Below are 72,089 nucleotides of genomic sequence, written 5' to 3'. Positions count from 1 at the left end.
CTTCCATGGAGCATGGGGTCTATTTCCTCCCCTGGGATCTGGGGAGCCTGTGACTGCTTCGGCAGTGATGTCTGGGCTGATAGAGATACAGTTCTCCGTCTTGGGACATGCCCCTGGGATCTCTGAGCAACAAGTCAAGTCGCCCCTGGAGCCACCAGGCTGGAGGGACCATATAGAACTACAAATGCTGAGGGGCTCACTCTCCCAGCCTGAGCTGATTGGGTCACCTCCACTCAGGAGCCGGACATGGGCCTGAGTGAGCCCTCTGATGACGCTGTCACCCCAGTCGTTGAGCTGCCCCAGCTGACACCGAGCAGAGATGGGTTGGCCCGACCCAAACTGCGGATTCACGAACAAAATAATATTGTTCTATGTCACTGCATTCTGGGGGTGGGGGGTGGCATTTCACAGCACTGGATGATGAAACAAGGGACCTACAACTAGGGGCGACCAGCCATCTGCTTTCCTTGGGACTGAAAGGTTGCCAGGTCCCTGGATCCAACCCAGGCACTGACAACAAGAGCCAGAGTGACTCGAATGGAGGTAGACTGGCCACACTCTGAGAAAAGTCTCTCTAGCATCACCTTCCACAGAAGGCCGCCAAGAAAGACGTGATGAACGACAGAAACCAACTCCAACAGGCTTGGGAGGAAGAGGGAATGTGGGGGCTCTGAAACCCAGACAATGGAGAAGCAGAGCAAGGGTGCCCGGCCTCACTGGGCTTGGGACAAGCTCTCTTGTCTCTCACGGGTGACTTCTCCACCCAGCTGGCAACCACCACTCTCTCAGGATTCACTCGCCCAAAGTAAGAAATTCTGACTGGGTTGGATGGTTCTTTGTAGACTAATGAATGGTGAGTGGGTCCTGCAGGGGACCCAGTACTCTGGCCCTGGGCCAGTGCTGCTCAGGGTCCGAGGGAGGGGACGTGGTGGAGGAGAGGAAGACGGCACCGGATTCTCTGTTCTAGACGGTGGACGCTGCTCTCAGCACCTGAGTCTCCGGGCAGGAGACCAGCGTGGGAACCAGCCGCCAAGATGGCCCCATGAGTCTTGTCTCCCGGTATTCATGTCCCTATAGAGTCCCTTCCACACTGAAAAGGATCGGCCTGTCTAACCAGTGAGATAATGCAGAAGTGGTCGAGTGTCTTCCAAGGCTGGGCTGGAAGAACCGTAGCGGCTTCCTCCCTGCTCGCTCTTGGATCGCTGGCTCTGGGAGAGGCCAGCTGCCATGCGGTGAGGACCCTCAACCAGCCCCGTGGGGCAGGGCTGGGCCAAGGGCCAGGTGAGGTACTTCCTTCTGGGCAGAATTTAAGGGAATGCCTCGTAAGTAAGCAAGTAATCTGGGTATTTTAATAAAATATTTTTTACAAATAAAAATTTATGTTAAAAAATGAAGAAAAGAGGATCAAAATTATAAATGAAAAGTTCTGGAACAGCACTGTGCTGAACCGTATTAGAGCATTGAAGCAAAAGAGAAATTCAGTAAAGTGCTGACGGCAGGTACAGGAGCTGGGAGGGGTCTGTCCCTGGGTCCCAGTGACACTCACTCACTCTAACAGGTGGCCAGAGAAGACAAAGAATGCGGGAGGATCCTATTCTGTCTCCATCAGCACGTAGGTGACAGATGAACAGGACCAGGTGATTGAGACGTCAGGGTTGTCTAAAATGTTACCATTTGAGCAAAATAAGAGTGAAAACTTAGGTTCATTCTGAACTGGGAATTTTAACACCAATTTATAAAAAAAAAAAAAAAAAAAAAAGGGAAGCCAAGAGAGACATTTCCTCAAAAAGCTGTCCACAACACTGTCGGTGAGACTTTATCTATGATAGAAGAAAGTTTCTGGTGTGAAGAGAAGGATTTTGAAAAGTACAGCGTGTTCTTCAGCCTCTAAAATGAAATTCAGATGATAATTGAAAGAGAAACAAGTTCATGATGTGCTACATTAACAAAAGGACAGAAGGAGCCGTATCTACTCCAGTCACAGCACAGCAAATCCCTCGGCAGGTGGACAAGGGCTGGAAGGTGTGGAGTAGAAGGGACAAGAGGAGTCGATAGTTGCTTCTACAAAATTTTCTTTAAAAATGTTGCCTTACCACAAAACACACACATGGACAAACTCATCACACAGCTTCTTAAAACCAGGTCCACCGCGCACGCTTTGGAACTCAGTGAGAAGTGACGTTGGCTGCTCTATTAAACATGACACAGCCCCTGACCTGTCCAAACAGCATTCGTAACTCCCCACCGCTTGACCTCTTGATGCGGACCCCTCTGCCCCACCATCAAAGCCCTCCCAGTAGGTGCGTGTTGTCTGGGGGTGTGTGTGACCCCATTCCAGCAAAACGGCAGCTCTTGGCTCCTCACACTCAGGCCCTGATCTGCTGGCTCTTGTCCCAGCTCCCCCATACAAGGCCCATCTTGACACCTCATGGGCCCTGCTTTCCTGGCCCTAATCTGCGGGCTCTTGTCCCGGCTCCCCCATGCGAGGCCCATCCTGACATCTCGTGAGATTATCCACATCCGCGTGAGGACCCCAACATCTGTTCCGTTGACTCGCGCTTCAGACCCCAGCGGCCCCAAAGACTCAATCTGTGTTCTGTGAACAGAGCCCCGCTGTCGACGCTTACGGCTTACTTACCTGCGCTGGGAGGCTCTGCATTTCATCATGCGCCGGACGTGCTCAAGCTCTCAACCCCCCGGAGCCCCCGGGATGCAGGCGTGCACCCCTCTTGGAGCGATCGGCCGATTCTGCATTGAGCGGTCGGAGTGGGGCTCATCAATGAAGCCACAGCGCCTCCACAGCACACAGTAGGCCCTCAGTGACCGTTTGCGGAGCTGAGATGTCTGGCCCGAGGAGGCCACGCCACGCCTGCGAACAACCCGGATGGCCAGCCGCGCTGTCCCTGCCTCCCCCCAGCTCCTCCGCATCTGCCCGCAGAACAGCTCACGCCCCACTTCTGCGTGAACGTCTCCCCTGCTCTGCCTCTCACCCCTGGCCTCTGCCCTCCACTCCGAGTTTTGGTCCAGACTGCGTCACACGCCTTGTCGCGTAGTCACTCTCTGCACTGACTGTTTGCTCACTCTTTTAGTCAACAATAATCACAGAGCGTGTACCATGTGCCAGGAGTGGAAATGGGGGGATTCGGGGCGTGGATTCGGAACAAAGCGGTCTTAATGCACACGTGAGGGCTCTTTGCGCGGGACCTCGGACTGTGTGTGCTCCGCCCTGGCTCGGCCACTCTCGTTCAAGGCCGCGGAGGTTACAGGGCCACCGGGGTGTCCCCCTCCTGGAAGCTCAGCATCGACCGGGGGATGCTGCCACCCGGTGGCGGCATTGCGAATTGCCTCGCGTGGGAATCTCAACCAGAGAGCGGGAAGACGCCATGGGAGAAGGCTTCGGAAAGAATGAAAATGCAAAATGCAAAATGCCAAACCTGCAGGGTGACGGGCACAGAATACGGGTCAACGCGCATTCATTCCCTGTGTGTTTGGCTCATCGAAGCGAGAGCTTAATATTTGTTGCAAATCTCTCCTCCTTTTGTTAAATCGCTACTTGGTTATCGTGGTTAAAAAGGAAACGCATCCTTTGTAATTGATGCATTTGTCTGTGTGATACAGGAATTTAGAAGTTGTATCTCAGGGAAATTGTTTTTACTAGTTGTAACTTGTTGACTGAGCTGGGACACCTCAGGGAGGTCAACTTTACGTGAGGGAATCATGCTCGGGTCCCTCGGAACCGACGATTTCTGAGGCTTACGTCTCCTTCAGGGTGCCGCCTTCACCCTCCGTCTCTGTCATTCACCCTGAAGTTCTAAAGAGGTTTTTCTCATGTCCTGTAAGCAGGAGGGGGGACAGGGAGCAGGAGACTTTGCAAGGACACCCAGGCACAGAGTTTAAAGGGATCCGCGTCCAGATGCCCCGGCCAAGGCTCCCACATCTGCCTGAGAACAGGTCAGAATGATCAGGGTCCTCCTCTCCCACCTCCCCCTCCACAATGGCCTTTTTTGACAAAAGAGAGGCATGCGGTCTCTCCTCCCCAGCCTTGCTGTGAACTTCGCTCAGAGCTGTGATACCGTGTGGCACCAAACACAGAGACAACCGTGAATACTGTCTTTGAAGAGTCCTGTGACTACTGATCACAGCACCGCAGGCCGGCCGTCTCCGCTGCTGACCTTGGGGATGGAGCCCGGGCGGGGGGTGGGTGTGCAGATGGCTGGGCTCAGTATCTGGCAGGCAGCTCGGCAGAGGAACACGGCCCAGAGTACGGTGGCTGGGTGCACCCGCCACCCTGGTCCATTTGCAAACCAGCCTAAACAAGAAGGCCCGCAAAACTAGCCATGCTTCTTCCAGAAATATCCCTGAACCCCCCAATCCTTGTTCATCAGGCAGGCAATTGGGCAGGCACGAGGCAGAGAGAGGCTGGCGGCGGGAGAGCATGGAGTTGCGTTTCATCAGTTTCCACCTTGGCTTTGTTCCGTTTTCCGCATGGGAATGCCTAACTGAATCCGTCTCAACTTGTAGCAATTTCCAGCTGCCCAGAAGTCATCTTGCCCCAGGCAGGACAGGCCGCAGAGCCACCATACAGCCCGTGCAACCCAAAGCCAGAGCTGAGGACAATTAGAGCGATGGTCAGGCTTGATTCACGACTGAGGTCACCGGATGCTGAGCCAGTGACCTGGTTTCCGCCGTTTTGCTCTGGGCCACGTGTGTGTGGTGGCCATGGGCGTCTCCTGCCTCCGGGTGAGAGGCCGGACGTGTGGGTTCAGTGGCCGCGTTTAGAAAGACCAAGAACTTTGAGGAGAACAGGGTCGGACACCATGAACTCAGAACTAAGTAGGTACATTTCCTCACAGGAGAGGGAGGCACAGGGAGAGCTGAGCACACCCCCTGGGTACGTGGGCTTGTGGGGTCCCCTATTAGGAGAAGAAGCATCTGAAAAATGCAAAGGAAAGGGCCTGCAGAAATGACCGACTCAGCTAGTTAAAGCCCGTTCCTAACTGCCCTCTCTCTCCATCAAGGACTCCCAGCTCATGAATCCGTTGATTCATGGATTGCCAACCAACTAACGCTCTTCCCTATCTCTGTAGCTGTGCGAGAATAACAAGACTGTGCAAAACTGCTTGTTATGTTACAACTGGGGCTCGGCCTTTGGGTAGGAACCCACTGAGCAGGTGCCGGCATCAGTAAGTGCTACTTTCTGCTTTATAGCCTCAGTGTTCCGTCTCTGTTCGAGAATCCTATAACAGTGCTGATAACGTCAAGGTCACCAGTTCTCCAAAGACAAATGACCTGTAAGACCAGTGGTCTGGAAATGTCTCCTCCCTTGCTGCCCCCCACCCGAAGCTCCCCCTCCCCATCATGAGTCATGAGGCACACGTGACACCTCGGACAAAGGACTCACGCGCCCCTTGCATGGACACTGCAGAAGTATATAAACTAATACATCTAACCAAAGTGAGCTCGTGCTTTGGGGCTGTTGAATGCCCCACGCGCTCTGTCAGCATTAAATCCTCCTTCCTCTGACAAGATGTCTGAGCACCCAGTTTCCTCTGTCGGGTGTCGCTTCCTGCAACACTATGTCTAGTGACGTTGCCGCTGGTCACTCGCTGCCTCCTGTATACTCGCTGCCGACACACGGGGGTCCCCAGGTTATCAGATTATGGATTAAAAACACCGCACCCCCACCTCGCTTTCCTCCATGTGCTCAGGTCAGATGGGGGTGTCTCTGGGCAGCTCGTCCTGGCCCCGCCCCCTTTAGCTGCCTGGGGTCCTCGCCTGCACCCTCCTTCGCACCCCTCATTCTCGGTGCTTCTCTGTGAAGAGCTCCGTCCTAACGCTGTGCAGTGGAACAGACAGATGCTAACGGGACGCGCGCGGGGAAGGAGGGGTTTCGTTCGCGCCTTAAACGTTAAGCGGTGCTCGGTCCGCCCGAGGTGCAGCGGCGGCGATTGCGCGCGCGGTGCTTTCGCTCGGTGCTTTTGCTCGGTGCTTTCGCTCGCGTCCTTAACAGAGAACGTTTGCGCTGAGCAGCGCGATCAGCCCCGGCTGTGCGTGGAGACCCTGATGTGAGCGGCGCGTGCGCAGAGGTCATCGAGCGACGACTCAACCTTTCAGATTTGCTCCGTGAGCCTCCGTGCAGTAACTCGCAGGGGGTTGCAACACCGAACAACGGCTTCTCTGAAATCCTTGCTCATCTTTGCATCACTGGCTTCGAGCTTCTCTTGGCTCAGTTTTTTTAGCTATGGTTGATGTTCAGCGTTCTGACAGAGACGGAGGGTGAAGGTGGCACCCTGCAGGAGACGTAAGCCTCGGAAATCATCGGTTCCGAGGGACCCGAGCATGATTCCCTCACGTAAAGTTGACCTCCCTGAGGTGTCCCAGCTCAGTCAACAAGTTACAACTAGTAAAAACAATTTCCATGAGATACAACTTCTGAATTCCTGTATCACACAGACAAATGCATCAATTACAAAGGATGCGTTTCCTTTTTAACCACGATAACCAAGTAGCGATTTAACAAAAGGAGAGATTTGCAACAGATATTAAGCTCTCGCTTCGATGAGCCAAACACACAGGGAATGAATGCGCGTTGACCCGTATTCTGTGCCCGTCACCCTGCGGGTTTGGCATTTTGCATTTTGCATTTTCATTCTTTCCGAAGCCTTCTCCCATGGCGTCTTCCCACTCTCTGGTTGAGATTCCCACGCGAGGCAATTCGCAATGCCGCCACCGGGTGGCAGCATCCCCCGGTCGATGCTGAGCTTCCAGGAGGGGGACACCCCGGTGGCCCTGTAACCTCCGCGGCCTTGAACGAGAGTGGCCGAGCCAGGGCGGAGCACACACAGTCCGAGGTCCCGTGCAAAGAGCCCTACCGTGTGCCTTGAGACCGCCTTGTTCCGAATCCACGCCCCGAATCCCCCCATTTCCACTCCTGGCACATGGTACACGCTCTGTGATTTTTGTTGACTAAAAGAGTGAGCAAACAGTCAGTGCAGAGAGTGACTACGCGACAAGGTGTGTGACGCAGTCTGGACCAAAACTCGGAGTGGAGGGCAGAGGCCAGGGGTGAGAGGCAGAGCAGGGGAGACGTTCACGCAGAAGTGGGGCGTGAGCTGTTCTGCGGGCAGATGCGGAGGAGCTGGGGGGAGGCAGGGACAGCGCGGCTGGCCATCCGGGTTGTTCGCAGGCGTGGCGTGGCCTCCTCGGGCCAGACATCTCAGCTCCGCAAACGGTCACTGAGGGCCTACTGTGTGCTGTGGAGGCGCTGTGGCTTCAGAGATGAGCCCCACTCCGACTGCGCTGGGGTGAGGGAGTCACCCAGAGGACACCAATCACGACCGCTCAATGCAGAATCCGCCGATCGCTCCAAGAGGGGTGCACGCCTGCATCCCGGGGGCTCCGGGGGGTTGAGAGCTTGAGCATGTCCGGTGCATGATGAAATGCAGAGCCTCCCAGGGCAGGTAAGTAAGCCGTAAGCGTCGACAGCGGGGCTCTGTTCACAGAACACAGATTGAGTCTTTGGGGCCGCTGGGGTCTGAAGCGCGAGTCAACGGAACAGATGTTGGGGTCCTTACGCGGATGTGGATAATCTCACGAGATGTCAGGATGGGCCTCACACGGGGGAGCCGTGACAAGAGCCAGCAGATCAGGGCCTGAGTGTGAGGAGCCAAGAGCTGCCGTTTTACTGGAATGGGGTCACACACCCCCCGAGACAACACGCACCCACTGGGAGGGCCGGGACCGTGGGGCAGAGCTGTCCCCGTCAAGCGGTCAAGCAGTGGGGAGTTAGGAATGCTGTTTGGACAGGTCAGGGGCTGTGTCATGTTTAATACAGCAGCCAACGTCACTTCTTACTGTGTTCCAAAGCGTGCGCGGTGGACCTGGTTTTAGGAAGCTGTGTGATGTTTGTCTTTTTTGTTTTTGGGTTTTTTTTTTTTTTTTTGGTGGTTGTTTTGTTTTGTTTTGTAGTAAAGCAGCACAATTAAAAAAAAATTGTAGGAACAACTATCAACTCCTCTTGTCCCTTCTACTCCACACCTTCCAGCCCTTGTCCACCTGCCGAGGGATTTGCTGTGCTGTGACTGTAATAGATACGGCTCCTTCTGTCCTTTTGTAAATGTAGCACATCATGAACTTGTTTCTCTTTCAATTATCATCTGAATTTCATTTTAGAGGCTGAAGAACACGCTGTACTTTTCAAAATCCTTCTCTTCACACCAGAAACTTTCTTCTATCATAGACAAAGTCTCACCGACAGTGTTGTGGACAGCTTTATTAGGAAATCTCTCTCTTGGCTTCCTTTTTTTTTTTTTTTTTTAATTTCCAGTTCAGCCCCCAATTTGGCAGCTGGTTATTGAAATTCCAAGCATCTGGCACGTTTCTTGGCTGACACATTCGGGAAAGAGGGCCTGATTTGGGATAGGACAGACTTCATGGCCAAAAATCGTGGCCGGCCTGGCTCGGCTGCCCAGCGTCAGGAACTCACAGCCGCCAGCTCTGTGCTCTCTTTCGAGGTTCGTCGGTCTCATCTCAGCGGGAGAGAAGCATCTCCCTGACCATGTCCTCTGATGGCCCATCTGCTTCAGCTCCATGATCTCCAAGCACCTTGGGAAGTTGGATCTTCAGGGCAAATATGGGGGTAGGGGGAGGAAAACCTATCATGGAAATAACTTGAGACACAGAAGGAAATTAGAACAGAACGTGGGGAAAATGAGCCTCAAACACCATGCCCCTGACAAGTTCACAATGGCGGGACAGCCTGGAGCATGGAGGCCTGCTCACAGGGACTTTGAGGGTCTGCCATCTCAGCTCACAGAATGCCCAGTCTCCAAGATGCCCAACCCCAATATTCATATCGTTCAATTACTTAATTAACCAATTAATCAATTTTGGCACCATGCATCCATGGGACTGCCCCAGAGGAAAGCATCGTGGTCTTGATCTTCATCCTTCTTCTAATGGAGGATCTGAAAGCCGCCTTGAAAGCTCTGTAGGGTCATAAGCCTTTTTACCTGAAAGATCATAAACACTTCATTTTGCTTTTTGTGCCCGTTACCATCCCTCAGTGGCCCCGTTGTCCGGACCGAGGTGCAGCATGGCAGACTGGCGCTCAGCAGAAGGAAGTCACCGGGTTTCTGAGGCCCGCACGGCTGGGAGGCAGGGACGTTGGTAACATCCCGTGACCAGCGTGCATGAGTGTCACGCCCCAGGGCCAGGATCCAGCGGTGGGGCCGATAGGGAGAGGGTCTCAGTAGGTGCCAGGACCGGAAGCGTTGCTGGGACAAGATCCATAGCTGAGGCAAGTAAATCTCGCAGGGCCGTAGACCCAGGGGTTCAGCTCTGGGTGCTGTGTCAGGGCAGGGCAGCCCAGCGAGGGTGTCCACGCAGCCCGGCTTCCTGCCAGCCCAGCCTCCGCAGGCCACTTCCGGCTCTGCAGGCTGATAATGATAATGAGTAATAACAACTGCGTTCGGGGCACGTGCTCAGCCCTCTGGCAAGCGCTTCTCATGTGTTCACTCCTCGCTCCGCAGAGCAGCGTTTGAGATAGGTTCTGTTATCACCTTCTCCAAATGAGGAAACGGAAGTACAGACAGTGGAGCAACTTGCCCACGTTTTCCCGGAGAGGCGGAGCTAGGATTTGCTCTCAGGCAGCCCGACTCTAGGAACCGATCGGAATTACATGTGAGGATCTGGAGTCAGACAGCCCTGAATCTGAACCTCAGCTCTGCCAGGCATTTGCTGGATAAATTGCTTGACCCCTTTAAGGCTCAGTGTTCTCCTCTGTCAAACGGGGATAATGAGAGCATGTTTAAAGTACTGAATGCCATAGTTGGTACGAATAAACGCTCAGCATAAGTATTATTATTCTGGCAGGTGGTGGCGAGCTTCGGACGGCAGCTTCCGCTCGTGGACAGTCTCGCTCTCATCTTTTCCTCCACTTCTTCCTCTCTTACGCGTTGGATGCCCACCCTTCCCCACTTGGCAGGGTCCCTTGGCCTCTCATGGGATGGTACCTGCTCTCTGTCCACCCTCACGCAATGGGGCAGGTCGGGGAAGAGGGACAGGGGAGCTAGCCAGCTTAGAGGGTGGAGCCCTGGGGCAGGAAGTGTGCCAGGCTGGGAGAACCCTAAGAGTCTTGAGAAAGCAGTCACGTCCAGCTTATCCTGTTCGCTCACCTGGCTCCAGCCCTGACCCATGACGAGACCTTCCCGAGCAGATACTCATAAGCAAGACCAACCCTTGGTCTTTTCCACTGTGCCACCATCAGGCTGCCACCTGGGTTGATCCCAGAGGCTCATGGGTGGAAGTGGAGATCAAGGAACAAAGTGTATGTGGGGGGACTGCGTGGGGTCTAGGCTGGAGGAGATGGAGGAACCCCCCTGCCCTTCCTTCCCCCGCCCCGAAGTCATGTTCACGAAGCAGCTCTGTGGGCGCAGGCTGAGGACCACCCACCGTGTGTGCCCTGCTGGCGAGCGCTGTGCCTGCACGGTGGGCTTCAGCACCCGCCACCTCGCCACCCCACAAACCCGTCACGACTTCCCAGGACTCTGTCGAGTCTTCTGAAAAGACTGGCTCCCTTGTGCTGGCCGTCGCCCCTCCCTTCCTGGGAGGGGGACCCGGCCGCCCCGTTGGGAATCTCCTGGCGCGGGGACAGGAGCCGCAGAGCCGGGACGGAGGCGGCCCGGCCCCCCGCGCAGCGGCCGCCTGGCTGCCGTCCGCGCAGCGGCAGGTGAGCGCCCGCCGGGTTCCCACGTCTGGGCTGCGGCGGGAGGCTCCGGGGCCTTCGCGGAGGGAGCGCAGAGTCCTGAAGGTCAGGAGCCGTTTCTCGGAGGAAGGGTGAGTGATGGGTAATTGGTGAATCCTGGGGGTACGATCTGGAAGCAAGCGGGGAGCAGTAAGAGAGGGCGGCGAGGGAGGGGGAGCCGGATGCCGGCGAGCTTTGCAAAGAGCCTTGCTGTTACCGTTTGCTGTCATCTGGAATCCTCTGGGGACCCAAAAGGGTTCAGGCTGAGGAGGGACACGGTCAGATCTGCGCGTGGTGATGCAGACGGCGGCGGCGGGGCGGGCGCGTGGGCACCGATGCGTCCGAGGACGCCAGCCGCCGACACGGGGCACGCGGGGTGGGAAGGGGCAGCTCTGTGCGAAGTTCCGGCCAGCGGGACCCGCAGGACCCCAAGGAGGCACCTGGGGGACGGTGTGAGGGGGTGCGTCCTTTACCACCGTGGGCGCCAAGTGCGTCACTCACCTTCCCCACCCAATACTGGCAGGAGACTGACCTTCCCCTCCTCCCCCCACGTGACTAAGACTCCCCGAACCTACTGAAGGGTGGGTACCCGCCGTCTCCGTGGTCTCCAGGGGAGAACCCCGGCTGCTCAGGGCCCGCCCACGACGGCGGGGCGACACGTGGTATAAAACACGGCCCAGCGGTCCTCTGCAAACTGCCGCTCAGGACAGATCCTGTCACCCATCAGCACGGTCTCTAAAGTTCATCCTGAACTCACCCCCGACGTCACTGGACCACTGCTCGGGCCTCCCCACTCTCGAGGGAGCGGCCAGGAAATCTTTTCAAAATATAAATCAGATGGTCACTGCTTGGTTCAGCGCCCTTCCCGCCATGACTCCCTGCTGCGCCTGGTGTGGAAGGCGCCCCTCGCCTCCCCTGCGCAGCCCTGGTCACCTGCTCCCGCCCTCCCCTCTGACCCGCCCCCACTGCTCCGCCCAGCTCCAGCTCCCAGCTTCAGGCTCCCAGCTTCACGGGTCACCTTTCTTCAAACATGCCATTCGTTCCGCGGGCTGGGCCATTGCCCCCAGGTCTGCACGGGGCAAACACAGCGTGTAGGCCTCAGATGAGCGTCGCCTCAGAGCAGCCTGCCTTGATCCTGACCCCTGAGCTGAGGTAGCTCCACCATCGCCTTTCACTTCCGTCGATGTTTTCCCTATCTGACCTATTTCCTTTCCTCGTTTACTTCATCTGTCTCTGCCCAACAGGATGTCAGCTCATAGCAGGGCCCTTGCTGGGCTCGACGTCCATAGTTTCACCAGGGTCTGGCACTGGGAGACTAGGTGCTCAAGAAGTATTTGCTCCACGAATTCTAATTGAATGCTGTAGAGCTCGCGGTCCAAACTGCTCCATAGCCCTGGTGTGCAGCCGGGTGATACCCTAGTCCCTAAAGACAGCACACAATGCTAAGTGTCAGCCTGAGAAGATGATCTCGTTGCCCTCGGCGACAGGACTGATTCCTGGCACTGTGCTGTGTGCACCGCAGCCAGTCGCCGCCTGCACATCCTGTGGCATTGGTCCCCTCCCAGCCTGTCGTTGAAGCGCACCTCCCCCCTGCCCCAGCGCCAAAGTCCACTCCGCTTCCTGCCCTGGGGGACATGCCTCTCCTTTTAGGAACCGCCCATTCCTTACTCCAGTTTGGAGCTGGGCTGGCACTGAAGACAGCACCTGGTGGGAGCTGGGGGGGGCGGGCACAGAGTGAGCACTTTGGTCACAAAGACCTTTGAGAACAGGAAGCTGAGAAAAAGGCCCATGAGTCCGAATCACGCATACAGGTTTCCAGGAGGTCCCTGTGTCACCGCAGCCTGTCCATGCATCCAAAGACCCAATCAGGAGGCTCCTCTCCCAGGTCCTCAGAACTGCTGTTTACTACTGACTTGGCAAAGGTGTTCGCACACAAGACCTCATTACACCTGAGAAGCCCGCAGGAGCCCGGTTCCCGGATTACGGAAGAGAAAGCCTGTCGACCAGCCGGGGCACCGTCCCTGGCGCAGCAGGTGGGCGGAGAGGGCTGAAGCCAGAATCCCAGGAACTGGCCTGTGGGAGACATAAGGGGAAGTGGAGGCCAAGGGGAGGAAGAGGGCGCAGAAGCACAGCAGGAAATCAGGGGGACGCTGGAGGCCAGTGGAGCGGATGTTTAAGAGGGAAGCAGTAAACAGGGCTTCGGACAAAGCAGCCCAGGATGCGAAGCTGTCAATGGCTTTAACTACAGAGACTGCTGGTGACCTTTGGTGGAGGCAGAAGCCAGCCTAGTGTTGAGACAGCTGAGACAAGGAGCCTTGGCTTTTTCCCCAAGTAGCATATGATGGAGTGGAGACTGGGCAGAGGCTAGAGAGGACCAGGCTCAGGGAACACGAGCTTCTTTCCTTTTAAGGTGAAACTTGAGCATGCTTGCATGCTGAAGGGAGGTGGCCACGCCAGGAAGAGCACCTAAACGCAGGGAGGACTCAGGAGAGAGGGGAGGGGAGGGGAGGGGAAAGGAGGGGATGGCTTGGGAGCAACAGCAGCCAGAAGGATGCAGGGCAGATTTAGGGCCTTCAGGCTGGGGTCACAGGGTACCGGGCCTGTAGTGGCTGTTGTGGGGAGCAAGTCATGCAAGGCCGCAGAAGGGAGCCGAGAGGCCCTGTGGCCTAATGACCTGGACCAGTATCCTGGAGAGGGATCAGGGGCGTTATAGGCAGCACTTGCCAGTCCAAGTGTCTGAACTGAACAGGGTTGAGGGTTTTGCTTTTCTCCTGCAAACCTTTATGGAGGAAGCAGTCTCGTCCCTCGTTAGTTGGTGTGGCTCCACGAGAGCCGTTTTAATAGAACACGTGGATCATAGAAGGAAACTGTTCCGTGAAAGCTAACTGGCAAAAGGGGTTGTGGCCCTGTATTTACAGGTAAAATAGTCCAATCCCACTGAGGCATATGTATCAACAAATGGAGAAAACCAGGGAAAAGGATTCCATGTTAAGATGACTAGGACCTAATCTGGTGTTGGCTCTGCTGCAAATGATTATATGCTATCAGGTCGGAGTGGTGTTATTTTTAAAATATACTCATTGTTAAAAGGGAGAGGAACCAGGTAGCTGCAGACTCTCAGCTTTAACAGCCTCGGGGCTCAGCCTGGAGGATCTATCTGTCCCTCGCTGCCTGGACCCTGTCAGCTGAGGCCCCACTGGGGACATGGCTCCCCACCTTGCGGGACGGCTGTCAGTCTGGAGCTTGCTTTAGCTGGCCACTCATTCTGTAAAATGTCTCCAGAATCTGCAGCTGTTTCTGGCCGGGATGGAGTCTTGGTAGCAGGGTTTCCAGGTGGGAAATTGCGTCACGAAATGCCTTAGTTGGGTTCATTTGGTTCAGTCCTCCCAGTCCACAGGGAAGAAACACAAGTCCAGCCCAGAGTGGCTGAGTCCTGTGTTACCCTCACCTAATGGCAGTGTCTACACTGGAGACCGGGGGTGGGGTGCTGTCCCAAGAAGACAGGGAAACTAAGGGGGTGGTGGCCCGTTCAGACACTAGCAATTAGTACTTGAAGCCATAAAGTATGACGGGCTCTGTGGTACACCCATCTGGGGGCTGAAAGAAATAAAAATCTTCACTTTCATGTCTCGTCTCCCAGGACTGGCTGGCTCTAGGTGTACTCAGCGTTGTGCAAAGATTTCCCCAAGCCTCTCACAGAGGTCTACGATCCCTGAGGGAGAAACTACTCATGGGACACAAGACAGCGTTTGTCACAGCATTTTTAATCCCACAAGGGATTTAATTATACTAAAGAGCAAAACGAATGTTCCCTGAAAGATTCTGCACCTCTTCCAACCAGCTCACAGTGAAGTTTCTGGGGACAGGTGTCTGCCCCAGAGACAACTGAGGCCGCGGGCTACTGCTGGTGCCTTATTTAAAAAAGGCTGAACTCTGAGGAGTTCCTGACAATCGCTCTGGGGAACGACACAGGCCCCTTAGTCTCCTCACAGACTGCTGAGAAAAGGGCTTTAAAAGGCAGACAGATGCCCCCAGAAGAGGAGTTCCACCAGACCTGGACTCTGAGGCTAGTTCTCAGGGGGACCCTGCAGGCCAGGGGGAGCACGAGGGCGGCGCCGTCCAGGCTCCGCCCTCTGGGTCCCTTCACACTTAAGGCTTAAAGAGTCAGCAATCCTGCTCTTGCTGCTGCGTAAAAAATCAACAGTCTGTCCAGCGCACAAAAATGGGAGAAAATATTTACAAATCATATATCTGTTAAGGGACTGATATCCAACATATACAATTCATCAACAAAAAAAGAATCGATTTAAAAATGAGCAAAGGACCTGAATAGACATTTCTCTAAAGACGATACTCAGCCAACAGGCACATGAAAAAATGCTCAACATCATTAATCATTAGGGAAATGCAAATCGAAACCAGTGGGACACTGCTTCACATCCACCATGACTACCCCGCCCTGCCCCGCTTAGTCAGAAAATGACAGGCGTCGGAGGGGTTGTGGAGAAGCAGGAACCCTCATACGTTGCTGGCGGACTGTAACTGGCATGGCCACCGTGGATAACAGTTTGGCTGTTCCTCAAGAAGTCAAAGAATTATCATATGACCCAGCAATTCTGCTCCTAGGTATATATACCCAAAAGACCTGAAAACAGATATTGGAACAAATACTAGTCAAAAGATGGAAAACCACCCAAATGTCCATAAACAGATGGATCAACAAGTTGTGATGTATCCACAGAATGAATTATCATTCAGCCACAAAAAGCAATGACACGTGCTGGAACTTGGATTAACTTTGAAAAATATTATGCTAAGTGTCAGATATTGTGGGATTCCACGTATATGAACTATCCAGAAGAGGCAAATCCAGAGACAGAAAACAGGTTAGTGGGTGCCAAGGAACGGGAGGAGCGGGGACCGGGAGGCGGGGGGCAGGGGGCGTGACGTGTGTTCTGGGGTGATGCAAGTTTTAACAGGTGATGGTTGCACAACACTGAATGCAGTAAATGCCACCGAACTGGGCTTGAAAATGGTTAATTGTACATGATTTTCAACTAATACAAGGAGGAAGAAAGTCCAATGAAGCTCTTATGTACTGATTACACAGATTACCAAAAAGTTTTAAGTGAAAAAAGTTGTAGATATATTAGGTAGGGAAATATTTTATAAACACGTACATATTTACTTGGACATGCCAAATACACATGAGACTGATAATATTGCTTGTCTCCAGGGATCAAAGTTTGAGTCCTTGGTGGCTGGGGACAGGATAGGAAGCTTTTTTATATATAAACCTTTGCACCTGTAAATGTTAATATTCATATTGAAAAGCAAAATACCAAAACTAGCTAAAACAATTTTGAAAAGAAAGGAGAAGGGAATGTCTCTCACCTAGATATTGACTTATTTTAAAGCTAAAGTAACTAAGACAATATATTGGCACAAAAGTATAATAACAATTTATCAAAACAGAGCCCCCCCCACTAATACACACAAGCATATGTACATATATATGTGTAATATGCTCTCTATATATCACTCATAAATATATAAAAATATATAATCTCCTTTGTATATTCGTATATAGGAAATAAAAACTATCCTTTGTATAACTATGAATATTAGAATAATTTTTGTTAGCCCTATGGAAGAATAAAGTAATAGAAAACTCCTACCTTATACTGAAAATAAACTTCAGGTGTACTTGAGACCTAAATACAAAGCACATTTTAAAATACAGAAGACTATCTTTATATCCTTAAGGCTGGGGAAACTCATTAAAGAAGATATGAAAAACAAAAACTATGAATGTTTAATCAATTCAAATTAAAAGTAAAAACTTCTAAACAATAAGAGACATTATCAACAAAGTAAAAGATAATCAGAAGTGTGGTACCAGGTACTGGTGATGCACAAGACCAAAAAAATGAGAGACTCCAGATTAAAGTGCTCTTGCAAAAGAAGAAAAAGTACAAAAGATATAAAACATACAATTCACAGGCCAGTAACATCAAAAGATGTTTATCCTCACTGGTTGTTAAGGAAATACAAAATAAACCATGGATGGTATTGTTTTAAACCCACTGAATTGGTAAAATTACGGAATCTGTTAGTAAGAACGTGGAACACAGGAACTCCTGTATATTGCTTTTGAGAGTTTAACTGGGACAATCAATGGAAGAGCAATTTTGCATTATCTAGAATAGTTGAAGATCTACGCAGTTTATGATTTTACTTCTTAGTATGTACACCAGAGACTCTTGCACATGAGTGTAGACACATACAAGAATGTTTATAGTGGTGGAAACCTGAGAAAAACCCTAAATGTCCAACAGCAGCAGAATGACTCCATGGTGACATCCACGTGACAGACCTCTGTACTAGTATAGCCATATGAAGCCATTCACTAAAAACAATGTAGTTGAGGGAAAATGAACTGTCAGACGGTATCATTCTGTATAAAATTCAAAAGCATTCTGCAAAACCATAGTTTCTCCTTTTTCTGGTAATATACATTGTTATTAAACACCATATACAATGAGAAACAAATACAGGGCTCACACCTTCACTAATGTTTTAGTACTCAGGCAAGATCTGAAACAAGGCAAAATGGCAAATGTGATCAAAGTGCTCTATACTTTTCTCTAGGCTAGTGTTAGATCATAACCGAGATTAGGAAAAAAGACAAGAAGTAAATTTACCAAATGACAACTACTCTTTGTGGTAGGTTTATACATTTAGTTTTTTCCCTATGCATGCTGTTTAAATTTTCTATAGTAAATGGGTATGGCTTTTATAATGGGAAAAAAATCAACAAAAGTTATATTTTAAAACTCACCTGATAAATGCAGGCTACTATCTACAAAAATCCGTCTTTTTCATAAAACAGACACTCGCCCCTCTCCGGGTTTTGGCTGGGCATGAGGCGACTGCCCAGCAAAAGACACTGCGGCTAGAGGGAGCCATGTAACTAGGTACCTGCTCATGGAAAAGGAACAGAAGTAGGGTTTTTCCCCTTAAACCTGGGCCTCCCCTGACCCTGGTTGAACCCGGAATGTGGTCCTGGAGGACCAGTTTTTAACCCCACATACAAAACCAACACCATCCCTTAGGATGCCAGAGCAAAAAAATCAAGAAATTTGGTGCTCTCCATCACTTCATGAAATTGTGGAGTCCACCTGCCCGGTACCACTGGCCGCCTTTGGTCTGTTCACGGGATCAAACTCTCATATATGAGCCGTTTTATTTTTGAGTCTCTGCTGTCCCAGATTAGCCAGTTCCCTAACCAATAATGGCGAGAAAGACCACTTAAGGGTGGTAGCACTCCATCTCTTCTACTGAAGATACTATTTAAGAACAAAAAACTATCAATATTTTTAAAAGGTAACCTAAAGCACGCATTACAAATTGATGGCCAACTCTCCAACTAATCTATATATTAAATGTAATACTCCCAAGTAAATCACATTAATTTTTCTTGAAATGATAAGTTAATGATCACATTCAATGGAAGAAAGTGACGAAAACAGCCAAAAGCATCAAAAGAACAGGGGAGATTTGCTTGTTTCAAAATATATTTTAAAACTGTAGTAATTTAAAGTGCAAAATGGATAAATGGAACAGAATTCAGAAGCAGATATATGCATACATAAAAAAGCAAAAGCTATAAAGGAAACTGATATTTATAACGTCTATGACCAGACACATACACTTACACAAAACACCATAAACAAAATGAACGAACTATCAATTGGAAGAAAATACTAATATATAATGTATGATTATGTAACAAACTATATTTTTAAATGCTAATAAATCAATATAAAAGAGTACTCAACTGAAAAATGGGTTAAGGACACTAACAATTAATAGGAAATACAATCAATCAATAAAAACAGATGCTTAATCTCACTATGCATCAGGAAACACATATGAAATTGAAAATTCACTTTTTACCCATCAGAATGACCAAAATTTAAGTGCTGACAGGTGGGAAAAAGCAGTTATTATTATTTTTTCCCCCTCATATACTAGTAGGAAGAGATTTTAGTTCAGTCTGTCTGGAGGATAATTTGGCAGGGCCTATTAAAATTAAAAATGCATAGAACTCATGATCCAGAAATTCCATTTCTTGGTATCTACTCTTAAAAAACATGTTTCCGTTTCTGTATTTTGCCATGCCAAAAAGAAAAGTTGTATCACCTTCACCTGGAGATTTTTAAATTAATAATCTTGGAAATGGGTAAAAACTGTTATAATTGTATAGACGTGCCTTTAAAGAAAAAAAAAAGTATTAGTAACTGAATGGGTACTTGCTCTTTTCGTAGACTTGCAAGTCGCCAGTTCATCCAAGGGTTGAACTGAGCAATCACACACCCTTCATTACAGCTACAAGGGATGAGTTAATTGCTCCGACTTATACCCAATGTTTGATGGCCTGAGTCCAATGTCAATTCTGGAAAAGTCAGCCACTTAGTTTCTTGGTACTGAATTAAGTACTCTAATCAAATCACAACTTACAAGCGGCATGTCAACTAATAAAAATGCCTCCTTCTTTCATTCATTATAAAATGAACCAAGCAAAATAAACACCTGAAATAATGACAAATTCAAAACAAGGATGTTCGAAATAATCAACTTTTTAAAAACTTTAAGCTGAAGAATCCTAGGCAAACATATGAGATAAAAGTTCAATGCTGATTCGTACTCATTTTGAAAAGTTAGTGAATAAAGATGAAATTAAGATTTGCTCTATTCCATGGAGATACACAGGCACACATTTTTAGGTTGCTGACATGTGTTGAACTGAGAAAAAGTTGGGGACAGACGCAAGGATAGTTTTGGTTATGGACTTGTACTCTAAACCTCGAGGGAATTATCAGCAATCTTTTATTATTCGGAACTGGCTGCTTCTCCTCTTCCTTAAGTCAGCAGTCAAGACTCAGGAGCATGGTTTCCACGATGTGCTCACACAGCAACAGCTGCACTTAACTGTCCTCTGGTCTGGCCTCAGGCTTTTGACACAGCAACACATGCTCGCACGCACGCACACACACACACACACACACACACACCCACACAACCAAGATGACCACCTTATTCTGTCTCTCCAAATTTCAGAAGAAAAAGAAAATTAACATCCAAGTTACCCTGCATTTCAGCGGGGTCATTTTTAGAATAGTTTCCGGCACCCCACATCTCACTGACTGGGGACCCCCCTCCTCACCGGTGCTTGGCAGATGCCACATCTCAGGGGGCTACTCTGAAGTCAGTTACCTCCATGTACTTTGAGGAACATGCTCCACACATGGCTGTGCAGGAGAATTAGTTTTATAAAAGTCACTTTCAATGAGAAAAGTCAGTGTTTCCTTTCCATCAAGAAGTCTGAAGATTTTTAAATCCGTTTTAACCCACTAGGGTAATTCACACCAAAAACGAGGCAGCCAGAAATTGCTGTTTTTCAACTTTTTAAAATAGAAAAGATCAGTTAAAACATTTCTTGTCCTACCCAAATGATGAAATACAGAACTAATGCTTCAGAGAGTAACTATATATTAATAAAACATCAACAGGTTACAGATAAACATTTTAATTGATTAAATATATTATTTTTAAGATCTTTTTGAAATCGCACTTGAATTTAACTAATCAACAGCTAAAGGCAAAAAAAAAGTTTAAAACCAAAAATGTTTCGACGTGAACATGTGATAGGAACCACTGCTATGTAGAGTGACAGACACTGCTCCCAAGAACAATATTTTTAGAAGAAAATTCATCTTAACATGTACAAGGACAAATCTGTAATCAAAGGCTGAAAGAAATATATATTAGTGCCTGCTTTTTAAAAGTTTATTTTACATTTTAAATACAGTATTTTCCAATAAAAAAAAAAAATCCAGGAAGTGCCTAGTCCCGTGATTTCTATACCATATATATACATGACGCTGACAGACAGCCTGACGCGTGTTCTGGATTAACAGGATGGACACCTGTGAGCTAGGACCACCAAACCAAAATTAAAAAACACAAATAAGCACTGCTTAGGAAAAAATAATCCAGTTTCGGAACAACGAAAGAGAAGAGAGTTAGGTATATACAAAACCAGGTATTAAAAAAAAAAAAAAATGCAGCACACACAAAACAAACAGCCCCTTTCTTATGTAGTGAACTGTATATACTGCAGCTACTCAGTGGAAACCCTCCTACGAGAAGTGATTTATGATTTGAGATTTTAAAAATCTAAGTATTTCAGTAACAACATATAGTAACAACATTACGTGTATATTGCCATCTTTGTCATTTTCTATCTGTGCTACCCTCCCTTCCGAAAACACCAATTTCTAGACTAGTCAATCACTTATACATATTTGAGGCAATTAACCCATATTTGTTTCCAGTAAAGAAAACAAAGATGTACCTCTTTCCATCAATAAAGACATAATAGAGGTTAAAGCTATAAAAAATGTAAGCATGGGCATATACATTTCCAATTCTCTCTAGTAATTCCAAACTGGAGTCGTGTAGGGTTTGTATCTAAGTAGTAACAAATTAAAAATGGACCGTCTCTGGCAGTGATTTCTACATTAGTGCAATGTTATTCCTCGTACACTGAATTAGTAGGTGGAAATTTGAGTTTATAAAATCCTTAACTATATGCTTGTGTAGAAAACAGTTTCAATTTGAGGTGCTCTCTCTAAAAAGCCAAATCGAGACGAAAACGAGTTAATTTTACTTTGCTACTCATACTGTAAAGATCCAGTGAAAAGGACCCAGAGTGTGTGGAGGCTTGCTTGGATGAATGTTTGAGAGGTGTTCTATGCATCTTGACACTTCAATCAGCAATCAGGTCTGATCATTCTATTTTAAGATTATCTCAGAAAAGACCTCTCTGTAATAGAACGCTAAACCCAAAGCAAACATAACAGCTGTATCCAGAGCAAAACACAATCTGGGTCACTCACAACGAGAGCAAGTTGAGGCAATTTTTCTTCCATTATAATCTGTGAGGTCTTAAGTTTTTAAGTTTAAAAAATGGTGATCTTCAATCAAAGTCAGCTATACCTCAATGTAGACTATTAACATAATGATTTCGAATTAGAGGGCACTGTTAACTATAGCCTCTCATAAAACACATGGAGCAGGCGGCAATGGACTAACCATCAGCCAGGTGGGGTCAACGGTGGGATGTTTTATTTCGGAGACTTTAAAGATTTTACACGTAGCTCATGTAACTTCAGCATCCACCAGTGACTCTGCTGGTCAGCTCCCAGGGGCTGGATGAGTCTGAGGAATTCCTTTAACCCCAAAGTATCAATGCTAAAGTCTCAAGGAAATCCTGATTCCCAACAAGAGTTCACAAACCATGAGACCAAAATCAATAGGGTAAACACTGACTGCAATGCTCCACAAGTCAAAACAAATTTCCAAAATAAATGCCATCTTTGCCCAACCCTAGACTCCAGACTCTGTGGTAACATCTTTATCTAGTATAATAGACTCTGTAGTAGACTGATTTGGACCTCCACAAAGAGTAGGAGTTGTCGAACTTGAGGAGGTAGACTCCTCTCCCTGGGTATTGGTGGCTGCCGGCATACACTTCCTCATGACAGTCCCGTCGGTACACAGGCACGATCTCGTCCAGCAGAGGCTTGTTGGCATTCTTTTTGGCTCTCTCTTCACAACTAATGTTTTCTGTGAGAAAGAAGAGACAAGTCATGAATAGATCCGGGAAACCCACATTTGCGCCAAGCACTCAGAACTCCATCCTTGCACTCAGAAATTGCTCATTAAGAATTCCCTCGATCCATCTACAACTTACGTGTATTCGAGCATATGCTGGTTGGCTGACTGACTGACGCACTCATATATGCCAGCAACCGCGACGTGCCAAGCACTGTGCGGCTCCTGCGAGACCGGTGGCGAACTCCAGTGGTGGCAGCGGCCAGCATCCTCTCTCTCTCTCTGTGCTCTGGCCACTGCTGCTATTCCTGAGCCCCATCTCTCCCCTTCCCCATCCACCCAATTCCCAATTCCTCCCAAGAGGAGAACTCTCACTCATCTGAGTAAGACCAAGGAAAATGTCCTGATCCTCCTCTTCCCCAATATGAAAGTCCGCTTTGTTTTAGGAAGGGAGGAAGGGAACCTATGAAGACTATAATTTTCTATATATCTTAAATATAAAGAGTAAAATGAGAAAACCACAGGAGAGAGGCAGACATTCAGAGATGCTCTGAAAATGTAATTACACTCACTAGGCCTGCATAACCCAGGGATGATCCTGGTGCCAAAAAATAAGCTCTGACTTTCAGTTTGCCCCAGCTAGTAGTTTTCTGAACTGCAATGACTTAAGGTCAGGGGAAAAAACACCTCTAGAAACCTACAGGAGTGCGAAAATTATGAATCGGCTTAAAAGTCTCACTTTAGCATATTAAATAAAAATAGCCTCAAGGAAAATAGTTCAAGGGAATATTCAGCATAGAAGATAAAAGACTTTCAGGGTTAGAACATGGCAGCGTGAACTTGGCGACTAAGTTAACTGTGCAATGGTTGTCATGGCTACTACCAGAAATTTAAACAAGGAGAAATTCTCTCAGTCTAGAGGAACTTAAGGAGATATGATAATGCGGCATACTGGTTGGGATCCTGGAGCATTTGGTAAAAACTAAGGAAATGTGAATACATTTGGACTTTAGTTAATGATAATATACCAATACTGGTTCATTAGTTATGAAGAACGAACCATAGTACAATGTAAGATATTAACGACCGGGGAATGGGGTGCAGGGGTTAACGGGAACTCCTTGCACTATCTTTGCGACTTTTCTATAAATCTAAAACTACTCTCGAGGAGTTTATTTTTAAGAAGTAGATGACACATATGAAGGCCCAAATCAGATTTGCTTTATCGCAGCAATACTGAAAATGAAATGCCCTTCACTGCCAAATGAGAAATAGAGATATCCATTAAATAGATTATTGATCCATTAATTCGAGATCCAAATCTGTAAACCAGAGATTACTGGGATAGAGAACAATGCTTCTTTTGTTAATTTAAGCAAAGACTTGGGACCTTGAGACATTGAAGAAAGTGGAGAATTACAGGATGGGTTACCATCCGTCCACACTTCAGAGAAAATGAACTCTTCTGCCTTTCAAGGCCTAATGGAGACAAAACAAAGGACAAACCAGAAAAAAACTGGACCACTCCTCCATCGAGCCCAAGCTAAAATGATCCCCCCAAAATGCACAATGTGGACAAGACATGGTGGCACAGAAGCCTCCGTAAGGAGGAGTGTGGCACATGGACCAATGCGGTTTGTGGGCCACCTCTTAGTAAACAATCCTCGGGAGCGATGAATGCTCGCTGTCATTACTGTTAACACAGAAGTTTGAGTGGGTTAGTTTTAGCTGCACATCATTTGAAGGTTTGGACTGGCACACAAACAGGTAATGCCATTTTCAATCTGAGGGTACTATATATTAGAACAAAGGTTCAGGATGTCAGAGTTTTCACCTCTAGATAGGCCCTGGACCCCAGACATTTTTACCTGTGCTCTTCCCAGCAGCAATAACCCCAAAACATGACAGCTGAGGGCCCAGACTCAGAAGCAACTCCTTTTAGCAGCTCTCCGGCAGGCGAGCCAGGAGAAACACATACCCCAACCTACTTCTGAACAGAGGATTCTTCTGTATTATTCACAAAGCTCTTTATAAGTACAATAATTTGCATACACGCACACATTAAAACTTTCTTTCTCAGATATTTGTAAACGGTCTGATTTTCAAGAGTCCCTGTGCCGCTTCAAAGGCCAGTACAGGGCTCAGCCCCAGGTCCCGACGTTGCTGAGGCACCAGACGGCGGGAGTGGCGCCTGCTCTGCAGTCTGCCCAGGTCTCTCTCTCTCACCTCTTCTGGTTTTGTCCACTCCTGTATTTTTTCTTTCTGGTTGTCAGTAGTATATATGGGCAATACTTTACCTTGCTAGTGGTACTCAGGAATAAAGATGGCCGAAAATAAAATGCCATGCAAGACGAAGCAGCTCCTAAATGACACTGGCCCGTGTGAGTGTGCCTGTGCATGACCCCAGAGGGCCCAGACACGGCTCGGTGTGGAAACATGGCTGCGCGGTGCATCTCAAAGGCTGACTGAACTCTTAAACTCCCTCCACACACCTCCAACGACTGACTACCTCTTTAAACTCACCCCAATATAATCTCCCAACCCTCTTCAAAGACAAACAGTCTGTTTGCAAGTTGCCAGAAAGGTTAGTGAGTTCCCAGGACTGAGAGAAAGGTGCTTTTCCATTCTCCTTCCGTATCACTGTCAACCATGGCAACAAATACTTAAGTGCTCACTAGGTACAGTGTATAAAAGCCCTAAGTTCTAACTTTTCTGGGTAACAAAATTAAGGAGATTATCTTCCCAATTAATAAGCAGTACATTTTATAACCTACTCCCTAGACCAAATAGTTTAGAACGTCCTTGGAAATAATTTTGTCTACTTAGAGAAAATAAGAAATTATACTCTAATAAAACAGAAAACAAGTGAATTTTTTTTTTTTAGGTAAGATGTTCTGGTGAGTTTCTACATTTGCATTAAAAAAATCTTAGAATAATGAACTCAAAAGCTAACATCAGAATCAAATTTAAATAAATTCGAGTTAAAAGAATTCCTTACTTGCTCCTTTAAAATTGTTCAAAAAGACCTTGCGTATTTAGCTTTTGACACACAGGCTGGATGTAAAATAGTATTCAATAAGCAGAAAGTGAATGGCCAAACATATCTTCTTGGTATTCAAAAAAATTCATGCTCAGGAACAGTCCCCTAGGACAGGGGTCCCCAAACCCTGGGCTGCGGACTGGTACCAGTCTGTGGCCTGTCAGGAACTGAGCCACACAGCAGGAGGTGAGCAGTGGACCAGTGAGCGAAGCTTCACCTGTATGTGCAGCCGCTCCCCAGCACTAGCATCACCGCCTCAGCTCCACCTCAGATCGCGCGTTAGATTCTCATAGGAACACTGGCTCCTGGGACCAAAAAGGCTGGGGACCACTGTCCTAGGAAGCTGGCCCTCTCACGACCTGATAAAGATAGTGACTCCTGGCCAGGCAGTGTTAATGAGGAAGCATAAGGCTGTCCGACATCTGAACTGCCACTATTTTTCCCAACACACGACCCAGCAGCTACTGAGTATGGACCCGTTTCTACCTTCCTCCTCCTCGTCGTCGTCGCTGGACTCACTGATATGCACGCTGACAGCAGTGTTTGGAGAGTCTGTCCATTCAAAGAATACCCCAAACCCAATGTCGTAATTGTCTGTAGCAAATTCCCAAAAGAGATATGATCCTTCTTCGTGGGTGGGTACTCGAACAGTCACCACTTCTCCTCGGCCCACTGTAATCACAGAATCTGCGTCCTGCCGAATCTTCTCTTTAAAGTCTTTGATCTGGGGTCGTGTCCACATGGAAGGAGCTGCTACTACTGGAAGAGATTCTAAAGGCAACAGGAATTACAAAAGCTAAAGAGGATGAGCCTTCATCTGCAAGCAGTAATACTGGCATATGACCATCTGCCAGCCACACTGAGGCACCAAGTGCAATATGGTCTAGCCTAGATCGAGGACTCGGGAACATAAAGGCCTCCCCATGGAAGTCTCCCTCCAACTTACTACACTGAACAGTGTCCCGGGTATTTCGTCATACCACTTTAAGACTTGCAATCCACAATCTTAGAAGTGCTTATTTTCGACATTAATTACATACGGGGATTTAAGAATGACTGCAAACTTCCTAGCTGGAGCTGGGGAAACAAACTGTCTAACAAAGAGAGATCTGGACTTAAAAATAAATTCACTTTTGGATGTGGACAAAGAAAGCTGGGCTTTGACTTCGGTCCCCTCTGTTGGAAAATGTTGACCTGAGTTTCCCAACGTTCCAGGGGCTATGCTAGAGGAGCTGATCCATCCCGCCCCCACTGCCCGCCGAAACATGTGGACAGGACTGGAACTGCTAGGGACTGAGTGAAAAGGGCTAAAATCCTGTTACTGAACAGTATCCACGTGCACTAGACTACGCAATAGGTTTTCCAGAGTCACAGATTTGACAAAGATTTTGACAAAGATTCTTTTGAAAATATTGGTAAACTGTTAATAGGAAAAAAAGGGGGTGGGGAGGGTATAAACCAAGGGATTTCAAGGCCTTTTCTGAAGTATTTTCTGTTATTTGTTCTAAAAAGACAAGGGAGAGCTCTGAAACCAGCTTTCTTACGAACCACACCACCATGGTTCAGATCTCCCAGTTCAAATGTCCCTTTCCCAGGAAAGCCTCTGATGACCTCTCTCTCTGGTGACCTAATCAGGTCACATCCTCCATATTTATGCTCTCAAACTATAATGTACCTCTCTCTCCATTACAGTACTTGACCAGAGTCTCAGTTTACATTTGTGTTACTCTGTCTCACCACTGTACTCGTAGCGCGCAGAAAATCTTCAACCAATTGAGGAATGAACGAGTAAGTTGCCCGTGAAAAGTTAACAGGCCTTTGAAAATGCTAAGTCATCTTCTAGGTAACACACTTTAGTTTCAAAAACTGTGCTGTACTATATGGTAGCCAGCCTCCAAGATGGCCCCAGGGATCCTCACATCTGAGTATTCATGCACTTGTCAGGTCACCACCCAAAATGTATCAGGGTTGGTATGTGGGCCAACAGGATGCAACCCAAGTGTCGACGTATTACTTCCAAAGTAAGGGCATAAAAGATACGTCCAGTTCTGCTTTGTTCACTTGCAGATCCTGTGCTCTGGAGGAAGCCAGCGCTGCGCCGAGGACACTGCCCTATGGAGAGGCTTCATGGGGCAAGGAACCGAGGCCTCTTGCCAACGGCCAGCCTCCTGTGAGGAAACCCTCTGGGAAGCAGGGCCTCTAGTCCCAGCCAAGCCATCACATGACTGCATCCCAGCCAACATCTCAACTGCAGCCTCATGAGACACCAGGCCCACCATCACTTAGCTAAGCTGTTCCTGAATTCCTAACCCACAGAAATGGTGAGATAAATATTATTTTAAGCTGATAAATTTGGGTGCAATTTGTCACGAGATAACCTGTCTATATAATAAGATGACCCAGAGTCCAAAGGACATCTGATTTATTCTAAGGTTATTAGAAGTATCAGATTCAGATGAAAAAAGAGTGAAAACAAAACAAAATAATAAAAATAAAATAAAAGAGTGAAAACACGTTCAAACTCTCACAAATACGTAATTGCTCTCCAAAGCTAGACAACCTCTTTCTTGATTTTTGCAATTCATGCAGTCTAAACTATAACATCTGGATGGATGAACACATACGGCAAACTGTACCTTTTGGTCCATTCTCCAGGACTTCTTCTGCAACTTCTGGTTCAAGTTCTTTTTCGGAGTTGTCAGTGTGGGTTTTGGCTTGTCCATTAACTGACAGCATGTCACTTGGTACAGCTGCATTCACTTTTGACGATGCAGGCAAAGAAGCCCCAGCTGCTGCCACTTCCTGCTGTTTCTGTAATGCTGCCTACGAGTCGAGAAAAAGTGAAAGTGTACTGACCAGGAAGGCTAACGAGCAAGACGTTTGCCCTAGAATGCATTCTGACCCCATGTTTTTGTCCTACCAAAGCACTTGGCTCCACGAAATTACTAATAAACTTTATTAGTTTTTATCTTATCTATAATGAGTATTTATAGCTCAAGATTGAACCAACAGTTAAGTGATAAAAAGTTAACACAGATGAACAACTGAAGCTGAGAATCACAGAAAAACTAACCAGGAAAAGTTAATGTAGAAATAATTAACTCAAAATAAAATTACTGAGGGCAAAAATTGAACACAGTAATATTTGTTCATAAAATTGACAGAGAAAATCTTGATAAAACTCATACATAAAATTTGCATCAGGAAAATGAAACTTGGTAGAAATAAATAATTACAAAAGAAAATTCACAAAGGCAGAAGCTGTTAATGGTAAAATTTGATAATTGTGAACAATTATTCTAAAATGGACAAAAATAATATCTCTTCACTGTACACTATATATTTATACACAAAAAAATTCTTACCGCAATTAAATTGAAAACTGTTAATCATGTAGAAAATACTGACCTAGGAATTAAATAGGCTTATAAAATGGAATTTGAATCAAAATACTTTCTCAATGAAAATTTGTCACTCTTTACATAATTATGATTAAAATATGTGCATGCATAAATATGAAATCAAAATGTCCTCTGAGTCAAAATGGGAGAGTAAAAACATCTTAAACACAAAGGACAACAACTATTTTGAGACATTCCTTTCTTATATCAAGATGGACAGATACTAATACTACTAAAAATACCTAAGTAACCTTCATACCCTAAGTAACTTATGCAGGAACTTTGTATGGCGCCATTATTTTTCGTAAACTGAACACACCCATGTAACCAACAGCCAGATCAAGACGTTCTCTGCACCGCAGAGCAGCCCACTGGACACTTCTCTCTAGACATGCCCTGCCCCCTGCCTGCGCCCGCCACGGTAACAACTCTGACTTATCTAACTTCTAACACTGTCGAGTCTTTGCTTGTTTTTGAACTTCACATAAACAGAACTGTATAATATATGCTCTTTTTTGTGTGTGTCTGGCTTCTTTCACTCAATATTATTTTTGTGAGATTCACATATAGGGTCACAAGTAATTCAGTTCTGTTTGTCTGCATTGCTATAGGACATTCCATTGTGAAAATACAAAATTTATTTATCCATGCTATTGCTGATTAAGTGTTTGGGCATTTATGTAACTTTTTTAAAAAGAAAAAAAAAAGGAAGGAAAAAATCTAGGGGAAAAAAGCCCTTATAATCTTATGGTTTAGGGATAACGACATAGTTTGGCATATCTGTATATACATTTCACTTTATATATAATCTCTCTTCTGTACTTTGGGAAGTTTTTAAAAGCACAGAAAGGTACAGGAACAATGTAACACTAAGGTAACCACAGCCCCAATTAATAAGATGGTCATATTTTGTCATTTTGCTCAGTATTTTTATAAACATTAATACTTTATGGGGGCTGATGTTCTCTTTGTTCCTTGCCTAGTCCCCTTCCTTCTCTCCCTAGACAATCTATCAATTTGGTAAACAGTATGAGCACTGTAATCTAAAATTATGGCTTTCTAGTTGTTCCAAAGAGTATGGGTTTTGCCCTACTTGACTTTGTACTCATTACGTGATAGCATCCTATAAACAGGAAAATGCGTGGGAGCTATCTTATTAAAAACTTATTTCAATGTCCATCAAAGCAGGAAAAGAGGAGTAATACGCTAACATACAAACAAGCTTTAGAAGACAGGAAAGAAATCCCTCAAAAATACCATTAATTATCCTGAATAAACTCTGGTTTGACATCCTTTCCCTCTTCTCATGGATTACACAAACCCTACAGTGCTTTTTAACTGCTCGTTAATGCTAAAGACTCAGGGAAGAAGGTATTTTAGGTAAGAATATTAATTTTCAAGGAATTTCAAGAGCTGGGCAAAAACCAAAGATTACTTCATCTAACAAGATATGTAGAGCAACTATAAGGTAATACTTTTCTTCACTCAGATTTTTTGACAGGTAGTAATTGCTTTATAGATGAAAATTAACTGAATAAGCGCACTTAGCTAGACTGTTTTGTTTGCTTGGTTATTTATTTTTAACAGGGAACACTGCATGAATTTGCATGTCGTCCATGCACAGGGGCCATGCTAATCTCCCTTGTATTGTTCCATTTTAATAGATGTGCTGCCAAAGCAGCTCCTAGATTGAGTTTAAAGAGGCATATTATGCCTCTGCAAGATGTAAAAAATGAATGTAAAATCAGTTGCCTTCCATATGTACAAAATACTTTCACAGAGTAATTATTTTCTCATTTTATTCCTCTGATAGTCCCGTGAAATTAATAGGACAGGCCAGGATTTCATATCCTATCCTTTCCTGGCAGAAAAATCACAGATCAAACAAGATAATGGCAAAGATGGGACAAAATCCAAGTGTTATCTGACCCCCCCATCCCATGTGTTTTCCCCTAAACCAGCTACTCAAACTATTTTGAAGTAGGGAGTGAGAGGTCTACCAACATATCGTAGGTCAGCACTATCTAGTTACTGTACTCAACACAAAAGCCAAGATGGATCCAAGCTCTGCAGAACCAACCGATAGCCTTAGGGGATGGGGTCCTCCCACTGAAAGCTGTCTGGGCCTATGACAGTGCACTGTCTGAAGGATGTCCTTGAACTAATGCTAGTTACCCAAGTCCTCATGGTTCCAGGACCACTGTTAGAATCTTCTTCAGACTCACTGAAATGACACTCTGTCCATACAACTGCCAAATACCTCTAGGACAATATAATAGCGGCCACATCATTTGTTGCTTCAGTATCATATATTTTCTTTCATAACTGCCACACCTTAATAAAGGTCACCTACAAGTTCCTTTACACCTGACAGGCTAACTAAAGCAAAATTCGTAAGCGACTCATAAAAAAGAACTGGCGTTTCAATGAAGCAGAAACCCCTCTCTAGGGCTGAGTGCTGGGGTCGTCTCTCATACCTGCTGCTGTGCGAGCTGGACTTGGTACAACTGCTGCATATACTGCTGATAGTGCTGCTCCTGTAGCTGGCGGATGAGGATCTGCTGCTGCTCGTAGTTCCCTGGGTACTGCTGGGCTGCGTACTGCTGGAACTGCACGGCAGTCTGCGAGTTTAAAGCTGCCATTATCTGCTGCCTGAAACATTAAAAAACATAAACTAGTCTGACTACAGGAGATTGTTCAGGGCAAAATCAAATATCTGTCATTTATTTTTATAATTTATAATTGTTAAAAATGATTAAGCTAGTAATGTATACCAATCGGCATGTGTCCCAGGCCCAGAAGAAATATTTAAGGAAATAAACTTGGCCTCTAATTTTTTACTTAGGGGTTTCAAGGAAAATTTGGTATGGAGAACAACATACCATCATCGCCATCATATTTGCTATCATTTACTGTGCCCTTACTGTGTGCCAGGCAATTTTTAAGGCACTGCCAAGGTATTAACCGAGTTCCCAAGACCCCTCTCGGAGGTCAGGGTTTCACAAAGGAGGAAACAGTGGTGTTTGGTAACTTGCCCGAGATCACACTGCTAATATGTGCCAGAGCCAGGGCTCAAGTCTAGGCAGTTTGGCTCCATCCTATACGCTCTAACTTTGATGCTGTAAGAGGGTGGACCATCATCGAGGGCAAAGATGAGATATTTAACCGTTAGCCATGCTTCTCTACCTAAATATACGAAAAGCAGACGCAGAACAGCTAAAAGATGGTACAGGTGGCCCTGGTTAAGTATAAATAAAGCCAATGAAAATCTGAGGGCCCTTGACAGTTAACCCATTTCCCGTTTGCCCCGAGAATAATTGCTGGCAGCACTTACCCCGAAATAACTCGCAGATTACAGTCCTAACCTCACCCCCAAAGTCTGCCGTGAAATCTCACTTTTATGATTATTTTCACATTGTTCCAGTGTATCGATAGTCTTTGGAAACAAATGACATCATTCTATTTATAGCATTCCGGTTTTTAGTAGTGGTATTTCCATCTACAAAATAGTTTTCGATCGCTGAAAATGTCAAATCCTAGAAAATGTTGCATTCCCATGCGTGATGCTAACATTGTTCTCGAACTGTTAGCTGAAGATTGATTTGATGAACCTGATTTATGTATAAATTTCTGTTACATTAGGATTAGAGATAAGATATTTCTGTTTAGAAATAACGAGAACAGTTTTTATACTTTGTTTTCATTCCGAAAAACAGTCAAGATTTGCTTCAGCCCCGAAGAGTGTGTTAAAGTCAAATTACATTAATGTTGGTTGTGAGCTGCACTTTTTTTCCTCTAACTGGGAAATAGGTTAATTTAAAGCCTTCCTTAAACAGGAATATTGAAAATAACATCTGGGCACACTGGGTTCAGAGATACTAATTTCTGTAAACTCTTAAGATTCTTTTATTTTTTGTCACAGAGGAACCACGTACTTAAGTTATGTGACCAACCTGACAAAGATCTCAAAGTCATCTATTAATAGATAAATAACAAAGCAAATTTTCACAAACTCCTGAATAGATCATGATACTGGGCCCACCCCTCACCCCTCAAGAGTAGTGTTCACAGCCTCTCTCCGAAGCAGAATGAGGCCTGGGCCGGAGTGATGCTCTCCTGAGGAACGACTTGGAAATGAGAAGAAATCGATACACTCTCATGTTCTCTGGTTTGGCCTATAAGCCATGCTGCCCCTAGGGCCCCAGGCCTTTTCTGCAGTGTTTTATCCCTCCCTCCTTGGACCCACAGCTCCCTCTTGAAGAACCAGTCCCCTTCTGAGACAGCTGCTCTTTCAGCCCTCACTGCATTAAGAAATGATTTCAGCTCCCAGGTCCTGTACTAGGGGACACCTGACATTGGCTGGGCCAATTGCATTCTCTGTCCTGGGAATCTGAAACTGAGTCTCTCGGATTCCAACCAGTCTCTGCCAGATACATGAAAACAAAGACCACCTGAATTCAGGCTGGGGTAGCCTCGTGTGTACCAAAGCAGAGAACGTGCAGAGAACAGGAAGACTGACACCGAGACATGAGCTGAGAGAAGCTAAGACAAGATCACCTGTACTCGGCCGGGGAGCAGCAGGCAGCCTCAGCTCCTGTTCTTGTCCCCGGGTTCTGCGAGCGAGTCCCAAACCCTTCCCATGCACTCAGTCCTCCTCTTGCAACCAAACGATGCTCAGGTGAGGCCCTCTGTGGCAACACCTTACTGGGGCGAATGGCAAGTAGCTAACGTCGCTCTGCCCCCGGTCACACAAACCACAGGATTATCGCTAAGGCGCACAGAGACAGAGGCACGTCACGGCACTGTGGCTGCCGCTTCTCTTCCTTAAACACAGGCCACGCACGCTTACTTCTGCTGCTCTGACCGAAGCCTCTCCTCCTCTAGCCGCCTCCTTTCCTCCTCCTCCCGTCTCATCCTTCCTTCTTCTTCCCTCCTCCGCTTCTCTTCCTCCTTTTGCAGACGTTCTCTTTCTTCCTCTTCACGCCGCCTTCGCTCCTCCTCCTCCTTCCTACAAGGTAAAGGATGAAGAATGAACCCTGTACAAAGAATCCTGTTTAAAAACAAATTCAGATTTTATTTCACAGTGAAACTGACACCACCTTTTCAGAGAACAATGTGATATTACCCAAACTTGAGATACACACACTTAGCACATGGAGTCAGGTACACAATATATACAACTATGACAAGAATAAACACTGCTGCACAGAACAGAAAAAGGTAGATATGACTGAAATCATTATAATGCACCACACCCTAAGGTTCCCATTTAACATATACTCACAGCGCCACAAGCTTTTCCGTCATACGTGTTGTAATTGTGCTTAAATTTGTGTAAGTTCAGTAACACATCTGCCTCGCCCATTAAAGTACATACTACGTAAGGGCAGGGGTGGCCTGTCTCACACCACCACATCCTCAGAACTTAATATGGTGCTGGAAAGAGCAAGCACTGAACAAATGTGGAGAGAAATGCGCAACCCGCCCTGAAATGCCACGTGGCCATAAAAAAAAGGCAAGACCTAAAGGATTAATACGTAAAGATACGTAATGAAAAAAAGCAGGTAAATACATAGAAAAGGGTCTAAAAAGATATACCTTAAATGTGTCAATTATTATCTATGGAGAGAAGAGTGGGATTTAAAGGTAAGTAAGGTGGGTAGGAAGGTGGTAGGAAGGTTTTCAGCTTGTGCTTCATATATGGAAATGATTTATGCTGCATACATGTGTGTACTATTTCTGAAATTAAAAATAATTTTAAAGCTTTTAATTTAAAAAAGAACAGAACAGTTGGAAATCTAGCGGCAACCCTTCCTCAGCTCTTGCCCACCCTCCAGGTCCTACCCAAGGGAGAGCAGACTCTGCTGCACTAGGAATGGATCCCATACACATCTACGAGGCGTGTGGGTGGAGAACGGGGAGGCTGAAGATGAGATGAAAGAGACTTCTGAGAACGCTCGGAGAAGACACTAATTCTTGGCTCTACTATGAGAACTGCGTGGGATACCCTACTTTCCTCCCCAAACTCCTATAAGTAACTAACACCACACCTGAGGCACAGCCAAGGTTCAAAATACCGGAGCTTAAACTTTAGGCAGAGGAAGCCAAGTCTTTAAGTGCTTTCAAAGAATTCTATATGGACTTCATCTCATGATAGAAATATATTTTTAAAAGGAAAAGTGCAATTTTATATGTTGAATAGCAACTAAATATTCAATTTATTGTTAAAGCAAATACGTACTTCCAAAGACATTAACACTCACAAGGGACTGCAGCACATAAATCAATTTTCCAGCAAAGCGACCTCACACTCCATTCTTACATGGATCAGAACTTTTCCTTTGGATAAAACAACCTTCGAAAATGTAGAAGCTACCTCCTATCACCTTAAACAGGAACAAGTTTTACCTAATGCTCTGTCTTTCGATGACTCGGGAGTTATAACTACAAATATAAAAATTGTATGTCAAAATACAGTGATGGAGAACTTTACCTTCATATTAAACGGCCCTGACTGCCATACTTTTATAATTCTTATGTCTATTTTTCATGTTTCTGGCTTCTCCCTCTCAATCAGGCTATTTTCTTTTCTCATCTATTACTTCCAATCCAGGTTAAGGCAAGAAATCAGAGAACCAACTGTTTCTAAAGTAAAACATGTGAGGAAAAATTGGTTTCACAGAATTATTTTCATTATGTAGAAAATTTAGATAGTCAATTATTGAAAATATAACCTCTAGATAAACAAGGTGCGTCTGACTATAATTCTGTTTGCATTCACATTCAGCAGCTCCCCCTCCAGCCCCTGGAAATAATGCTAAGCCAGTGCCAGTACGGAATATCTACATAAGGCCTACCGTGCAGCATAGATAATAATCATGACACGAAGTGTGACTATGATATAGAGTGTGAACATTCTAGAAACTCAAGGGAGACAGCCACAAAGGGTATATCAGACCAGAGGGTAAGGAGGAGGGGATGGTTGAGTTTACGGTTCTTGCTAAAAAATTCAGTGTTAATAACACAAAAGGAATGCTGCCAAGATGGATGGGTGGTTCCTCTTAAAGATACAGCCAGATGGAAGCAGCATGTCCCTCCTCACGAAACTCCTAAATACCTGCTTGCATCAGGAAGTTCGAGCAATTACAGTTAGAAGTGCGGGGGCCTACAGGAAGTCAGACATCTGATCTAGAACACTCCATAAAGCAAAACCATCAGTATGTTGGGCTGTATAAGGATAAATATTCTGTGCCTCGAACGTCACCTTTTTTTTTCTTGCTCTTCCTTCTCTATTTTGTGAGATGCAACATATGTTGAAAACAGATGGCAACACCTATTGAGGAGCTTGACAAACTCTACCATCGCATCCTCTTTAGACATGTTTCCCAGGGCTGCCCATTCTCTCCTGTAAGAAATAACAAGGAAAGTTATCTCTTCTTAAGACAATGAGAATGTGATTTAATTTAAACCTATATATGAACAATTCCCAATCATAACTAAAATGAAGAATGATTCTACATAAATAGAAGGCTCAAAACTTCAACTTTCAACAAGCATGTACTGACTTACTAAATTAGCTTTGCCACATACGATCCAAACTTACTTCGTAAACTACAATTTAAGTAGATTGCTGATAACTTCCATACTAGCAAAAGGGTATCAATTTTGTTTTACTTTGATCATATTTTAGCCTTATGATAGTCAATGTATTCTTTTTTGTCACAACTTCTATATGTCCCAATAAAGGAATCAATTACTATGTATTTTAAATGGCTGCTTTTAATATAATTAGGAAGAATCAAATGAAGCTGTACTTGTCTTCTGTTCATAATCAGATGAATAAGCTTCTTCCACAATATTTAGCCATAAACATCTCCAAGCCAAAAACAGATAAACATCTGAAGACTCCAGAAGCTGCAAGCAAAAATGTTTGTTTCAGTTCTTATTCTAAACTAATGAGCCAGCTATTTACATCTTAACCAATTCACTTTTACCCTTTTCACATTATTCTCATTAAGTTTATTATACAACGAAAGACTGTTACCTCCTGTCATTCCCCAACACATCAAAGAATCCAACCTCAGGACAAGTGTCTGGATTATATGGCCCCATTAGAATCTGCTTATGCAGTGCCACAAGCTTCAGTTTTTCTTCATAAGTTGGATGAAAAGCTTTGCCATCTTTTTCTATAAGAAAAAGAAACACAAAGGAAACAATTAGCACTGGCAAAATACATAATTTCCAGCACTGTATGCTGAATTTTTGCTAATAAGGTATGTCACGAACTACCTGTGACAGATATAAACATTATTATAGAGATTTTTAAAAATAAATACAATATTTTAATAGTTGAAGCCAAGACAAAAATGCTTTGTGCTGAATTAATTTATCTTAAATGACGCCAAGCATCAATATGTTAAAACTATTACAGAGAAATCAATCTGTCAAGCTGTACTCAGATGCAAGTGTACCACTGACATCTTTTACACACATTGAAACTGTTCAATCATTTTTTAAAGTTTTAAAAAAATAATTTCATGTCCATCACTTTTAATACGACCATACACGTACTTACAAAGCTCTATTCAAAACGCATTCACTGCACTGAAGCAGCCTGAGGTGACAGAAGGGCTCTGGGAGCAGACAGCCTGGCTTTCAATCTCACCTCAGACACTTCTGAGCAGCAGGGCCATTTAACTTCTCTGTTCATCAATAAAGAAAGGAGTCCACTGCTACCTCAGAGGTAACAGGATAGCAGCATTAATAATAACTATTAGATCCTTTTCCTTTCTTCATATTACGGTTGGCTCCAGCAGGTTTTCAATGGGCAGGTTTTCAATTAAGAGTGAAGCCAGTTTGACCTATAAAGATTTAACTACCACTAACATTCAAATGTACTATGAAACTAGGTGCTGATAAAATGGGAAATCCTTACAGAATAGTTCTGCTTCTTTGATAAATGGTAGCATTAATTACTGGTCAATTCTAAAGATAATGAGAACACAAATTTCAAAACATAAACAAATAGAAGAGGTGGTAAGTAGTATATATTGCTTACAAATTTTATGCATGTATAGAGTGGCCGCCAAAATTAAATCACTGATGACGACAGAATATGGGTTAAAGGTTATAAACAGGAAACTGAGAGGAGGAAAAAAATACACAAGACACCAATGAGCATCCCAAGATATTCAACCTCACTAGTCAAGTCAATGGAAATTGAAACCATTGGATACCAAGACCCTCTCTGCTGTCCGAGGGGTCAAAAAGAGAGATAACATCAAGAGTTACCTAAAATACCTTCTCATATACTAATGTTTAAGTATGAACTGTTATAGTTATTTTAGAGGGCAATCTGGCAACATATTTCAAAATTACAAACATGCATGCCCTATGATCCAGTAATTCCAATTCTCATTATCTATTCACTCCAAATACACAGAAGGAGGTGGATAGAGGGATATTCACTGCATCTCTGTTTTCTTGTTACTGTAAACAACTTAAAAATTCATCACTAAGGGAATGGCTAAATAAAGTGGTATATTCAGGCTGTGGTATAAATGAAGCGAGTTTAGGAAATATTGTTAAGTGAAAAAAGCAAGTTGCAGAATACTATATACAATCACAGCACACAAAATATATTTCATCAATTTTAAGCAACTCCTCCCCACCAAACCACACACTTTACTCTAAAATCAGATTAGGTGTTACAATCTATGACATTTGGCAGTTTTTCTTTCTCAATAGTACATAAAATAATAGTGTCTTAGAATTGATGAAATAGAGCATGTAAATATATATTCTACAGGCACATTTATATGAATGTAAAGACAAAGAAAAGATCTAAAGAGTCACAAGTAAATGAGCATAAGAAAATAGGAGGCTAAGATTAAGAGTGGTGATCAAAGAGAATTTAAACCCTACTTGCAATATTTCAATATTTCAAAGGAAAATGTGTGGAAGAACTGAACTGTTAGAGGTTAAACTGGGACAGTGGCTGGGGAAACTAGTGGGTTTCCCATTTATATACGCGTCTATGTATCTGAATTTTTAATCAAGAACAAACTCATGCAATACTTGGAAAAAATAAGTATTAAAAAAAAGCACCTGTGGCACTGACCTTATTAACAAAAACTGAAACAACTCAGTAACCTTTGGACCTGCCTGCCCATCTGTCTTTGCTACTGAGCAAACGATATCAGACGATGAGCACCTAGAGTAGACACTTCCTCTAAAGCATTTAGGACAGGATTATCATAGTTCTATATTCACAAGCTAAATGGTAATTCCCATTTCAAAACCTAACCTTAGAATGCTATTTCAATCAATAATGAACCAACCTTATGTAACATCTTTTTAATGTTTATGCATTCAACTTGATATTTACTGAGTCCTGGTGTGCAAAGCACTGTGCTAGACACTAGGGATTCACTGCCCTTCTCCAGCTCACAAACTAATTCAATCAAAGATTTGTAACTTGGAAAATTATATTGTGTCAGGTTCATATTACGTATATATTTTTTGATATGCATTAAACAAATTATAACAAAATTATATTAAGATAAAAGATAAATTTACTTCTGACCCAGGAAAAATAAAATAAAATTAGGTCAAAAAGGTAATAAAGTAGATGTGTTCCAACTCCTTAGGTTGGCCCAATGGTTGCATTAAATTCCAATATAGTCTATAATCAAAATAAAGTGAAATGGATTAGTTTATAAAACCAAAATACACCTTACCATTATCTTCCAACCATCAAGTCTAAAAGAATTGCTTTGTCATTTTTTCCCCAATCTCTCCTAAATACAACCTTGAAAATCAGTTTAGCAAGAAAAACGGTTACATCTGTTCACTTCTGTATAATTTAAATTTTTAAATTTTAAAAATAATCTAATTATTCAATAACACAATGCTTAAATTACAGCAATCCACTGACTAGATGATATGGCTACTAAAATGATAACTATAGGAAGCCATCAGTTAGACTAAGCTATGGACAAAACTGGACCCTCCAGCTTCAGCGTGGTCATGTTCCTCCTCCAGGATTAGCTCAACAAACAGGGAGACCGGGTCTATAACCTGAAGAAATCTAACCCTGTGGGACAACAGACCTGCTCAGCCCATCCTGCCTCGTTCTCTTCAGAAGATAAATGACAAAAGACTCTCAACACCAAATAACCATCAAAAAACATTTCAAGGTACTAATGACCCAGAAACCCTCCTCTGAGGATCCCTTAACTTTCAAGCTCCTTCCTGAAGGCTAGTACCTTCTGGGACTTTCTGAAACCCAGCTCCTCCCTCTGTGAGCCCTGACGCCTCCTTACACCCTTATGGCACGTCGTCACTACCTTGCTGAGAGAGAATATGGCATCATCTCCCTTAGAGGAAAAAAGACTAAATCTTCTCTTCCTATTCTGACCCGCTGTCAGGTTGTTAAAAACGATTCAAAAAGAAAAAATGACAATTATAAGGTCTATATTGCATTTTGGAAAAGAGATTTGTGATGTATTAATTAAAATAAGTACAATAAAAAATTACATGCTTATTATGTTTAAAACTATAAAAACTCTTGCAATGTGATCAAAGACCTGAAAAGAATGTAGAAAGATAAAATTTTACAAATTTGGGTGATTACACGTATCTTTCATTTAAAAAAAAGTTAAAAGTTTTTTTTATAAAATTAGCTAGTTAGACTTCTGTAGTCTAAATGTTGGGTTGTTAAAATATGTAAAACAATAGTGGCTACTTTTTGGCTACTATTTATTAAAATGCCTTTCTCCAATTTTAATCCAAGTTTAAATCTTCCCTCACTGTCTACCTTAATTTGCACGTATTAATCACCATGTTTCCTTATTCTAATTAGGTCACCTTACCCAGAAGGACTTACTTCTCACTTTCCCCAAATCGTGATGATTTGAAAAACAGTTCCAACTTCTGACCTTAGCCTAGTAGTTGAAAGATTATTTAGAAGTTTTTTGTTTTAAAATCGAAATAGAACCAAGCTATGTCAGTTTATCTTGAGCCTTACACAAGGGAAATATGCTGCTGATGATTCAAGGAGAAAAGGTGTACTGAGCCTGAGAAACAGCGGGGCGTGGGGAAGGAGCGGGGAGTGGAGGGCACAGTAGAATTCAACGAACTGGTTTTTGTTCAGTGAGGATTCCTGGGACATTGCTTTTCCTTTTTTTTTTTTTTTAAATTCTGAATCCTATAAAAGTGGTTGCTTTGATCTAAACAGACATCAATAAAGATAAAATCAGGTAGACACTTTATTCGCTGGAAGTCCTAACGCTTTTCTGATCAGTCATGTAATATAGCAATTTTCAAACACACACGAAAATTCTTATTTGCTGCAGGGAGAGGACTGAAGCTGACAGGGCTGGTGGGTATGAAAAACATCTTTTTAATGTGACTACTGTGAAGCTGTTTTAATAGAGAGAGGGTCCACTTCCTACTGGGGGAGAAATTTGCTGCTTTATTTCAAACGTTCAGTAGTGCAAATTAAGCACTGGGGCAATGGGAGAAGGTAAGTAACTAGAAGAAAACTGCACCCACTGTTCGCGCGAGTCTAACTTCGAGCCCTAAAAAGGGAGTCGTCAACAGGCAGGGCAAGTTTCTGGATTTTTGGACGTCATTTTAACACCCGCGTTTTTTACGCCTAACAGAATTAAGAATATACTGGCATTCCATAAAGGATTGTTCAAAAGAGGAATATGTTTCTAAATGTTAGTTCTGCTCAAGCAGTCATATAAGTCTGTTCACCACCATGAACCCCGGCACTTGGCAGGATACTTTGTTCAAAGGCGCTCGCCACCAAAACTATGTCCAACAAATCTCAATAAAGAAAATACTGACTTTAGGGGTCAAATTCTGTGAGGATGAGCAAAACAGTACATCTGTTCTTGTGAATTCTACTGGCATTTCCATAGACTCATGCACTTGTTAGTTTTAAGAATTCCTCTATAATCCTTTAAATCCTATAAATGAATCTTCAAAGTAATCATCATTATTCTGGTTGAGGACCAAATTTGTTTTAAAAAAATAAAAAATCAAGGAAAAGGAAGCACACCAAAATGTTATTACTAGTAATTATGAAAGGCTAGGTTATAGATTAATGTTTATATTCATTTTTGATTTTCCCAAACTTTCTATTTGTGTATATAGATACTTTTACATCAAGTGCACATACACTTCTTTTTTAACATTTTTTAAAAGTCAAAGCAACTGATCTTTCAGCTTTTGGGATGAGATTAACAGATCAATTATTTTCCCCTGAGGAATATACAAAACCCAGGAGGATGTGATAATAGCCCACCCACCTTTAGGACAGCCCACATCAGGGAGATGTTCTAAACTTCAAAGAAAACATAGAAAAGGAAAACTCTACACGATCCACATCACTCAGCAGACTATTACAGTATTACTAAAAAAAGTTACTTCTCTTTCACTCTTCAGATGGCTCTGGTTCACACATTGTGAAGTTTTATTTAATTTTTTTGAGTTAGATGAGAATAACTTTATTCTAAATTATTTCTGGTTCCATGAGCATTAAACATAATTAGCAGGAAAAAAAGTTATAACTATCATCAACTGCATAAAAGGAAGAAAAAGCCTCGCTAAAACTCAAAAATCTTTAACCAAGACCAAATTCTGAAAGGAAAGTCTGCTTTCAGTCCTGCCAGAAAGCAACACAGGATCCAGGTTCTACATTCAGTCAACTATCACACACTTATTGAATGGACTCAATTTTGGAATTCCACTCTCTATAGCAACCAAAAAGACAAACATACATTAGGCTTGGAAAGAAGCCGCAGAGATATTTTTCTGGCACAACTGTATCAAAACATATCAGTGAGAAACAGAAAATAACGACTTCTAGTTTAGGACTTAAGAGAAGCCTGGCCACTGCAACCAGTGGAAGGGACCACCGCGTGGCATTTGTCCAGCGACGGTTATTTTTTTAAAAGATCATCTCTATAAAATCGAAGACCACTAAAATTAAGTTTAAAAATCTGTTTTACCTAAATGAGACAGACTAAAGCAGGCACTGTCAAACTAGGCTGTTTTTTTTCTATTTTAAGGCCTGTGACCCAAGAATGGTTTTTGTTTTTTTAACGGTTGTAAAATAACGAAGAGAAAACTCAAACAAAAAACAAATAATATGAACAAAGACCATACATAGCCCTAAAAATATTTAAATAAAATATTAAAATAAAAGGCCTAAAATAGTTACTATCTGGCCCTTTATATGAAGTTTGCTGACCTTGGACTAAAAGAAGTAAAGCCAAATCAGTTCCATATTATTTTTTTAAATTCAAATATAATTAAAAGTATGGAATACATACTACATACATATCCAGTGAAACATGGTAGACTGAACACACAATTACCTGTGATCCTCAATGAAACTCCACTAAAAGGAATAAGGAAGCCAATTTAGAAAACCCTGAAAAGGTTCAGGAATTGAAGGCTCCAGGTTCTTTAAATGCTGGAGTCTAGGTTAAAATGGGAGCTTTGGTTTAAAATCTAAGAAGCAGGTATCCCTCTCTCCCACTGCGTCTGGCAACCCCAAAAGCAGGCAGATGGCTATCTTGCCCTTACTTCAGCAGAAGTCTGGATGTATAGTAGAGAACATGAATCACGGATGCTCCAGGTGGGAGGACCCCAGACTGGGAGGGGGAGGCAGGTCTGAAAACAGAAATGAAATGAGTTTCCCTAGTAAACGGAAAACGACTTCTCCCCTCCCTCGCTCCCTTCTCTTGCCTAGTTCCTGAATGCTGGCAACTAGGTTCATACACCCCAGGCAGGAGACAGAATTTTCATGAAAAACTGGCCCAAAAGAAAAGACCTATGCATACTGATATTTGAGGGGTCCCATATGAATTCTCTATCTCATCGTTGTACAGTAAAGGCTTTTCTACTCAGTTTCAGTGCTGTTCAGTGCCTTACCCTTTAAACACGAACGAATACCCAAGGACCACCAGACATATGAGAAAGCGTCCAATGTAGAAAAGAAAAAGTCTAAAAAGATTTTTTTAAAACAAAAATCAATAAATAGTAGCTCTTATTAATAATCTTTAAAAATCCTTCCATTTCTTGATTTAGTCTATTTTAGTCTCTGAGGTGTAAGCAGAAACGTCTTACAAAGAGACAACAGCACAGAGCCACCTGCACTTCTGAAGAGGCTCTTTGGCACATGCGCCTGGTATGGACTTGAAAATTATTGTTCATTCTTTACAAACTCTGTACAGAGACCATGAGATATATAAATGTTTACAATTCAAAAAGAATCAAAATTTATATTTAATATCCTCGGAGACAGAAGGTAATAATACATACATGAAGTAAAACAGGGTACCAGAAAGACCATTCAGAGAATGAAAACTCTTGGAAATTAAAACGTAAAAGCAGAAGTTAAAAAGAAAAATTCTTTCATATGTTGGAAATAGTTGAGGCTACCTCCTAGAAAAACAGAGCAAAAAGAGAAAGAGGCAATGAGAATTAAAAGTTCAATATTAATTGAACTGAATATTAATAGTACCAGAATATAAACAAAGAAAATTATCAAAGAAATAATACAAGAAAATTTCCCAGAAATGAAGGTTGCAAGTTTACAGACTGAAAGGACTACCAAATGTTCAGCACAATCACTGAAAAACAAAATAAAACCACAAAACAAAATGACGATAACTCAGAAATTTCTGAATACTGGAAACAGAAAATTCTAAAAAGAAAAACAGGTCATACATGCAGGGTCAAGAATGAGATCAACTTCAGACTTCTTAAGAGTATGAATACTGACAGTTAGAAAACAATGGAATACTACCTTGAAATTCTGGGAGGAAATTATTTCCAACCCTGATTTTTATGCCCAATGAAAGCAATCGGATGAGACAGTAAAAATAAACTCTTCAAAAGGTGAGGTCTCAAAATTTTACTTTCCATGCACTCTTTTCTCTAGAAGCTACCAGCAGTGTGCATTTCCAAAGTGAGGGAATAAATAACAAAGGGCAATAAGGGATTTGAGGAAAGGGGAAGCCAACACCAGAGAGAGGTGAAGGTAACTTCCAGAATGACAGCTGGACAACAGACTCAGAAGGTAGAAAGCGAAGACTGGATCAAGAATTTAAGGACATCCAGGAGAGATGTCTTTAAAAAAAAAAAAAAAAAAAAAAAAGCATTTACCTGAGAACAAAGAAAAATAATTGTCCCTGACTACAAAGACTTGCATAAGAACCAAAATATAACCAAAATACTGACCTGTCTCAGCTATGAATATAAATGCAAACAAATGACTAATTGAATCACAAAACGTGATATTGTAAAATTATGAGTTTGGGAAAAGGGAAGGGGGAAGACAAAAACATACATATAGAAGTTAATGAAGATAAATACCAGAATAAACAATTAACATAATGGAAAGTGGTTGCCTAGGGGTAGAGGGGGTCTTAGAGATGGGGAAAAAAAGAGTAAGGGATGGCGACTTTTAATTATAAATTTTATAGTGCAGCATGATCTTTTAAATTGCTTTGGTTTCCACTTCGATAAAAAGGTCAAACGAGTAAATTCATATGCTGTTTCAGTAGTCAGTTCATAAGACATTATGGCATGTGTGAGAAGCATAATAATGCCCCTACCCCAGAACCTGTGAATGTTAGGTTACAATTAAGGTAGCAGCTGACCTTATCCTGGACTGCTCACGTGGGCCCAATGTAATCATAAGGGTCCCTACAAATGGAAGTAGAGAAGAGTCCGAGGGAGATTTGAAGATGTCATGCTGCTAACTTTGAAGATGGAAGGGGCCATAGGCTAAAAGCATTCCTATGGCCTCTAGAAGTTAGAAAAGGCAAAGCAATAGATTCTCTCCTACAGCCTTCAGAAGAAACACAGAGCTCTGCCAATATTTTTTTTTTAAAAAACCCAGTTAGACCCATTTTGAAGTCCTGACCCCCAAAACTATAACACAGTTTGTGTTGTCTTATGCCACTAAATTTGTGGTAATTTGCTACAGGAGCAATAGGAAACCAATATACAAAACACATTTTTACAAGCAGTTAAAGATAGAAATGACTTCTAGATTATGTTCTTATTAAATTCGTAAGTATTCAACTTTTCAGTTCTAGTAAGTATTCAACTATAAAAGCCACAAAAGCATAAAGAATTTGATAAGAGCATTATAATCACAATTAACAAGTCCAAAAGTCCGAAGGATTAAAAATTAAGTCCCTTCTACCTGAAAATAATCATACACAAGGTTATTAGTCTCACACCTCAATTGCTAGTAAGTTTACAGAGAAATACTTCCCCTTCTCTCTGGAGGTAAAGGTAGAGGGAAGTAACAAATTATGTCAATGTCCCTTCTAGCCTTTATTTGGACTGAAAGCCATATGGGTTGGAAAGGACATTAAAGATAGGTGACTGAATTGCACAACCAAAGCTCAATCTCCCCAACATACCTACTTGGCTGGTAATTTGTTCTTGGATACACAATATAAAAAAGATGTAAACTATAATGTCAATAACCTAAAATGTGATAGAGAAGTAAAAACATAGAGTTTCTGCATGCTGTGGAGGTCATAAGCTTAAACTAGTATGACTGTAAAATATTTTAGATAGGCCTCAGGTAAACACAAAGAAAAAACCTACAGTAGATACACAAAAAGTCAAGACAAAGGAATCTATGCACATCCAACTAGTCATTGCTAACCTGTACTTGAACGCTTCCTGGTGATGGCAATTCATTGTGCCTAAGCAGTCTATCCCACCTTTAGCCAAGGCTGAGATTTTTAGTTCTTTCTTCTAAGTTGGTCACTCTAATTTCTAGCTACAGGATCTATTTCTAGTCATCAGCATTAAACACACACACACGTTAACAGATCAGACATCAAAAAAGCCACAAAATACCCATCGTGTTTGCCGAGTTCTCTATTCTCTAGGCTAAACACCCCCATCCTTTTCACTAACACCTCCTAAAGACCTAAAATCTCAGCTCTGCTATCTACTAACTATATAACATGGGCAAGTTATTTACCCTTCCTGAGTCAATAAATGAAGACACCAACTTCTCCCTGGGGTTCTTGCAAGGGTTAGAAATAATGTGCTCCGAAGTCTTGGTACAGTGCCTGCAGAGACCGGACACGGGCTACACAGCAGCTCTGGCGATAAGGATGGCAGGGATTTGAATTCCCACACTGACAGGCCTTCTCTTCTGAAAGAGCTCCATTTCGTCTTCAGCTCTAAAGGACGACGACAGACTGCAAGCGGCACCCCAGGGCCGCCGACCTGTGCAGAGGAGAGAGCGGGGCCACCTTCGCCTTCCCTCATTCTAGAAACCAGAAGGACTTCTACCACAGCAGCCTAAGGTCAAACCTGCTTTCTTTCATGGCCCCATCACACTGTTGCCTCACGGAGAATACACTCTGAATAAAATCCAAGTTTCAGAAATATTAAAATTAAAACTGCATCTCTCCCATGTTGGACTGAGAGAAACCTGGTTGATAAATTCTTACACTACTTACAAGAAAATATAATGCAATGCAGTATTTCTGAGCCAGTGAATATAAAGCACTCTGAAAACTGCCTAGCAGGTACAAAGTGCTTAATAAAAGTTGACTTTTTTCCTCCCATTAAGTCAACACACTTCATAATGAATTTCTGGTAATCTCTCTCTTCAACATAAGCAACCGCAGAACAGCAATTGCCAGGTATTCAGCTACAAGTTTATGTGTATAATTTCCTATAATTCTTACAAACCTTTGAATAAAGGAAGGCACGGAGTTTAAACACTCGAGTGACAGGACCAGGAAAAAGTACCCCAGGTAGTGTTGACTCTGGAGCTCAACTTCCTAAGTCCTGAGCCAGAGCAGCCTGCATGTCAGCTAACTGATAAAGTGAACATTTCTCCTTCTGGGTGCTGATTACTGGACAGTGTTCACTTTGTTAAAATTCATCAGGATATATATTTTTGATTTGTGTATTTTCTGCATACGTGGTATATGAATCAGAGATCTCAGGCAAATGTTAAAATCACATATACATACGTAAACACAGGTAAACATCTTTGAATCCAATTCTCAAAGGAAAATTTTAGTTCAGCTCAAATTTAGTATGAACTAGAAAATAAAAATATCGGATGTTGAAGAGGCATCACGATTGTTGGTGGCCACAATTTTCTTTCTTATAACTGTCTCTTGGGTCTATATGTCCTCCTATACTAGTATACGCTTATGTCTAAATATAAAGAAAACTTAAAAAAAGGGAATATAATATCAAAATTTAATAGATTTTCAACAATAACAATTAAACTTGAAATCATCTAAGGTTGCCACTTAAGTCTAGGAGGCACACACTATTATATATGTTACCTAAGAATAAATTAGTTGCACATTGTTTTAAAACAGTAATGGAGCCATTTATAAAAATTCTTGTAGATGCTTATGTTTAAAGAAGACGAAGGAAATGGAACCCTTTCAGCACAATCATGATTACACTTCTGCTATCAGTAATATAACCAAATGTAAACAGCAGCAATGCCAGCGGAAATGCATTAACGATTCCACATTCAATTCAGAAACTGAGTCCAACATTCGACTTGTTTCCTTTTACATAGCAAACCCCCTAAAATTATCTCCCCCTCTCCCAATTTCTCTCCCCTCCCTCACACATACACGCATACACATATGCATACACGTACGTACACACACACACACATGCACACACACCTAGATCTGTCTACTGAAAAGGATTAGAAATAATGATCAATCCAGTAGCAATGAGTACCCAATTCCTAAAACCCAGATTTATGGCTCTTCAAATGCCATTTTCCATCCAAGGAATGATGTCTCCTTGGAGAAACGGCTGATCCTTCCAAGGTAGGAACATCTCATCGTACCATGTAGCAAGGAAGCTATGGGAGACAACTAGTCATATCAAAGGAAATTAGGAGCCAATCTAAAAAGGCTTCCCACTTGCTAAAGACGGTATAATCTGAGCATCAGTAATAAGAGCTAAAAACAGATGAGTTTAAAAGCATGAGTACATAATGACGTTAAAATAATCATTACCTTTTGAGGCTGCTAGGAAAACAACTCATTATTTTGAAAACTAATAAATATAGGGAAAGAAGTATTTATCTTTCCTACTTGAATGATACCCCACACCAGCGGTATAGGAAAAGTATTACAGTGAAGCTAAGACAATTAGAATACCACCATTTTTCAATATCTATATAAATTAAAATATCCATTTTCAATTTACAAGAGTAAAAAAACAATCATTAGGTTAGCTGAATGTAGGTCTCCCAAAAGGTCTACTATTATATTAGTAAGAATGGGATTTAGCATATTAATATTTCTGATGTGCATATTTACTTCAGTCCCTTTGAAGGGATTCCCTCGGCCCGTTATAATCAATATTTCAAACCTGATAGCAACGTTATATATGAATTCAGAATAGACGTTTCACTCGCACTTTGCTCTTCCAGATATCGGAAGAGACTGGATAAAGTGATCACGTGTAGAATAAAAAATATGAATCATTCCATTAGTCCTCAACTTCCATTAAAGTTGCAAGATGTGATAAAGCAACAGGGTAAGTAGTTTTGAATCTTTTCCTCAAAACACCATCAGAAACCTGGGTTCCTACTTGTTCATCTCCTACTTGCTGTTCATCTTTGGAATCAGACAGAGAACCAACCCTGTCTCTCACTAGTAACAACTGAGTGGCTTGGGGCGAGTTCCTCAAAATACCCCCATTGAAGGAAGATTCAACAAAATCGTGTACAGCTCAGAACAGTACCTGACATTTAGTGAACATCTACTCAATAACTGGTGGCAATTATTACTCTGGAACTTGAAAACCAAAATGCACCTCCCCAGGTTAACTCTATACAACAAATAAGAAGGCTACAATAAAGGCAACCAACTTAGTCCTTAACCCAAATAGATAAGTAAACCAGCTTGATCTTGCTAAGCTAGAATTGGGCAACTCTGCTCCTCCCTTTAAAAATCCTCAATGGTTCCTCTAGCTCTGCTGACAAAAAGGCTACTTACAATGACATTAAAATCATACCAGGGAGGGATCTGGTAACTTACCACTCTGGCTCTTTCCAACAACCTGCTTCCCATTTGCCATCTCCCAGACACCATGCCTTCCCCCCTCCCTAAAATGGCATTTGCTCCCTGGATCCTCCACAGTGTTTGGCAATAGCCACTGAGTCTTTAACTCCTCCTTTTAGCCTCTAAATTCCTTAGTAGCAAAAAAGAGTGGACTACTAATCTATATGGTAATTTAATACAAAACTTTATCGACAATAAAGACTCAACAATGTCTGAAGTTTAGATGGTGAAATGCTAACTTACACTTACCTGTATTCTCATCTATTATTTTACTTTTACTTTCATAAAATTAAGAGGATAGGTAGTTGACATGATGGGTTCAATCACTGGCCTAACACTACTGTGAAAAGGATGGAATGAGAAACGGGGTTTCTGATTCCCAAGCCAAGTTATTTTCAATGGAAAGATATCCAAACTCTCAAGATCAATATTATTCCACAGTGGACGATAAACTGTAATTAGTTTCCAAATCTTGTAAGATACTAGTACAAAACCACAAAATAGTTAACTAATCCCTACAAGACTGATAAAAATGCTAAGTATTACACTGGAAAAATTCACATACTAAAACAAAGAAGGCAACACTTTACTCACTCCACTTCCCATAATTCTTGGCTTTTAGACTCTTGCTTCCTCCACCGTCCAATTAGATATCTCATACACTAAAGCCTCTTCAGTGCTAATTCTGTAACGATCCATGCAGAAAGGTAGCTTTTAATTGCTACACTGCTATTTCTCCTTTTAAGTACTTGGATACTGCTCTGAGAGCTTAATTTAGGAACTAAGTAAACCATACCTACCAATGTAGCTTTTTTCCTCTAAGGTGACTGATAACCAGGCCCCCAAATTACAGGTTCCCCTAGGAGTCCTACCACTCAGCAAAATAATACTAGGTTTATACCACTAAATCTGAAATCTGAGGCACCAAATATCATTTAATCCAGCCCCATAATGTATTGATGGAAACCAAGTGTGGGAGAGAGAAGTTAACTGTCTAGCTCATCAATGGAATCCAGGGCTTTCTGACTCCAAAGAAACGCTAAGTTTACTGCAATTACGCAGGGTTTCAGTCTTCCCAAAAAACATATTACTATTATTTTCAAACAAGACAGGCTCGGAAGATGAAATTACTATTTATTTTTGTTAGTCATGTGACAAAAACTAGGATTAGAAGTCGGTTCTTTTCTATTCTTACACACTCTTCTGCTACAGTATACTTTAACCTTATTGATCCCTGAAAAAATTAAGTTCTAAGAATAAAAATTTAAGGTAAAATGTAGTTATATGAATTGCACAGAAACCACTAGATTTTTTATGTAAGTGGTAATATATCATTACCACAGGAAACTCTAAATTCAAGGGTCAAGTGGTCCAAAACCCATTAGCCATTTCCAATTCCGCAGAGGGTTGACCTCATTGTGTCACGATGATGAATATTTCAAGGGTAAACTTTTTAACACGAAGTGCAATGAATGTGGAATGATCAACTGTTTTGGAAAATTTAGAAAAGAGAGCCTTTCATTAGTCTGCACAACTAAAATTATTTTGGGAAAAAGCAAATATCTTTTCCATGTCTCATCACTACCTTGTACTCAAATTCAGCTAATAAAATATGTACTCCAGAAGGTACTCCCTCTGAGACAGGTATCATAATATGATGTTCTGGAATGTATATGGAACCTAGCAACCGCTTTTAAAGTTTCATTTGCCTATTCCACCCAGGAGACATAAATATCTTTCAGAGTCAAACTAGGGGCTCATCAGTCTTTCCCACTGACAAGATCATGTGACTGGTATCACCACCATTTGACTAAGTGAATCACCCAATAAAAACACCCCGCACACCACAATCTTGCTCTGAGACAAGAAGCATTTTACAATTAACTCTGTGAGAAGCACAGAGTACTTTTAGGCCTTATTCTGAGAATTCACTGTTGGCACACTGCTTACGAGGTAAAATTTTAACCATCTAGAAGTTACTAGAACATAGCAGGCATCCCTTCTCTTTAAAGTTTGACAAGCTGGAGGGGGTGGGCTAGTTTAATACTTTACTTCCTCCTCTCTGCCACATCAATACTGTCAGGTGATGGAGTCCTACTGGATTTTATGGTTCCGCAGAATGACTGGAAAGGGTATGTCTGGAACCTATGGAAAAACTTCTTCCATTACAAGAAAAGGCAAATATCGGTGGGATGCGAAGTGCTAAGCCATAGGAAATATGAAAAAGAATGCGACAGTAAAAATAAAAATTAAAAAAAAGAAGGAAAAAAAAACCCAATTCCAGAATGGGATCCTCTGGGAAAGACAGGGCTCATTCTTTCCCCCGCCTCACGGAAACCCGAGAAGCTAAATCAGGTAAAATTCCCCGGTCATCTCGGGGCAGCGGGACTCGGACGGCTAAACCAAGATTCTAGGCATCTCAGGGGTGTGACCCAGGGGCCAAGCGGAGAGTGACAAACTTCGATACCTCAAGGACGGAGCGCTGCTCCGGTGGCCGCGGCCCAGTGCGGGTGGGTGAGGGTGAGACTGGTCCAGTCGCCCTGGGGGCCACAGCCCGGGCCGGGCTCCCGGGGTCGGGCAGGGAAGGCGGGCGGGGCCGGCTCACCTTTGAAGAAGCGCAGAGCCAGGCCGTACAGCTCCTCCAGGCCGAAGCCCCAGCGCTGCTCCAGCCGCCGCGCCTCCTCCGCCGCGCCCCCGGCCGCCGCCTCCCCGGGCTCTGGCTGCTCCCCGGCGACGCCTGGGCCCCGGCCAGACCCGGGAGGCGAGGGCGGCGGCAGCGGCGGCGGCAGCAGCGGGGCGCCCTCCGCTCCGGGCCGCTCCTCCGGGTCCGGGCTTAGCGTGAGGCCGTCGACGGAGACTTCGAGACGCTCTGCGTTCAGCACCGCCGCCATCTCCGGCTGCTGCGCCTCCTCGGCGAGGACAGGCGGCGGCCACGTATCGACTTCCTGCTGACCTCTGACCTCCACTTACCGACACCGGAACTTCCGGTGCTGAGAAAGCTCCAAGGCTCCGGGAAAGAGGTTGAGGCCTGGCGCCCCGCCCCTTCGGGATCGTCCCTCCCGCCGCCTCCGCAGCCCTCCGCCACGCCCACCAGGTCCTGCTGGTTGCAAGCTTTCCCGCCCTGTGCCCACCCCATCCTCTCCGGCCCTGGTTCCTCCGGGACGGCAGGTACCCCCGCCGTCCCTGCCACGCCGTTTCGTCCCCTGGCTATCAGTGTCCGGCAGGGCCTGGGCGGACAAGCCCCACGTGCGGTCTGCGCAGGGCAGGTGACTGCACCGGCAAGCGACCTAGTCTCCAGGGCCAAGACCCTACCCGTTTGTAGAGTTTGGTGGGCAGAACACTTGCCCACCGGTTTTCATACGGTCTTCCTAGCAACTCGGGAAATGTAGAGCAAATGCCTCCCTTTTTAAAAAAAAAAAAAAAAAAAGACACTGAAGCTGCTGAGAAATTCAGTGGCTTCTCTGAGGTTGGAAACCCGCTGATCCTGGTTTTGCGGGAACTCAAGCTCATACAACTGGTGGGGCCCTCGTTAAAAAAAAAATACGAGCAGAAAGGTAGGGAAGTGAATATTTAGAATGAAAAAGAAATCATACGGTATTTCGAAAATTTAAAATCCACGGACATCATGCAACCATAAGATTTTTACGAACTGCCTGACGGCGTCTACAGGGTGTCCAAAAGTCCAGAAACATCATTATTTTATTTTACCTTTTTAAAGATAGGAAATGCCCTTGACGATATTATGTATATTTACCTGTGTTTCTAAACTTATGGACACCATTTATGATCATTTTCTCCCCATTTTTTGGTTGCATATTTTTGATCACCTTATGACAATTATTTAATATTTTTCTGCAAAGAAAATACGTTGGTCTTTTTTACCACGATGATAAAAAATTAGTTTTTTAAAAAACAATTGTTTATAAGCTTCAGCTGCATAACACATTACTGACATTAGTGTGTACTTTTTTAGGATTATTGTCAAATTTGGAAAAACCTAGAAGTTTCTGCCATGTATGAGCTATACTATCTCAGGGCTGTTTGTCTGCTTCAATGGCAATTTTGTGTATGGCTTTCACTGAATCCCCAGCACTTGGGGAGGCAAAATTTGCTACCTTAAAAGGAGATCCATCAAGATGAAAAAAAACACGGAATTTCATATATAGACAAATTCACTATGGTTGGACTACAGGTTTGTGTCCCATAAACACAGAAATTCTAATATATTTTATTTAGCATGATTCACAAAAAAGTATGGTGCATTTATAATTGTATATATGACATTATTAGATTCCTGATGAGTGAGCATTTTAGAACAGGTGTTGAGGAAACTGATCCCTCCACTTACCATTTTTTACTTCTGATAGTTGGTAGTAGGATTTTCTACGGACTAATTTCTTTTTCTTTCAAATACTGTTTTTCCTCTACTACCAATGTATTTCCTGTGTCAGGCATCACAGAGCTCCATTGCCCTCTGGCTCTGCACCTTTGTGACATGGTGCTGGCTGAGTTGGCATAATGGGCAGTAAGTGTATTCCAGAAAGCCATTCCTACACCCACAGCGAACAATGATTTAACAGTATGCGGAAATGATTGCAAACCACGTAAGTGCATGCCACCAAACCCACATTAAATGTATATCTAATTCGAATATTGTCCCCTTAGCCAGGTCCCAAAAAAAGCCCATGGCCATTCTTACACCACTTAAAGCAGAAGAGGAGCCATAGAAGGAAGTCAGAAGCAAAGTGGTCTTAAATATCTTATTTTAGAAACGTTTAAAAAACATTTGACCAGGTGAATATACTGCCAGGGCTCCTCCAAGGGCCTTGGAAGGGAGCTGTGTAAGGGAGGGGCCCCAAAGCTTAAGTTTCATTAATTCATGGTAAACCCACTTCTAGTTGTAGGGGTCTCAAAACGAATTCTACTACCCCAAGCCAAATGATTTTTCCCACTTGGCTTTGCTCTTTAGATTTAGTTTTAATTACTTTTAAAATATGCATATTATAAGGCCTAACCTCTAAGAAGTCATAAATATATTACCTTGCTGTGTCTTGCTTGGTGTTCTATCTTTAGTATTCAATAACTTTTGAGGATGACAATGAGATGGGTAAATACAGCTCAATTTCATGGAATTACAGATTCTGTTCTCCAAGTTTTCTACAATAAGCATTTCTTTTGTAATCAGAAAGAGACATTTTTAAAAGCTGTATAAATATTAAAATCTATAGAATACACCTGGTAAGAGGGACAGGTAAAATATGATAAACTAATCATTATTGACATTTTGTATTGTTTTGGAATTTAAAATATTGAATATTCTTGAAAAATCTGCCCATCTTCCAGATTAAACATTTAAACCTTTTCCAAACAGAATCATCAAGGAATGTCCTGTAGGTAGTTGCTGTTTCTGACCTAAAGAGATTAGGGAATATAACTTCCCTTGAACAATTCTTTGTGGGAAATGAGTTCCAGACATTCCTTCAAATAAGAGGTCAAACTTTAATGTGCATGACAATCACCTCAGGGTCTTGTTAACTGCAGATTCTGACTCAGGAGGGAGTCTGGAGAGAGACCTGAGAGTCTACATTTCTCATAAGCTTTCTGGACTGATGCTGCCATTTACAGACCACATTCTGAATGGCAAGAATCTAGGACACTTTTTTGACAGCTATGTTGAGATATAATTGATATCCAATAAACTGCAAATACTCAAAGTTTACAATTCGATGTGTTTTGACATACACATATACCTGTAAAATCATTACCACAATCAAGATAACATTTCTATCACCCCTTGTGCAATCTCTCCTTCCCCCAAGACTTTTCAATAAGACTTGTCATAATGTGCTGTCACAATAGAACCTGACTTCAATAAACAGTTCAGAGAAACTAACTGTATTTCCATACTTCTGTCTTTTCTATGTGAGGAAGTACACAGAGTTAACAAGAAGGTACATTATCTGAAACTTTTCAACTAGCTTCCCCAAGTCTGTTTCTACACAAAAGAGAGTGCTTTTCAACCAATCATGTCTGTCATGTGAATTTCAGTTAAGCTTCATTCCATTTAATCATTTGTCAGATGAAATATTACCATTTTTGAAATGCTTTCTGAAGTTTCTTTTCTAAAATCAACCTTTCCCTTTGTTCTCTCCACACATTTTATCTTCTCTGTGAAATATTGTTAGATTACCAGATAGAGACTGGGTTTAATTATATATTTCCTGCTTTATCTGGTGAATTGATAATTGGTACTCAGTAAAAATTTGCAGTTTGTCTTATTTAGTAACGCAGTATACTTTTGTAGTTACTGTGTGCACCCGAAAGACAAAGGCCATGTCCCTGGACCCCTACATTCCCTAACACAGGACAGTAGACATGGTAGGCACTTTGAATGTCTTTTGAGTGAATGAATGAAGGTATAATTACATTTATTACATGCAATATCAATTCAGCTCAACGTACATTTAAGGAGTGCCTCATAAGCCAAACACTGTAGGAAATCCAAAGGTGAGTGGCTGTGGTACCTAAAACGAAGGAATCATGGTCCAGTAGGTGAGACCATGCGGAAGGCACTAGATAAATGGCCAGGCTGCCAGGAGCAGAATGCACTTACCTTGGGTAGGTTACTTCTATTTCTTCCTTTGTAAAATGGGGATAATAATAGTATCTGCCCCTTCGGCTGGTAAGAAGACTGGTGGTGTGAGTACATGTAAAGAACTTCCTGGCACATAGTCAGCTTTTAATAAACTTTGGCCACTGTTATAAACTATGTTCCACTGAAATGTAGACAAGAACGCCAGAGAGGCTCACAGGACAGAGCCTGCCCCCTGTGTCTTTTACTTGCAAGAGTTGGCCCCGTACAGTGTTTTCAGTCTGGATTGGTTGCTAGTGTTTTAAAACCTGGAATTTTAATGTAAAAAATATATATATATACAGATTTCTGACTTACCTTTAAAAATTAAAAAATTTGGTGACATTGAATCAGGCGTTGATGCTAGACAACAGTGAGCTGGAGCTATGCCTCCTTGAGGAGGGACATGCACTCTCAAGTTTGCAACAGTCCCCGCCCCCCGCCCATGGCACTGTCCTTCCTATTTATCACGGGACTGTATCTGGTGCCGTTGATCATTTGACACCAACTCCATCTATTTATATTGTTACCTGCCTGGCCATTGTAGGTATTGGTATTTGTAACTCCCTGGTATAGAAGAAAGAATGGCATACTGCCTGGAAGATCTGCGAATAGCTTCAGAGAAGAGAATTCGGATCGATCACTGTGCATCTTTACATTTGAGACATGTAGAAACGCATTCCAGGTAGAAGGAATACCATTCATTTGTTATCACCTTGAGGGTTAAGAGAGCCTGGTGTGTTTAGTTAGCCTTGGCCAGAACAGGTACTGTTAGGGGAGGAGTGACAGGAGGTGAGCCTGATGTGGTAGGCAGGGGCCAGATGTGCAGGACCGAGAAGGCAGGCCAGCAATGGTCCTGAAGGCGGGGGAGGGATGCTGAAGGATTTTATGTGAGCGAGTATCACAACTCAGGCAGCGGTGGCAGGAGAATGTGCGAGGGAGCCTGGCAATAAGGGGCTCAAAATGGAAGCTGCTGTCAGCCCAGGCAAAGACAATGAGATCCTGAAGAGCAGGGGTGCGGAGAGATGAAAAAGAAGAGTGGATTCCAAACAGGTCTGCAGCAGAGCTGACCGACCAGCCGGCATTGGTAAGGGAAAGGGCTGAATCTGTCGCTTAGTTGGTGTGCCCTTAGGCCCATTTTCTGGACCTCTATCTCTTTATCTGTGAAAAGTAGAATTGTTTCAGCCTTGGTTCTATCACAAAATGTTGATCGTCCTAAATTAACTAATGTCTGTGGAAGTGCTTTAGACACTTTAAGATACCTGAACAGATATGATTTGTACAGCTATTATTACCATCGTTCGTTCTCTGGCCTTTGCACCCAAAACGCTCCTAAGGACCACTGTCCAGTATGAAATGATGTGTGTTTTTCAGGTTCAAAAGTAAAAATGAGTTTAATCGAAGAAATCAAAGACTTACAGTAAGTTGTATTTTTTGAAAAACGAACGTCCCATAATCTGATTACTGAGATTTAACGGACATTAACAATGTGGGCTATGTTCTTCCATGTGTCTTGCAAATACGAATATTCATGTAATAATAATACTGATAATTATTGTTAAGTAATACCCTCCAATTACAGGAAAAAAGAGGTGAAAAATTTAGAAAAGGAGGCCCCAGATTTCAAGGATTTGTTCAAAAGATGCTCCTAGACTAACGCTTAAGGCTTCAGGGCCTCTCAGCCCCACCTGCTGGCCGGAGGTGGTAGCGCAGCCCCAGACGGATTCAGTCTCTACGCCCGGTGCTCCTGGGACTGACAGACCCGCCCCCCGCATCTGCTGCCCGGTGGCCGCCTCCTGGGTGGGAGAAGAGAGATGGGGGCAAATGAGGGAGCAGCCGCTGAAGCCCCTCGCCCGAGAGCTGCAGAGACAGGACAAAAGCTGGGGCTCTGGGCGGGTCTGCCCCAGGCAAGACACTGTGGATGATGAAACTTTTCTAAATAATAGATGTAAAAAACAAAATTCAATTAGACATGCCAGAGGAAAGACTGAATTATATATCCATTCTCTCAATAGAAAATTAAATTATGAAATTGTTATCATATGGCGACCAAGGAGCATGCAGCCAAAAAATATAGGAAGAAAAATAGGCATAGCGAAGTGTCAGGAAGTCAAATAATAATAATAGTTGTTATTATTACTGTATCTTTTGAATTTCATCATACTAATCGGCTTTTTTTTTTTTACCATTTGTGATTCGTTACAATTTCCTTTGTCATTCTAAATAAACATTCGCTTTTGTACCTAATTTTCTATTCTTTTTCTTAAAGAACTCCCCCCCCCCCCGCATAATTGAATAAGCTTCAGGCTCCACAAATTCTAGATATGCCCTTGATTAGGTATACTTGAGGGCTGCTTTTGAAAGAGCACAGAACTAAAGTGGAGGACCCGATAGGGATGGCTTGGCCACTCACTGGTCCTGTGTCGGGGAGCCGGCCTGCGCTTCCTTCCAGTTCCAGGACACATGCTCACAGACAGCACAACCTCCCTATACCCGCACTGAGCTTGAGCTCCCTGGCGGCCAATCTGAAGACTGACCAAGGTTTCCTGGAGGATCCCGGCTGTGGTTCGAGAGCGCTGTCTTCTATGTTCTTACACAGTACTGGGGAGCCTTGAGTTGCTCTCCAGAAAAGTGGGAGCACACCAGAAAATCGACAAGTCAAACAAATAGGAAGCTCGGCAACTGGGTCTCCAAGTGCTGACTGACGACTAGAAAGCGTTAGTATGGTTGCTTAGCGTGGTTTGGGAAGACTTTCTGGAGGAGGGATATTTTTGAGTCTTAATTAAAATCAGCAAAATAAATGAAAAATAAAATAAAATAAAACCAGCAAGTTACAAGGACAAGAAGTGAAGCTAAATGAGTAGGGAAGAGGGAGGCCGAGCCAGGCAAACAGGTCTGTCAGGACCCGGTGATGGCTTCCATGCAGAGGAGGGCACTTCTTCCAAGTACAGGGACTGGTCCTAATCCTCAGTTGTGTTCACAGGCCTGGCACAAATAAAATGCCCAATCCGTGTTTGCCGAATAACTAAAAGAGCATGCAGATATCATAGCAATTTGAGGAAGTTACAAGGGACCAATTTCAGCTCATTAAGAGGAAGAACTTTCTAAAAATTAGAACGGACTGTTAAAGAGCATCGATAGCTACTGAGCATGTCGTATGTGCCAGGGACAAGGCTAAACTCTTTACCCACATTGTCTTATTTAAGCCTCACTATAACTATTTGAAATAAGCATCACCGTCCCCATTTAAAAACAAGGACACTAAGTCACAGGTTAAGCGATGTGCACAGGGTGTCACACCTTTGCCCAGAGCCGGTGGAAGAGCTTCGATGGGCAACCAGGTCTTTCTGACTCCAAAGCCAAACCAGATCCCACCCGGAAGTTCTGACAGTGCCTCCAGTCCCAGTCTGCCAGTACCTCAGGAGTCTCAATGACCTGGGCGACCCTTGCATTTCATAGGCAGAATATGCACAGCTTCTCCCCAGGGGAGGCCCTGCAGAGTAAAGTCGGCTTGAGTTGCTGATGGGCAGTTGGCCACCACAAACACAGCTTCTCCGTGCAGAGCCTAAGCCACCACAAGCCATCATTTTCCCTCCTCAGAGCAGATCAAGAGTGTTCCTTGCAAGACCAGGGTCCACAAACAATGCACCTCTGGAACCACCATCCTGATAAATGGGGGGCCCCGGGGTATCAATCATGGTCAGTGAATTTGTTCCACACGTACTATGCCTCAGGCAATTCACACGCTGTACCTTGTTTATTTCTCGAAAATCTCATGAAGGAGATATTACGAACCCATTTTACAGAATGGGTCAGGGAGATGTAGAATGACAGACATTATTTAACAGATCGCCGGTGAGCGTTGTACTGAGCACACCGGACCTAGAGCCAGTCTGCAAATTGCAGAGCCAGCCTTTCCACCATCAGTCCTGTGATCTTGAGCATGTTACACATCCACTTCGGGCCTCAGTTTCTACAGCCACAGCGTGAGATGGTAATAACAGTCCTTTATCAGAACATGTGTTAACACACTTAACCACACTTAGAATAGTAACTGGCACGTTGAATTCTCCATAGCTCCCTGCAGAACAGCACTGTGGGCACCCGCCAGCTGGCCAAGGCCATGACCTCACTGGTGACCATAGTCATACAACCCTCTGCTATAGAAACCTTCTCTACCAACATAGGGCTCACATTGCAGATTTCGTAAATTTTGAAGCTGTATCTAGAGTTTAGAAAATGCATTATAGAGACAATAGACTTTTGGAAAGAGAGCATAATTGCATAAATCGTCTGACTCAAGTTGAAGAGAAGGAGACAGAGAAACGTGGGTGTATGATGCTCACCAAACACAGTACCTACCTACCTGTTTCGGGGTAGCACCCAAACAGCATGAATTGCAAGGAAACTCGATGCCGCTGTTGTACAATTAGGTTCTGATGTCACCTGTCATATTGCTGGTCACCGTGCCCTTCTTTGAACTAGTGAAAGGGGAAATTTTAGTCTCTGATCAGTTTCTACTGGAATAACAGCTTTCAAGGTGAATGTATCAGTTTATTGGATCATTGGGAACATTTCACCAGTCACCTATAACCTGTTAGACGCTAGAGTTCTTCTGCATTACTTTATTTGGAAGACATGTTCTATAATAATGGCAAAGGAATTCATGTCGCTGTACTACAAATGCATCGTGGTTTTTAAGTGTTCGTACTCTTCCTTGGAAGCGCACGTAGGGCTCCCCTAGTCACTCACAGGTGGTCCCTAATATGAGCTCTATTATAATTTCCACTAAAATGTTCATATCAGAATCTAATCTAGCATTTTCATTTTAGCTGGTTTAGTTTAACTTCCTGCTTAGAATTGAAATGTTATTTATTGAAAGCAAAGTATAATATGGAAGATAACCATAAGACAAAATACAATCCAATTTTTCTAGTAGAGAATTGATGTGAAAAGTTATACGCTAGCCAAAAACTACGGATTCTATATTCTCTTGTGTTTGAGTTTCAGTGAACTCTAGAATCTACATGTGGAGTTAAAAAATGAAATAATAAATCTGTCTTATTTTGGTAACTGTCTCCCAGCCTCTTTGAGCATTTCATGTTGATAATTTCTTAATATCACATCCTGCTCTCCTTCCCTGTCCCCCACATTCAAGGCATCGGAGGAGCTTTCTTTGGCCTGAAGGATTTTGAATAAACTATGTCCTGCCTTTTTAAGATGGCTGAGGAAAATTCTTATGGAGCAAATCGGGGCAAACGCTATCCAACATTAAGCAGAAACTTGGTGAAAATATGAGGAAAGATTTGAAAGAGGAGAAAAAATAGTCAATATTTAACTAGTTCCATGAGTTTTTAAAGGGATAGTTTTTAAAAATTAGGGTGTAAGGTAAATAAATGATTTCCACTTAAGGAAATGCAGCATCACACATTTAATTGCAGAATGTAATTTTTTTCCAGCTTCTTGACATTTGAGCATTAAAAGCAGTTTTTGATCACCTCTTGCAAAAAAATTAACTGAGACAATCTGTCTTGTAATAAATATTCTTTTTCTAAATACTATTTATAAACTTTAAATGAAAAAATGACTTTTAAGAGGGTAGAGAGCCACATGTATAAAATACACAGTTTAGGATTTTTTCCCCTGGCCTGTTTGAAATGACAAGCCTCACTGAAAATCTAGTTTGAAAGAATCTTGAGGTATCAGTCAATCTGTTGTGTGATTAGTATGTGTGATTTTCTGGTTTTGTTTTAAATGTTCTTTGGTTCTTCTCAGTTCCCAAAGATATATTTTATTGTGCTAAGACGTACAAAGCAATTTATCTTACCAGATGAAGTTCGGGCATTATATTTGTCTCAGAAACATTCTCTCTGTCTGTTTAAATTAACATCTAATTATTTCCCCAAAGCTGGAGAAAAGTATTTCAGCACAGTGAGGAGTATGTGGCTTCTGTGAACTGATAGCTGAGTTGATTTACACCACGTACCAATTTTTCTTAACTGTAAATACGGTTTAGGGTGGGGGGGTTAATAATAAGTGTCTCATGTTAACAAGAATGCAATAAGGTAGGAGGAGTAAGATCGGTAGGCACTCACACGAATAAAATAGGTACTACTTGGAACAAGAGTCCGATAAACATTTTTTGCTCTGAAGATAATCTTCTCATTGAATAGAAAATGCCTTGAGGAGGAAATGCACCAGGTGACCAGGACCAACCACAGAGACAAACTAAAAACCGTTCAGGAGAACATACTTTATCCTTTTGTTTTACTTTTTATGAATAAAGAGAGCCTGACTTTTTTTTTTTTTTCTTTTCGTTTCCTTTTGCATCTTAGAACCAATGGAAGAAAGACAGCATCTTGCAAATATATGCAGTGGTAATTTTGGCCTGTCCAGCTCCTAAATATGCAGACTCTAAAGAACATAGCTCCCTTTTAAAATAACATAAAGGAGGAATCTTTCTCTGTGAAATGAAAAAAAAAATTCTCCATAAATGTCAGCTGTCTTATTATTCCTATTTTTATGGAAGCCTTCCAGATTCCTGAGTCAACAAGGGGGTAAGAAAGATCCTGTCACCAAACCTCCAAACATAGCGACAAAGCCCAGTCCCTGCAAACCCCATCTGAGCTGCTGTAGGTAAAGCCACTTCTGGAAGCCGTGCGCAAGAAGAAAAGGCATTCTTTCTCTCTCCAGGATCTGCCATAAAACTATCAAAGACAAAGCCTAGGTTACTTTTTTTTAAACTGTGAGTATATGTTCATTGTAGAAAATGTTGACAACACAAATTAATATAAAGAAAAATGATCTTGCAGAACTGTGCCATGAGGAGAGCAGCTGTAACCCCAGGTTCCCCCTAGGGGCTTAGCATTGTTTCCTAATGGTGAGGACGCAGCCCAGCAGAGGTTGCTATTTGAGAGACAAAGTCACCTCCCCATTCTCTTGGCTTTGCCTGGGGCTGGCCAGGCGAGGATGAGAATCTGGTCTCTTGATGAGGGGTGCAGAGAACCCCTTAAAAGGGTACCAAGATATAGGCACAGGAAGGTTTATTGCAACAGTGTTTATAATAGAACAAGAAAAATAGTAGCAATTGAAGTGCCCAGCAATAAGGGACAAGCAACATACGTAAGGGCGCATCCCTTGTGTGGTAGAGTTTAGTAGCTATTAATAAAGATGCCTCAATATGGAGAGATCTCAAAAATATGTTACTATGTTACAAAAGCAAGGTGAAGGGCCATGTTTATAGTTTGGTCCTTTTTAGGTTAAACTATTTACATAGCTAAAAAAAAAAAATCAATATATATGGGATATATGGGGGAATCTTTAACCTTCATTTTTTACCTTTTGGTACTGTTTGAATTTTGTAACTTAGGACGTTATTTTATTAAATGTCACTGAGGATTATCTGGGAAGGAAGATTATGACTAATTTAAAAATATTTCTATTGTGTACTCTTGTGTTAAAAATACACGAGTCTTCTATTCTTGTATTAAAAATAATCTATTCTTGTATTTTAAAAATTAATCTTTTTTCGAAGCCTATCGTAGGCAGTTTTGAGGCGGCAGCTGTTACCTCGACTCCCACCCCTGGCACACAGTAGATAGAGAATAAACGTTTATTATTCAACAGCTGAATTAATTTGGTGAACAAGTTAGAAGAATTTCTTTCCGATCTTTATTTCTCTTCCAAGAATTTTTTTTTAAAAAAATAAATTCACGGCACCATTAGAGCTCAGCCCCTTGAGCCCTCCCACGATCTCTGAAGAGCAGGTTGTGACAGGTCATTGCGCCTGTAACCTTTGTAGACTTCCTCTTCTACCCCAAATTTCAACTATTTTTAAACATTCATTTATGTAATGTTTATTGGTCATTTACTACATGCAGAGGACAGAGCAAGGGGCTGGTGTTAACTTCCCTCAATTGTCGTTAGAGTTAAGCTATTCATTCAACAAACATTTCTGGAGCATCTACCATGTATTCCAGGTGCGGGGTCTTTTGGGGTGTGCAAAACAGACACTCCCTGCCCTGATGGACCTGGAGGTTCAGGTCCCATGGATCTCAAACCCTAAGCCTCTTCATAAAACGGATTCTGTTTAGTACCCCTCTTATTATCTGAAAGAAATCCATAGATAAAACAGCATATCTGCACAATCATTTTTTCAAAATATCTTAAATGTAATATAGAAAAGAAAATTCAAGGAAAGTGATTAATAACAAAACCGTGGGTGTTTGAGCATGATTTTTAGGACAGTAATGAAGCGATCAGACGCCTGCATCTCTACGTGGAACCACCCTGAAAACATGCGACTAATACAGGTGGCTAAGGTGTTGCAGTTGGTGGTAAGGATTTTGAAACTGGGAACAACTCTTAAGAAAACTTAGTTGATACATAGATACTTTTACTGGAAATTTACTGGAAATTTTACTGTATATAAAACCACACACATTCACTGTGTTTATTTGTAAAATCTAGGTCAGTGCTCAGATAATTACATACAGGCCTTTTGTCTTCTTCATGATTATCCAGCAGAACTTGGGAAGTTGGACGTACCGACCCACGCGGTGCAGGACATCTTGTGCCTCTGGCCCCGCCCACAGATCACCAGGCTCTTGTCCCTAAAGCAGAGAAAAGCAGAGAAAAGCCTCAAAGGTGCCCTAGGCCCAGGGGCAGCCTCGCAAGGCCTCAGAGGCGGTAACGCTGAAGTCGGAACCCAGTCACACTGTTTATCTTCAAACAGCAGGAAGCCCCGACACCCAGGAAAAATGTGGTGTGCAGACCCCAGAACAGGGGGCTCCGCAGTTGGCTTTCCAGGTGTCAGACGGCAGGATTCGGGCTGGGGCAGATAGAAAGGTGATAATCAAATGAAACCCCTGTTATAAAGGACCTTAAAATAAGTATCGAGTGTGTGCCAGCTCTGCCTCCTTCCCCGGGGCTCAGGACTGCGTGCCGGGTTACCTCTACTTATTTTATTTTTTTAAAAACGAACAGTTTTAAGCTGCCCAGGAAGCAGGGCTATGCCAGAATCCGGGTGTGGAACAGGGCGACAGCCCCGGAGGACATACCCACAATCAGAAGCCAGGCAGCGGGACCAGGAAAAGTTCTCTTCTTAACGATTTTTATTCCTTATGAATATTAGTTATTAATCCTTACTAATCTTATTCACAGTTAATACATGTCAAGATAGGATGTATTTTAATTACTATAAAATATAAATATGTAACTGTAATGTAATCCCTAATATTATTTATAAATATCACCACTCATATGAATTCTTAATAAAGGACTATCCTTTATTTCTTCTTAACTGTATTCTAATATATTTACTTTTTAGTTAATCTCAAAATAACACGTATTTGTGATAAAAAAAAAGAAATATTCACATGGCACTCAAGAGAATGAGGTGAGAAGTATAATTCCCCTTCCCCACCGCTGAACTTCCTAGACCCACTTCCCAAGGTAAGAGTTTCTCACGTATCCTTTCCTGAAGCTTTTTCTGGGAATATATACAAATACACACATGCATACACAGCGCAGAGCCTTTTAAAACACACGAATGTGCTTCCGGCACACATCCGCTTGACAAATGGCTTTTTTCGTTTCACTGTTTCATCAGGTACATCTTTCTTGGTGTCCTTTGCATCAACGTACCCCGGCTTATTGAACCAGGGAGTAGGCACCCTCTGGAACCTTGGGGAGCGGAGGGCACAGCAAACGCGACATGATGAACAGACCTGTGCCGGGGTCTCTCAGGCACACCTGGGGAGGGGCAGAGGGGCCAGGTGCCGGGAGGGGTCGTGCTGTGTGATTGTCCCTCCTCCCAGTGCTTGCTAGGGAAGGGTTTGAATCACGGAGTTGGAAGGGACCTAGGAGTCCAGTGCCCACACTCTGTGGGGGAGTGGTTAAGGGTTGAGCCAAGACATTGCCAGCTGGTAGAAGAACTCACACTTGACCCAATGTCCCCTCAGCCCAGCTGACTTGCCAGCCCTCCCTGTGGGATCAGCCCCTTGCTGCCTCACCCCCCACCATCCTCCCATCAGGGAAAGATGGATTCTCTTGGTCTGGGAAGAACTTTGGATTTGAAAACCGCTGAAGGGGACCTCCCCTTGTGCCTGTCAGAATTGGGGGTCGGGGCAGCAAGTAGCCTCTGAGGTAACTTCTTAGGGGGGTAAATACATCTGACTGACAGATTTTTAAAACAATGTTTATTGGATTATTTCCCCCCAAATTAAATAAGTGAGTACAACCTAAAATCTCCTTATCTAAAAATGAGCAGGGTTAATATTTTGATGTCCCTCTTCTGTGAATAAAGATGTATTTTTTTATTTTTAGAAAATGATATATTTTCCATATCGTTTTGTCCTGTAGCTTGCCTTCCCTGTCAGCACTATATCATTTTCTTACGACAGTAAATGTTCTTTCATAACACAATTTTTAATGATTGGACAATACTCTATCGTGTGAATGTCATCTTAATCCACCCAAGCAACCTTCTCCCAGGGCTGGTTTATAATCAAATCAGCTGTCGAGGGGTCACGTTACCAACCAGCACATCTTCCCTTAGACCTTCTCCGTGTCCAGCACGTGCTGAGGGGAAGTGTGGGTCTCGGCTCTCGCCCTCAGGAAGCCAACTATCTGCGAACAGACGAAGAATGACAGGAGACCACGTGTCGCCATGCCGGGAAGCCTGTAAGTGTGCCAGAGTTGAGGAAGGGAGAGATGCGGCCTTGTCATAGTGAGGAGGTTAGACTGTGGTATCAGGCAGATGTGGGTTCAAGGCCAGGCTTGGCCACTAAGGGCTTGAGTAAGGGTCTTGACTAAGTCATTTGGTCCCGTCACCAAAGCCTCGGTTTCTTCATCTGTAAAATAAACGGTGATAACGGTACAATAGGATATCATCCAGCCATTAAAAAGTAATTACCGATACCTGCCTGCCACAACATTAGATTAACCTCGAAAATACTACGCAAGTCAAAGAAGCGAGGCACGAAAGGTCACACGTTGGATGATTCCATTTTTATGAAATATTGAAAATAGACAAATCCATAGAGAAAGAAATAGATTGGTGGTTGCTAGAGGCCAGGGAGGGGGAAGAAGGAGTTACCGCTTAATGGGCCCGGGGTCTGCTTTGGGGGTGATGAAATTGTTTGGAACTAGATAGAGGTGATCGATAGTTATACAATATTGTGAAGATACTAAATGCCACTGTGCTGTATACTTTGAACCGGTTAATTTTATTCGATGTGATTTCACCTCCATAAAATACATGGCGACAATAATCATGACGGTATTTACCGCACAGGGCGGTGGCTGTGAGGTTCAACGAGAGACAGTTTAGAAAGCACTGGACGCAGAACTCCGCCAGAGGAAGAAGCCAATTAGTGTCAGCGATTGCGACGAAGACCTTCCTCTGAGCAGAGCTTCCCGGGGCTCCCGACTCCCAGTAAAAGCCAAAGTCAGGACACCATCGACGGGGCGCCGCTCAGGCCGGGAGCGCCGCCTCGCTGGCCCGTGCTCGCCCCTGCCTCCCACGCTGGACTAGCTGTTCCCGCACCCGTCGCAAACAGCCCCAGCTGGGGCCTCCGCGTTTCCCTCCCCAGACGCCGCAGCCATCGCCCCGGGGTATTTGTCCGGTGTCAGCTTCTCACGCAGGCCACCCTGACCGTCCTACTGAAAAGTGTCGCCTCCACGTCTTTCTGTAGCCTCTCTCCCTTTTTCTTTACCCCACTCCTAGCAAGCTCTATAACATGCCATGCTAAATTCCTGGATCATCAGTCACCTATTTTGTTTCTTCTCTGTCTCCTCTCGTTCAGAATGCGAACACCATGGAGCCCAGGATTTTTGCTGTTTGAGTCATCACCATGTTCCCAGTGCCTGGGACAGGCTGCTCCGAATGGTCAGCTCTGGAAGCCAGGCCGTCTTCAGTGAGATTCAGTAATGGAGGGGGCCAGGGCCAGAGAGGGTGTTGGAGGCTCTCCGAGGGACCTGCGGGACTCGGAAATTCTAAACTTCTGGGTAGGGACACTGGAAAGGGCCGGAGGGAGGGCACACGGATCAGAAGGCAGGCCGAAGCAGAGCCAGGGAACATTTGTTTTGTCCTTAATTGGTTGTCTTAGGAACGGGTTATCATCTTAAGACTCAGTCCCTTTGGGGGTTTGCATAGAGGGAACGATCTAATTCCAAGATACTCCTAGGTGGCTGAGAGTGGACGGGGGCACTCTGAGGACAGCTGCTCTGGCTTTCCCGCGGTCTCCAGTGGAGCGCCAGGAGCCCGCAGGGGTCTGGGGGTGTGGGCAGACCCCTTCCCACCGCACACGAGCGTGGGATCTTGGGCTGGTCATCTGCCTTCTCAGAGCCTCAGTTTTCCCACCTGTAAAATGGGAGGAAAGGTACACGAAGACTGGATTACTGGGGATTAATCAAGGTAATAAGTGCCTGGCTCAGCACGGACACACCGTCCTCCTCCGAAGGGCTGAAGAGGGTCTAAATGTGTTGTACCGGGTCACCATTCTTTTCTAAGTAGATGTGTATGAGAGCTCAGACTCATGAGGTTTGCAGTGCAAATGCACGTGAAGTATACTATTGGTCAAGTCCGTGAAAAGGTTTTGCAGCAAAAGCCTTCTAATGTACAATTGGGAATACTGAGTCCTAATGGCTGTGACTCGCCGTTGGACGAAAACGTGGCGGCATCGCTCAACGGAGAGGTAGAGATGAGGGTCGCTGCCCGGGCAGTCGAGGGCCGCCTTCTGTGTGTCGCGCGATATGACGTGTAACTTGGGCATGACTCGGGGCCTGCTACAGAATCTCAGGCACGGAGGTGGGGACAATTCTGCATCCGAGAGGGGGTCGAGCAGTGATGCTAACAGCATGAGGGAGCAGGTGCCGAAGAACTTGGTACTAATAAAAAACCCACTGGGCGTCGGGCTGCCTCTGCCTGTCACCTTTGTCCCTACAACTCCCTTGGCTGTCTGGGGCAGGTGGCCTGAGCGCTACTCTGAGTCAGGAAGTCACAGCACAGTGTGTGGGAAGCAGTCAGCCTGGGGGTTTCCCCTCTCTGAAGTGGCCTCTGTGTTAAAGAAACAATTATTCGTGACACTTGTTAAAGATGGAGACGCAGACTTCATTCGGGGACCGTTTTGATAGCTACAGGGACCACCAGACTTTGCACAGAGGGAGAAAGATCACTCTCAACATCATACGCAGCACGAGCAGGTGGGATTATACAGCCAGGGAGCAGCAGGGTGTGGGTCAGTGGATGGAAAATTTCTAAGAGATAACTACAAAAATTGCATCACAATTACTAAAAGTACATTGGGGGAATGGGGGATTCTGGCTAAACGGAGGAATAGGATTCTTGCTGAAGACAGGCCAGGGTGCTCAGACGTCACCTAGGCAGGGGGACGAGGAACCCGATCACATAGTGAGGGGGTGTGTGTGTAAGGGGGGGGCAGGATTCACTAACACTGGATTGTATAAGGAAGTGCACACATGACTCTAGGAGAAGGTTCAGTAGCCTGACAAGTTTGGTCAAGCAAAGAATCCTTGTCACCCTTCAGGAGCCACAGAGCTCCTCTCTGCACCCAGGGTCCCAGGGCACAACCACTGCTCCATCACGGGTCTCGGTAAGACTGAAACCAGAGCCCTTCCAAGTCTACCCTGGGTGGTACAAAAGTGTCAGACTCGGGGGTAGAGGGAGGGAGAGGAACCCGACGCGAGGTTTAAACTCCGCCCTCTTCCCATGATTTGCGGCCGTGCTGGCTCCTCCCCTCCTCCCCAAGGTGCGGTGGACCGGCAAAACCAAGAGAGTGAAACTCAAAATAGCCCTATGAGATTATCTACTTGCAGCTCCGTTATTTTAAAAAGGAGTTGGTCAAGGAGGAGGCTAAAACTCGACTAAAAAAGAGTCCTGAAAAGATTTTTATATGGATTTCAGTTCTGCCATATTCTGCCTTCTAATATACAATTGAGAAGTAGTTGGAAATAAATTAATAACAGTTCTGTACGCAGGAGGTGCTCCAAAAGATGCACATATACGGGTCAAAAGACTCGGCCATATGAACCTCCACCTTATTCCCCAGAGACTCCTCACTTGGCGGGGAAAGCGCATTCTGATTTGCGAACCCCAGAATTCTGTCATCCCCTGGAGGAGTTTTAAAAACTTCCCATGCAAGGTCCCACCCCCAGAGGCCCAGGTTTATTCCATCCGAGGTGCAGCTTGGAGTCAGGATTTGAAAAATCTCCCTAGACGAAAAAGATACGCAGCCAAGTTTGGGAACCACACTCCCGCACTCAGCTCTACAGGCCAGGAAACTGAGGCCCAGAGACGGGGAAGGCCTGGCCGCACGCTTTGCCTTTCTGGCCTCCATCCGTTGGGGCCCGGTTTCCTCAGCATTTTATCCCAAGCCCCCCTCCTCAGGGAAATGACAGATTTTTGTCCCTGATAAGGGCCCGCAGCTCCCCCACAGCCCTCACGCCCTCGGTGCGGCTCATTGGCATGCTAATTCCCCAGCGGCAGCACCCTCTGGGCGCTTTCACAGGTATCTGCCAGCTGACCACCTCCTCCTGCCGCTTCTCCCAGGCTTCAAAAACTGGGAGAAACTCAGTATGGCTCGAAGGCCCTTTCATCCCATCGGTGCCTTTCATCTGAGCCTTTTCAAGTGCTGAGGAAAGTTTCAACTATCAAAGAACCCCCAGGAAGGAGGTAGGAGGCACTTTTCCCATTTCACTGCTAGTAAAACTAAGGCTTCTGGGAGAAACTGTCAGTTGCCCCAGCCGAGCCCTCAAGTTGCTCTGGAGAAAAATCGGTTGGCAGAAACCTGCTGGGGCCGAAAGAAACCCCACTGGGAATCTTCCAGAAAAGGATGCTGTACCAGACGCTCGCTCTTACATGGATGCCCTGCGTGTCCCCTTGTGTCTCAGCACCTTGCATAGGTGCTGCGCGCCTCACCTTCACCCCCTCAGGAGCTCACGCCTGGCTGCTCCTACGACCCCTGCCTGCGTAGCCACCAATCAGCCGGTCGCAGGGTTCGGTACACACCTGGGGCCCCGCCCACCAGGAGCTCACAGGCCAGATGGGAGCCCAGACGAGCACACCTGAAACAACAGACCTTGCAAAGCGGTGAGTGAGACCTGACAGACAGGCAGTATGGGTGCCTCCCAGGAGCCTGGCCAGCTGGAGGCCACGGAGGGCGGGCGGGGGTGTGGACGGAGCCAAAGAGAGCGCACGTGGTCCCTCCACCTCACCAAGCAGCAGCGCCTCGAATCATGTATAACTTCCAACACAATGCTCCCCGGGGAGCGTTCTGGGATGTATTCATTGCCACACACATTAGCCTTGCACTGGGCCTGGGCTAGCCATCTTCAGAAGCCCTCTCCTAGGTAAACTCTGCTCCTCGAAGGCACATTCTGCAGATGAGAAAGTCAAAGCTCAGAGAGGGTAAGCGACTTGCCCAAGGTCCAACGACTGACAAGGTCCTAAAGT

The 72,089-nt window shown here is 43.9% G+C and overlaps 1 protein-coding gene, 1 long non-coding RNA gene and 1 other non-coding gene across 3 annotated transcripts; 1 reads left to right on the top strand and 2 right to left on the bottom strand.

The window, feature by feature from the left end:
• The first annotated feature begins 10,730 nt into the window (after positions 1 to 10,730).
• On the top strand, positions 10,731 to 16,316 carry LOC118613348. The gene is made up of 3 exons (XR_004955393.1): positions 10,731 to 10,836; positions 12,556 to 12,777; positions 14,385 to 16,316. It is a non-coding gene; the product is annotated as an uncharacterized LOC118613348 (long non-coding RNA).
• Positions 16,317 to 20,201: 3,885 nt separating this feature from the next.
• Positions 20,202 to 52,938, bottom strand: ACBD3 (acyl-CoA binding domain containing 3). The gene is made up of 8 exons (XM_016157460.2): positions 52,589 to 52,938; positions 36,912 to 37,053; positions 36,132 to 36,272; positions 33,717 to 33,875; positions 31,345 to 31,519; positions 28,103 to 28,289; positions 25,953 to 26,237; positions 20,202 to 22,438 (listed from the first exon to the last, which is right to left on the bottom strand). Exons 1-8 carry the CDS (start codon positions 52,872 to 52,874, stop codon positions 22,227 to 22,229), a joined length of 1,587 nt encoding a protein of 528 aa, XP_016012946.2. The 5' UTR covers positions 52,875 to 52,938; the 3' UTR covers positions 20,202 to 22,226.
• Positions 30,447 to 30,550, bottom strand: LOC118613498. The gene has a single exon (XR_004955504.1). It is a non-coding gene; the product is annotated as a U6 spliceosomal RNA (small nuclear RNA).
• Positions 52,939 to 72,089: the final 19,151 nt, after the last annotated feature.

Source organism: Rousettus aegyptiacus, unplaced genomic scaffold (assembly GCF_014176215.1).
Source record: "Rousettus aegyptiacus isolate mRouAeg1 unplaced genomic scaffold, mRouAeg1.p scaffold_m13_p_18, whole genome shotgun sequence".
Lineage (NCBI taxonomy): Eukaryota > Metazoa > Chordata > Mammalia > Chiroptera > Pteropodidae > Rousettus > Rousettus aegyptiacus.
This window is presented reverse-complemented; position numbering and strand designations above follow the sequence as displayed.

What these genes read in the sequence shown, in the direction of transcription:
- ACBD3 (XM_016157460.2), bottom strand. Translation starts at nt 52,874, where the DNA reads ATGGCGGCGGTGCTGAACGCAGAGCGTCTCGAAGTCTCCGTCGACGGC. An exon ending in GGCTCTGCGCTTCTTCAAAG is followed by an intron (nt 37,054 to 52,588) that starts GTGAGCCGGCCC and finishes TTTTTCTTATAG; the next exon opens with AAAAAGATGGCAAAGCTTTT. An exon ending in CGACGACGAGGAGGAGGAAG is followed by an intron (nt 22,439 to 25,952) that starts GTAGAAACGGGT and finishes TCTTTCTCACAG; the next exon opens with AAAACATTAGTTGTGAAGAG.